The 72,089-nt window shown below is 33.0% G+C and overlaps 7 protein-coding genes across 9 annotated transcripts; 4 read left to right on the top strand and 3 right to left on the bottom strand.

Moving 5' to 3' along the window:
* The first annotated feature begins 2,507 nt into the window (after positions 1-2,507).
* Positions 2,508-3,814, top strand: LOC146886028 (uncharacterized). The gene is made up of 2 exons (XM_085672950.1): positions 2,508-3,265; positions 3,472-3,814. The coding sequence occupies exons 1-2, from the start codon at positions 2,508-2,510 to the stop codon at positions 3,812-3,814; spliced, it is 1,101 nt and encodes a 366-aa protein (XP_085529076.1).
* A 1,201-nt stretch (positions 3,815-5,015) lies between these two features.
* LOC114183262 (uncharacterized) lies at positions 5,016-6,476 on the top strand. Its single transcript, XM_028070204.2, has one exon. It carries the CDS (start codon positions 5,016-5,018, stop codon positions 6,474-6,476), a length of 1,461 nt encoding a protein of 486 aa, XP_027926005.2.
* Positions 6,477-12,465: 5,989 nt separating this feature from the next.
* LOC114185254 (Transmembrane proteins 14C) lies at positions 12,466-17,084 on the top strand. 2 transcript variants are annotated; one of them, XM_028072876.2, is made up of 8 exons: positions 12,466-12,943; positions 13,041-13,428; positions 14,438-14,605; positions 15,922-15,968; positions 16,068-16,096; positions 16,531-16,633; positions 16,717-16,748; positions 16,836-17,084. In XM_028072876.2, the coding sequence occupies exons 1-6, from the start codon at positions 12,722-12,724 to the stop codon at positions 16,619-16,621; spliced, it is 945 nt and encodes a 314-aa protein (XP_027928677.1). In that variant the 5' UTR covers positions 12,466-12,721; the 3' UTR covers positions 16,622-16,633; positions 16,717-16,748; positions 16,836-17,084. The 2 variants fall into 2 exon arrangements, with proteins under 2 accessions (XP_027928677.1, XP_027928676.1); XM_028072875.2 differs by having other exon boundaries at positions 16,717-17,084.
* Positions 17,085-19,444: 2,360 nt separating this feature from the next.
* Positions 19,445-25,157, bottom strand: LOC114185226 (vacuolar-sorting receptor 1-like). Its single transcript, XM_028072837.2, has 12 exons — positions 24,590-25,157; positions 23,240-23,935; positions 22,303-22,391; positions 22,123-22,192; positions 21,956-22,039; positions 21,136-21,212; positions 20,949-21,030; positions 20,577-20,659; positions 20,402-20,468; positions 20,106-20,234; positions 19,867-19,964; positions 19,445-19,764 (listed from the first exon to the last, which is right to left on the bottom strand). The coding sequence occupies exons 1-12, from the start codon at positions 24,876-24,878 to the stop codon at positions 19,669-19,671; spliced, it is 1,860 nt and encodes a 619-aa protein (XP_027928638.1). The 5' UTR covers positions 24,879-25,157; the 3' UTR covers positions 19,445-19,668.
* Positions 25,158-35,941: 10,784 nt separating this feature from the next.
* Positions 35,942-36,798, top strand: LOC114185689 (transmembrane protein, putative (Protein of unknown function, DUF599)). Its single transcript, XM_028073561.2, has 2 exons — positions 35,942-36,166; positions 36,269-36,798. The coding sequence occupies exons 1-2, from the start codon at positions 36,002-36,004 to the stop codon at positions 36,779-36,781; spliced, it is 678 nt and encodes a 225-aa protein (XP_027929362.1). The 5' UTR covers positions 35,942-36,001; the 3' UTR covers positions 36,782-36,798.
* Positions 36,799-48,469: 11,671 nt separating this feature from the next.
* Positions 48,470-50,134, bottom strand: LOC114183428 (WRKY DNA-binding transcription factor 70-like). Its single transcript, XM_028070449.2, has 3 exons — positions 49,699-50,134; positions 49,241-49,345; positions 48,470-49,104 (listed from the first exon to the last, which is right to left on the bottom strand). Exons 1-3 carry the CDS (start codon positions 50,013-50,015, stop codon positions 48,654-48,656), a joined length of 873 nt encoding a protein of 290 aa, XP_027926250.1. The 5' UTR covers positions 50,016-50,134; the 3' UTR covers positions 48,470-48,653.
* A 12,715-nt stretch (positions 50,135-62,849) lies between these two features.
* Positions 62,850-70,513, bottom strand: LOC114185504 (phospholipid-transporting ATPase 1-like). 2 transcript variants are annotated; one of them, XM_085673535.1, is made up of 8 exons: positions 68,286-70,512; positions 67,442-67,787; positions 66,525-67,299; positions 66,220-66,343; positions 65,839-66,058; positions 64,969-65,427; positions 64,561-64,874; positions 62,850-63,227 (listed from the first exon to the last, which is right to left on the bottom strand). In XM_085673535.1, the coding sequence occupies exons 1-7, from the start codon at positions 70,030-70,032 to the stop codon at positions 64,676-64,678; spliced, it is 3,870 nt and encodes a 1,289-aa protein (XP_085529661.1). In that variant the 5' UTR covers positions 70,033-70,512; the 3' UTR covers positions 62,850-63,227; positions 64,561-64,675. The 2 variants fall into 2 exon arrangements, with proteins under 2 accessions (XP_085529661.1, XP_027929057.1); XM_028073256.2 differs by lacking the exon at positions 62,850-63,227 and adding an exon at positions 63,256-64,309 and having other exon boundaries at positions 68,286-70,513.
* Between the last annotated feature and the right edge of the window lie 1,576 nt (positions 70,514-72,089).

Below are 72,089 nucleotides of genomic sequence, written 5' to 3'. Positions count from 1 at the left end.
ATGACATTTTATTAATTTTTTGCATCAACAAAAATAAATATATTAAATGGAAGTAATTTATTAATTTCATTCTATACAAAAACAAAATTCTAAGAGAGGTTGATCAATTACATTGAATCTTGATTCTCATTATTATTTTCCTTCCTTTTTGTTAAAAAATAAGAAATATTAATATTGACCATCTTTTGTAGTCAATCTTGATTGATGTTATTTTTTATTAAACCAACTCGTCTTGACATTTAGTTAAAGCTGACTCAACTCCACTTTTATCCTAGATCGACTCATCTAGACCTCCGACCATGTATCTACTTATTTCAACCTTTACTCTCAGATCAACTTGTCTCGACCTTCAATTCTGGGCTAATTCGTTTCAACCTTCAGCCCAAGCCAAATCAGCTTAACCTTTGTGCCTAATGGACTCATCCCAACCTTTGGCCCAATGAACTCGTCTCGAATAGCCCAAGTTAACTTGGCTCTATCTTCGATTAGACCAACTCGACTCAACCTTTTACCTGTGTTGATTCATCATGACCTTCAGCCTGTGTCAACTTGTCTTGACTTCATTCTATCCAACTCGTCTCGACTTTTAACCTGGGTTGACTTACCTTAACCCTGGGTTCGTGACGACTCATCTAAACCTTGAACATGAGTTTACTCATCTCTACCTTTAAATCAGGCAAACTCGTCCTGACCTTCAGCTTGACAAACTCGTCCCAACCTTCAGTCTTTATCAACCTTTCTCAACCTTCGACTTAACAAATTTTTTAAATTTCATTTTTTTTAAAATTATTTTGTCTAAACAAAACATTTTAATACGAAGAATTTTAAATTCTTTAGATACATGAGTTCTTTTTATAAACAACGTCCAAATAAGATCACGTATTATTATTATTATAAATTTTGACATTTCATCTCAAAATCCATCTATATATAAAAATGAATATAAATAAAAATATCTATAGAAAGCAATCATAATCATTCGATCTTTCTAATATTAGAAAATTAAGTTGGTTTTCTGACACTACAAGGCTTAAAGACCAAGAATCGAGTCAATCAAAATTGTCATGGGGATGATTCTTCTTTCCATCTCCTTTCTCAAGAATCTTTTTTCTCCTTAATAAACACTACCTGATTGAAAGTTGTACTGTATGTCCCATCGGCCAAGGTTAGAAAAACTCGTACATAGAAGACTATCAGTCGAACGGCCTGGTAAATAAACTGCGTAGGACCATCGGTCAATCGGCTCTACAAACTAACCACATAGCATCGTTAAAAGACTATCGGTCGAACGGCCTGGTAAATAAACTGTAGGACCATCGGTCAAACGGTTATACAAACAAGTCACAAGCCAACCACGTTCAGGCCCATCGGTCCATCGGTAACACCTAAACGAGTGATATTGATCCCCAATAGCACATCAGTCGATCGGACAAGCACGAGCAGCACCTAAACATAACAAATGACAATCCGTGGATCAACCATCGGTCGCTCAACCATCGGTGGATCCATCTCTTTAGACTCACGTAATCCTTTACATGCGTCCGTCGGTCGATCAGCCATACACAAATCGTTCACTTGTTAAAAACAGGGCATAACTATGCTAGTCAAGCGGCCATCGGTCGCACGGTCGAACAACCAGTCAATCGGGTTAATTAACGTTAAACGATTCAGTAATCTTGATTAAAGGATCATTGGGTCGTGATTAAGGACCCCTAATTACGGGCCCACACCAAAAACTATAAATAGGGCCCAAAGGTAGGTTGGTAAGGATCTTTAATTCGCATTTATTACAGTAGTTATATTGATACACCGATCGGTTCATTACTGACTTAAGCATCAGAGCCCTATAGACAGGTACCCCGATCGTCATCCCAGCAGATCGAGCAGAGCAGTGCATTTTCTTGGAGAAGAAGTTATTGCTGTAGTGAGAAGTGGAGTAAGTTTGAAGAGGTTCTTTGGTAGGCTCTTGATCCCTACACCCGAAACATTTTGGCGCCCACCGTGGGGCCGAGCAGTCTTCTTTAAGACAATATACCCTTATGGTGACCACAAGAAACCGAAATAGCAACATGGACGGAGGAAGAGTGGCAGATGATCAAGCAGACACTAGGGAGATGATAAGGGCGATGCAGAAGAGGATGGATGAGATGCAAAGGAACTATGAAGTGCAGATGCAGATCTTGCGGGAGGAGAACGCTGCCCTAAGGCGAAAGGAAGAAGGAATCCCGTCGACGCCTACCGTACCCGACCCGCTCAGACTAAGTCGGGTGCAGCAGCATCGAGATGCCGAACGAGTGGAGAGTCGCCCTCCACCAACAGGACAGGAGCAATCACAGCCTGCTCGGGTTGAGAAGACGCAGGCGTCGAGGGGAAGTCTGTCGCACGCGATGGCTTAAAGCTCGGGAGCAAATGATGGAGGCCGCCCGTCACGTCAACCGATCCCTGCGTCGGGATTCACCCCCTTCACCCCGTACATTCTGGAGACGCCGTTACCGGAGAAGTGGAAAATGCCGACATTCGACAAGTACGACGGCACGACGAATCCCGACAATCACATGCGGGTCTTCATGCACCAGATGATGTTCCACGCAGTTAGTGACCCCATCTGGTGCCGTGTTTTCTCGACTTCTCTCACGGGGGAGGTGTTGGAATGGTTTTCCGAGCTGCCGTCCGGCAATATTGATTCTTTTGCCACTCTGAAGGCAAGGTTTAGCACGCAGTTCGCACCCCTGAGGCCGGCCATTTTGACGGTCGACAACCTAGTGAACATCCGGCAGGAAGATGGGGAATCACTGAGGAGTTATCTTGATCGGTACAATCGGATGTCGGTCAAGATAAAGGATCTCAGCGACGAGATCGCTCGGCATCACTTCTTGTATGGGCTCCAGCCGGGAGTCTTTGCGGACAAGATAAGCCGCAAGAAACCGAAGACGATGGAGGAGATGAGGGAACGAGCGGCCAAGTTTATACAGATGGAGGATATGCAAGAATTCCGGGTGAAGAAGAGGGAGAAGGAGGATGCTGCAGTCCCGAAGACCACCCCTAGGTTCACAACGTATACTCCCTTGGTCATCCCTCGGGCTAAGATTCTGCAAGAAGCCTTTAATGCCGACTCACTTCCCGTGGCCAGGAAGAAGCCCCCACCTCCCGATGCCGATGGGAGCAAGCACTGCCAGTACCATCGGACGATCGGTCACACCACCGAAGAGTGCCACACGCTCCGTGACAAGATCGAGGAGCTCATCCGACAGAGGCATTTGAAGAAGTATGTTTGGCAGGATCGCCCTTCGCGACGTCCGGTGTGGAATAGAAGTCCCGCACGAAGAGCCCCCCCGCCCGGTGGGAGAAGCGGAGAGAGCCGGAGCCCGAGAGACGAAGGAGAGGATCGTCACGGACACATCGAAGCCCAAGGAGGAGCCGCAGTCGGAGCCAGGATAAACCCTTGAGGGGTTATATCAATACTATCTCCAGAGGTTTCGCTGGAGGAGGACCGAGCTTAGTTGCTCGGAAGAGACATGTTCGAGCACTAAAATCGGTTCACCTGGTGGAGAAGAAGGTCCGGTCGATGCCCCCCATCACGTTTACCGACGAGGACTTCAAGGCACTCGACCTTGATCATGATGACCCGATGGTCATCTCAATCGAGGTGGCCGAATACGGGATCGGGAAGGTGCTAGTAGACCAGGGAAGCTCCGTCAACATCTTATACTGGAAGACTTTCCAGAAGATGAACCTCTCCGAGGACCTGATCGTCTCCTATAACGAGCAGATCGTCGGATTCTCGGGCGAGCGAGTGGAACGAGGGGCTACCTAGATCTTCGTACCAGGATCGGCTCGCGAAAGGACGGCCGAGAGGTAAGGGTTAGATTCCTTTTGGTTGAAGCTAACACCTCCTACAATGTGTTGCTAAGAAGACCTTGTCTAAACGCCTTCGGAGCGATCGTCTCCACTCTACACTTAGCTATGAAGTTCCCATCGGATAAGGGGACAATATGCACCGTGCATGCAGATCAACAAATCGCCAGACAGTGCTACACCGCAGGTTTGAAGATCGCTCCTTATAGCCGTCCCCGAAAGCAGCACCGTTCGGAGGTAGCCATGACAGACTTAGACCCCCGAACGAACACGGAGGATCAGATTCAGCCTGAAGGAGAAACGAAGGAGATCCCGATCGGGAAGCACCCGGGACAAATCACGAAGATTGGGGGAGCCCTTAAACCGGAAGAAGAAGAGCTCCTAAGGGCGGTGATTCTAGAAAACAAAGATCTGTTCGCATGGTCGACCGCCGACATGCCAGGCGTCCATCCAAACGTCATGTCTCACAAGTTGGCCGTCTTTCGGGAAGCCCGCTCGGTTGCTTAGAAGAAAAGGAAAATGGGAGAGGAGCGAAGGAGAGCGGTCGAGGAGGAGGTGAGGAAGCTGGAGGGGGCTGATTTCATCAAAGAAATCAAGTATACTACGTGGCTGGCTAACGTAGTCATGGTGAAGAAGACAAGCGGAAAGTGAAGGATGTGTACAGACTTCACTGACCTTAACAAGGCTTGCCCGAAAGACGCATACCCTCTACCCAACATCGACCGGCTGGTGGATGGAGCTTCGGGGCACAACTTCCTGAGCTTTCTGGATGCATACTCAGGGTACAATCAAATCCCTATGTATGGTCCAGATAAATCCAAAAGGGCGTTCATCACAGATCGGCCAAATTTCTGCTACGAGGTCATGCCGTTCGGCCTGAAGAACGCAGGGGCCACCTATCAGAGGCTGATGGATCGGGTATTCAGGGGGCAGATCGGTCGGTCCGTGGAGGTGTACGTGGACGACATGGTCATGAAGTCGCAAACGGCCTTGGACCACGCGCGTGACCTCAAGGAGGTCTTTCACCAAGTGCGCAAGTACAACATGCGTCTCAACCCGGAGAAGTGTGTCTTCGGGGTGCCGGCCAGAAAATTTCTAGGATTCATGCTGACCGCCCGGGGCATCGAGGCCAATCCCGACAAGTGGCCGCCATCACCGAAATGAGGAGTCCCAGGAATCTGAAGGAAATCCAGCGATTGGTCGGACGATTGACCTCTCTCGCACGGTTCTTGCCCAAACTCACAAAGAAGATCCGGCCGATTTTAAAGATCATGAAGAAGCAGACCGCGAATAAGTGGGATGATCAATGCGAGACAGCGTTTCAGCAGATAAAGGAGATGATCAGCCGTCCCCCTATCATGAGCCGACCGATAGAGGGCTTGCCTTTGCAGTTATACTTGTCAGTGTCGGACGACACGATCAGCGCGACCTTGGTACAGGAAAGTCCAGAGCAACGACCGGTGTACTTCATCAATCGTGTGTTGCAAAGTGCGGAAACGAGGTATCAGTTAATTGAGAAGATAGCCTTGGCGCTATTGACAGCCGCGCGCCGACTGCGCCAATACTTCCAGAGTCACCAGGTTATCGTCCGTACCGATCATCCCATAGCCAAGATACTCCGGAAGCCCGACTTGGCCGGAAGAATGATCGTCTGGTCAGTCGAGTTATCCGAGTTCGGATTGAAATACAAACCTAGAGGATCGGTCAAAGGACAACATTTAGCAGACTTTGCAGCCGAGCTTCACGGACCGATCTCCTCTTCGGAGCAAGTGTGGGTTCTCTTCGTTGACGGGTCGTCGGACAAACGCAATGCTGGAGCAGGAATCGTCATTGAAGGACCGAGCGGTTTCACGGTTGAGCACTCCTTGCAGTTCAAGTTTAAAGCCTCGAACAACCAAGTAGAATACGAAGCGCTGATTGCCGGGCTAAGGCTGGCAAAAGACCTGGGAGCGACAAGATTAAAGTGCAACACCGATTCGAAGCTCGTTGTCGGGCAGGTACAAGGGGAATACCAGGTTAGGGACGACCTGCTGCTTCAGTATTATCACAAGGTGGTCGAAGCCATGAAGGAGTTCGAAGAAATTACCATCCACTACATTCCCCGAGCGGAAAATACCAGAGCCGATAGGCTATCTAAGCTGGCGGAAGGAAAAAAGAAGGGTCAGTTGAAGACAATCATCAGGCAAACCCTGATGAGACCCTCAGCGGGAGAATGCGCGGCGGCAGATCGGTCGGTAGATTGGATGGGGGAGGTCCGAGAACTCCTAAGAAGGTGCGACGCGGGAGAAGTGAAACCGGTAGAGAGACGACGAGCACTCCGGTTCGTGGTGATCGGAGAAGACCTCTATAAGAGGGGCTTTACACTACCGCTCCTCAAATGCCTATCGGGAGAGGAAGCCGAATATATTATGAATGAAGTCCACAATGGCATTTGTGGTATGCACACCGGTCGGAGAACGATTAAAGCGAGGATACTCTGGGTGGGTTATTATTGGCCGACCATGGAGCAAGACTGCGAAGTCATGATACACAAGTGTGAAGGTTGCCAAGCCCATGGAAACGATGTCAAGAAAGCTCCGAACGAGCTACATAGCCTGACAGCCCCTTGGCCTTTCGCATAGTGGGGTATGGACATCGTCGGACCCTTCCCGGTCGACCGAGCGCAAAAGAAGTTCATACTTGTCGCAGTGGACTATTTCACCAAATGGGTCGAAGCAGAGGCCCTAGCCAACATAACCGCTCGGCAGGTCCATTCCTTCGTCTGGTGAAATATCATTTGTCGCTTCGGCCTTCCCCACACGATTATCACCGATAACGGCCGCCAGTTTATCGACAAGAAGCTGAAGGACTTTTATAAGCAAGTGGGGATACGCCACGTGACCAGCTCGGTCGAGCATCCCCCAAACAATGGACAGGCTGAAGCCATGAACAATATCATAGTGGCGGAGTTGAAGAAAAGGTTGGGAGAAGCCAAAGGAGCGTGGGTAGACGAGCTCCCGTAGATCCTTTGGGCATATCGGTGCACCCCGCACGGGACAACGGGAGAATCACCTTTCAATCTGACGTATGGAACAGATGCTATGCTGCCAATTGAAGTAGGAGAGCCAACTCTTCGGCGAGACATGCAGAATCTCGACGTAAACTGTGGACGCCTGCGCGAGGAGTTGGACTGGACGACCGAGCGCATAGAGAGAGCGGCCATGCGAGCTGAAGCGTGCAAGAGGATGGTGGCAATGAGGTATAACGCGAAAGTTAAACCAAGGAGCTTCATCCGAGGAGACTTGGTGTGGAGGAAGACCAACGCAGCGCGCAAAAAATTAGCACAAGGAAAGCTAGCGCCAAATTGGGAGGGTCCGTTCCGCGTAACCAAAAGCCTGCAGAACGGAGCCTATCGGCTAGAATACCTGAGTGGCAAAGAAATACCGAACACATGGAACGCGTCGCACATAAAAATTTACTATAGTTGACATTGTGAATAAAATAAGCGCTTCATGTAACTTCATTTAACAGACGGACCGACTGGGCTCCCTACGGGATCCGAACAAAGCCTGACCGGTCAAGGCGTGGACTTTCAAGAGGAAGTCCCGCTCGGTCAGCGCTGATCCAAGTGATCTGATTAACCCCACTGGTACATAAGTGACACAGGCTGTCCAAGCCGATCAAGGTACTACACTTACGATCTAAACAATTAAAATTGAACGTGCAAAGGTCAATCGTTCGGGTCAAATAATCAAGAGAACATTGCAAGAAACTTGAAAATTTCGTGCCGATCGTCCGACTAGTTCGATACCAGGCGCAGCTAATTAATGAAAATAACTTACACGTTAAACAAAAAAAAAAATGGCCGACCGCCAGCGAGGAACGATAAAAGAAAAATGGCCGATCGGTAGTGCGAAACAATAAACAAGAGAAAAGTCGATCGAAAGAAAAGCGAACAAACAAAATAAGGAGAAGGCGCCTAATATTTACATATAATTGTTTGTCAAAAAATGGCCTAATAACCGATCGAATGCGATCGACCACGCGGCCGATCGGACGCGATCGGTTATGTCAAAATATACAATCATTAAAATTTAACTCTCTGCGGGAGTATCATTCACCTCGTCCAACCGCTCGAAGACTTTCTCGAGCTTCCCATCTACCACCCCCAAGTGCACATCGAACCGGTCGGGGGAGCAGTTGTAGTAGAAGGCGGCCTGATCAACGGCACTCTGAAAGCCCGCTTCATATTGAGCAAAAACTTGCTCATCGGCCACTCGTAGCTCTGCTTGGTACTCCTTGGCCTTCTTTTGCCAATTGGTGGCCGATCCGGCAGCGGCCAGGTGCTCCAACGTCAAGTCGTCGAAGTGTCGTTGTAGCTTGCGAAGTTCCTCAATAGCCTCCTTCGCCTTTGTCTGCTCCTCTTTCGCCCGATCATCGGCAGCCTTCAGTAGACCGGTCCACTTGGCATGTTCGACCTTTATGTCGTTCAGCCGGTCGAAATGAGTCTTCAGGTCCGATGCCGAGGCCTTCACTTCACGAAGCTCCATCTTCGCCGCTGCGAGCTCCTTCTCCAAGCTCTCCATCCTGCTTCGGTCGGGGCGAGGAAACTTGGTGTATATTGCAGCAAGCCTAAGGGTCAGTTCCCCGGCTGCCCGAAGGGCCTCCTCTTCAGACACATCCTTGAGCATGTTCGACACGCGAGGTCCCAATTGGAAGGAGACCTCCTCGCCGAGTCGAACGTCGCTGCCGAGGAGAGCATTGGCCAGCGACCCGGAAGCCTCGCCCTTCTTGCTTTTCTTAGACGACCGGCCGGTGGAAGAGTCGTCTCGCCTAGACTTCTTCGCTTTCTCTGCCGCAACACCAGTAGCACGGGAGCCGGGAGGCTTCACGACAAAACGGGGTCTTGTTACGACACCCGAGGCACCGGTCGGAGCGGTGTTGGCAGGTGTGCGATCGGTCGAAAGGGCAGCGGGGACGCTCTGGAGGGGCGCGACCTCCTCAGCAGTATCCTCTTCCCTTCGTCGAGTCTTAGCGCGAGCCAAGAACTCAGCGTTGGAGACGGTCGTTCGGGCCATGATATCTGCGAAGCGAAAATAAAACATGTAAGTTAATTGCGACTAACACGACGATCAGAAAGATCAGAACAACTAACCATAAACCGCCCTCGGCAAATCCGAGGAGCGGAGGCATTGGATCAGCGGCCACGGGAGGATCTTGTCGGGCAGGGTCTTGAGGACGGCCAGGTCGGCCCGCTCGGTAGGAGTCAAGCGGTCTTCAGCCCAAGGATCGGTAGGAGGAGGAAAAGACGTCCAGTATAGGGGGAACTTCGGTCGACCCCCTCATCGAAAATGTACTTCCTTCCTCGATCAGGAATCGCGACCTTAAAAAAGCCGGTCTTGAAACCTTTGTAGGAAGCGAGGTAAAGGGTAAACAAGCTCTTGTTCGCCTCGAGAAAAGAGACCCAGCCTTTCGAAGCCGTCGGCCGGGTCTTGTAGAAATGCAGAAACAAAGGCATGGTCGCTGTCAGACCGGCCGCTCGGTATAAAACGTCGAACGCCTGCATCGACGCCCAGGCGTTCAGATGTATCTGGGTCGGCGCACATTGGATCTGACGGAGGAACAACCTGATCCGCCAGTTGCTCGGCGACCGGTTGCTCGGCTTCCGGGCTGCCGTTGAGGAGGATGGGAGAATCTGTTGAGCTCGATGCTCCCCCGAGTAAAGTCCCCGAATCAGAAGAGCTGAACAAGGCGGAGATCGACCCGCCGCCCCCGGACACCCTGACCGTCCCGCCCGACAAACCATCTGAACTCGATGCACTGGAGGACATTTTTTACCTGCAAATAGAAGAAATCGATCGGTGGCTCGGCTAGAAAGAGAGAGGAAAACGTGAAAATAACGACAGCCACACAGACCTATTTATAGGAGGACCCAGTGACACGTGGCAGCCTCAGAACCATACGATCACGCGCAGATCAACGGCCCATACTTCGCGACGCTTCAAATCGTAACTGTCAGGCACGATCTACGATGCAAGATAACCGTTGAGAGATGCCGGCGGTCAGTCGGCACGACGGTCCTGGTAAACCTCCTCGCTTCACTTCCATCGCTCGAGGCTGGGGGGGCTTGTGTACTGTATGTCCCATCGGCCAAGGTTAGAAAAACTCGTACATAAAAGACTATCGGTCGAACGACCTGGTAAATAAATTGCGTAGGACCATCGGTCAATCGGCTCTACAAACTAACCACATAGCATCGTTAAAAGACTATCGGTCGAACGGCCTGGTAAATAAACTGTAGGACCATCGGTCAAACGGTTATACAAACAAGTCACAAGCCAACCACGTTCAGGCCCATCGGTCCATCGGTAACACCTAAACGAGTGATACTGATCCCTAATAGCACATCGGTCGATCGGACAAGCACGAGCAGCACCTAAACATAACAAATGACAATCGGTGGATCAACCATCGGTGGATCCATCTCTTTAGACTCACGTAATCCTTTACATGCGTCCGTCGGTCGATCAGCCATACACGAATCGTTCACTTGTTAAAAACAGGGCATAACTAAGCCAGTCAAGCGGCCATCGGTCGCACGGTCGAACAACCAGTCAATCGGGTTAATTAACGTTAAACGATTCAATAATCTTGATTAAAGGATCATTGGGCCGTGATTAAGGACCCCTAATTACAAGCCCACACCAAAAACTATAAATAGGGCCCAAAGGTAGGTTGGTAAGGATCTTTAATTCGCATTTATTACAGTAGTTATATTGATACACCGATCGGTTCATTACTGACTTAAGCATCGGAGCCCTATAGACAGGTACCCCGATCGTCATCCCAGTAGATCGAGCAGAGGAGTGCATTTTCTTGGAGAAGAAGTTATCGCTGTAATGAGAAGTGAAATAAGTTTGAAGAGGTTCTTTGGTAGGCTCTTGGTCCCTACACCCGAAACAAAAGTATTTGGTAAAACTTTTGATAATAACTTCTATTTCTCTTATTTTAGGTTTGTTCCCATTTTCTATTTATAAATCTTCCTTCATATAATCTCTTCATTACTTTTTTTTTGGTATCAAAATATCCTCACGTGGACATACTTTAACTAATACCTTAATTTATTTTTTCAAATATAAATTATTAACAAATTTAAAGTTGCTAAGTAAACTAATTCATGTTTTTCATTCTAAAATAACAGTTAAGGTATTAAAAAATTGAGATGATTACATTTATCAAAATTTATTATCAAATTTATTAATTTGAATCAAACTCTGATGACATATTTCATATCAGCCTAAACAATTTATTGTTGGTTTTCATTATTCTTGTTATTTTCATATAAAAAACTTGAATTTGCTTTTTGATTTGGGCATTGGTTCTTTGGTTTTGTTGTGAAGCAAAAGGCAGAGTGTGTAATAAACAAGGGTTTTACTAGAATCCTATCCCTTTCTTGCACCAGAGACTGCTTACACTTCAAGTGCAATTGGTGATTAAATATGGATCAACCAAGTGGGAAAAAAATTACACCTCTTATATATAAAAACAAATATAAAATATTTTATGTAACGTGTGACTTTTTAAAGATTATGTTAAGGAAAGTTAGAATATAAAAAAGAAAATGTTAGTAACAGAAATTATCAAGGTAAACAATACTTCAATATTTTTGAATAAAAAAAGAAGTTTAAGTGTCTCAATAATAAAAAATATTCTTATCATAAAAAGTGAAAGTTCGGGTTTATGTTAATCCCTTTAATGGCGCTGTGTTTGCAAACGTGTTTTCAAGCCCATAACAGCGTGAGTTCACTATCAGCATAGAAGATATTTTATATGATTATTTTTAAAATTATATGATCAATTAATTGGAAATCATAATATATATGATTTTATCATCGTTTGTGCCACTTTCTCAAAAATAAATATGATAAAACATCTTTTCATACTCAAAATTTAAAATCTATATTAAAAAATTAAATGTATATCATTTTGTAAACATAGTTTTACATGATTATTAGAAAAGATGCCGACAAAAGAAAATTAGAAAACAAATACTAATGGACATATATTTTTGGATTATGATTAAAATAATATCAATTAAACTCAATAAATTTTATACATTAATCATCATTATTGTATATATTTTATTGTATTCACATTTATGTTTGTATTTTTCTTCCTCAAGACAAGTAGCGCGATACTCAAATTGTTATTGGAATAGTATCCATTAATATTTAATTCCTTTAACTAATATTAAGTATGATAAGATATTTAGAGGCAATAATAATTTTGATTCATTTAAAAAAATTAAATACATTTAAATTCATAAAATACAAAAAAACTTTAGTAATGCACTTTTTTGACACAATTCTATTATCACCATTATTAGTTTGCTAAGAAAAAGAAAAAACTAAAGCAGAAATTTGTTAATTAAGAAGTAAACAAAACGTGTAGCACGCTTGATTTTACATCTTAAATATAGTTTTCCATATTCTAATGATAAATTAATAATATATTTAAAAAAGTAGGTTAAATAATTTATTTATACCTTTTGAAGTAAAAATATGGAAAGGGGAATTAAGAAGGCAAGTAGGAAGAGACAGTGGAACATTTGCTTGGACTTGGGAGATTCCAACGGAAATATAAGTTATGATGAATACTTGAATACAGGTGTCACCTTCTCAGGAGTCACGAATCAACTATTCCCTCCTTCGCGTCTTGCGTTGTGGGTGGTTTAGGACATTTCACAAACACCTTCGCTCCAATCTCATTTTCCATTGCCATTACTATAAATCTCATTGCTTTCTTCACACCTTTCTCTCCCTCGTAACCTTCGCTTCTCTCCAGTTCCACCATCTCTCCCTCTCCGTCTCTTAGCCTTCCATTGACCATGACTTTCACAATGGATTCAGTTTCGGTGTTAAACCCTAAGCTCGCCCATTCCAATTTTTCTCTCCCATTCAACAGGTTTCCCTGTATTCCCAACTTCAACCCCTTACTCAAACCCCGCGCTCTTAACGCCGCTCCACCTAACGCCCTTGCCGCCTCCTTCCTCACCCTTCACCGCCGGAAACCGTTAACCATCGCTTTCACCGCCTCTCACCAAGATTCGGTAAGACAGAAAAGCGAATTAGTTTGTCGATTACTTCGTTGGTTAGTTACAGCGGAAGTGTATGTGGATTTGTGATTTGGATTGGGGAACTGTGTAGGAACACGGGGAGATCGAAGTGGAGAAGGAGCGTGAAGCCCGTTCAGGGTCTGAGGAGTCGCAGGAGGCGTGGAAGCAGGCGCTGGACACTTTCAGGGAGCAGGCGGAGAAGTTTCAGGGCGTATCTCAGGAGGCTTACGAGTTGTACTCGAAGAAGGCCGGTGTCATTCTGAAAGACACCACGGAGCAGCTGAAGGTGCTGGCTGTTAAGACCAAGGACGAGCTGAGCACCGCCGCGAAGGAGATCACCGACGAAGGAAAGGAATATTTGTCCGCGGCGACAGAGAGTTCGCCGGAGGTGAAGGACATCGTGGAGACGTTCACCGCGCCATCAGATGATATCCAGAAGTTGTCTGGACTGAGAGACTTCTATGTTGGCCTGCCGTATGGTATGAAAAATTATGTGCTTGGAATTGTGTGTGATTAGTGCTAGAGTCTCTTTCCTAATATAATGCGGGAGGTATTTGAGAGAGGTGTTGATTCCTGGATATGGATTTGTTTTCTTGGAAATACCAATACGTCTTAATAGTGGTCACACGGGTAGTCTGTCTCAATTGTGCCAATGTCTTGAACAGGATTACGCTGATCAAAAAACTGGAGGGAAATGTTGTAATGTGTAGCCGTCAGCTCATTTAAGTATGCTTATAAAGCTCAGGCAATGTTTTTTGTACGAGTTGAATTTGTGTGGTAAGTAGGTTAGGTCCTAGCTCAAATTCTAGGATTGTTTTCATAGGGGACTTGCAAAAGAAGGTGAAGCACTCCCATACTCAAGTTAGCATATATTAAACTTGACGGGAGTAAATGAGGAAGAGGAAGTACATATTATGGAAAATCTTGTTTAGGACAAACACTTTTTACGAGAGAGGTGAATGGTAGTTGTGAAGCTGTTACAATAGAAGGTGCTTTTTATCATTGTACTAGTGTATGGTGAAGCAAGATTTCCATTTATCAAGTTCAAATTTGTTAAGTTTTTATAACTGAATTCTTACCCAATATCACACTGCTCATATATTTTAAATGGCTCGGCCACGTTCACTTGGAATTGACAGCTGATATGAATTAGCCTTTGCTAGGAGTTGTATGCCTGCCGATGATGACTGGTGTTATCGGGCATTATCCTGTGATAAAACCACACACATATTATCCATTCTTCACACAGGGACTGATGCCGGAATCTTTTTAGATCTTGGACTGATTTAACGGCCTTGCTTATGGGCCTCGGGCCTCAATATCAGTCTAAATACCACTCTAGGCTTCCAGGTCCCAGACACGATACCCACTATCACCCAAAAGATCTTATTATTATATGACTTCTATTATATTGACTGGGGATATTTATCGTCAGCTTTCCCCTCTGTACTTTTTTTAATATGTTTGTCGTATTCATATTCTTTGTAGGTTTGCTGCTTTCTCTTGGTGGCTTCCTTTCCTTTATGGTAACAGGCAATCTTGCAGCCATAAGGTTTGGCGTGATTTTAGGTGGTTCCCTCCTTGCTTTAAGCATTTTGAGTCTGAGATCATATAAAAGAGGACGCTCCTCTGCTCTTGCTTTGAAGGGCCAAGCTGGTGAGATCATTTGCTTCTTATTTAACGAAAGATAACGCATTTTTGAGTTTGCTTAAATATAATTATTGTATTCCTTTCAAATGCTCTTTTAGTAATATTTTAATTTTAATAAGTGAAACACATCTTTTCCACCTCAATTGTCTTTTTATTTCTATCCCTATTTCGTTCCTCTTTATTCAGCACAGAACTGGGTTATAAGAATATGATATATATTAGCTCATTGAGAGCAAATTATTTTTGGAATTATTATTTTTCTACAGTCTTCTCAGGGAGCTGCAAAAACAAAAAAGGGTTACTTTCTCAACTAAGTTGAACCAAACATGCACAAATCTTCATCGTCGTAAGCTTTGCAATAGTATTGTACTATTATGTGGCCAATTGGTTTAATTGACAAATAGATTCAATTGGTTTTGTGAATGCAACAAACTTGTATGCATGAATTTTATATTGATGAAAATCGGGGAGGTGAATTTAATATTTTCATATAAAATCAGAGTCGGTACTGATACTTAACAGTTTAATGGACAGCTTTGTGTTTGGGAAATTCCCAATTACTTGTATTTCTTATAAAATTGTTTGAGCTCCTTTTTTAAATCTTCAAATGAGTTGGAAACCAAAACTAGCTTGTCTACTTATAACCATTGCAATGCTAACTTGGAACTTGTCTCACAGAACTGTTGCATTATTTTAGGGATTAATGTTGCTTTTCTGTATAATTAATGCCTTCTGTCCTTGATATTTATTTTTTTGGATGAGATCCTTGGTATTGAAAAGTTACCTACATTAATTCCAGACTAATTGAAGTTACCCTGCATTTGTGCATTCTTTCAAGGGGGCAAAACTTTCCTGATGCCTACTTTTTTCCATCCATATAAGACTTGAACAAGAGACGATTGGCTTTGATTTGTTTTTGTTCATAATATTTTAAATACTAAGCAAATTGTAGTCAAATATGTTGTAATTAAAGAATAAATAAAATATTCTTCACACTTTTGCATATGATGAAATTATGTTTCCATCTTTATGGATTAACTGGTATTGGATTGTTCCAGTTTAATCAACGGTTTCGAGTCTGAGTGCAGATGTAGTATGTTAAGTAATTGGAGTAAGAACTTTGCCAACTATTCGAGTGGGATTGTTTCCGTAGAGTATATATGTGGTCTTATACTTAAAAATCACACACATCATCTTTTTTTTTTTTTGTCAAAATCTAATTAAGTTTATTAGTTTCAGATTAACTATGCATTTAACTTTTTCTATTGTGTATTTGTTTGTTTCTCTATCTTAAAGCTTATTTTAACTTGTTGGACTTGCAGCTATATCAAGTATATTGTTTCTGCGCGAGATAAACTCAATAGGCAAAGTAAGGCATTCATTATCAATATTAATTTAACTTTCATGCAAATAAAATTAATATTGGTTTCTAACATTTGATGGTTTCACATTCTTTTGTTTTTGCCAGGGATCCTCTTATTTCACTGCCCTGATCAGGTTGTTGAAAAATCATTATTTTACTTACATGTGAACTTTTTTTGGTCTTCATTTTGGAGTTAATTGTTACGTTAATTAGAGATATTCTTAGTAACTTGCTGCTATTTCATTTTTAACACAAACTAGACGGTTGGTCTAAAACCAGATTTTATTAATGCTTTGAAGTTGAGGTGTTGGATGACATTTAGTTTGATCCAACAAATGATTGTTTAATTGGAAATTCGGAATGCTGAAATATTGCTTTTCTGCCAGAAGCTTTGGAATACAATACTTCTTGTAAAAGACTCAAATGGAAAACTTACATGGAAGTTTCAATTAAACTGTAAATTAGATTGGAAATGGGATATCATTTAGCTTACAGTCAATATTTGTTGAATGCTTTTGATCTTTCTATTAATACTTCGTTATGTAACGACTTTGTTTCACATCTGCAGTGGTGCAGTAGTGGCATTTTATATCTATAGAATAGTACTGGAACGTAGTCAACAAAATGGCACAAACTTGGAAACTGAACCAGAAAACTAGTTCTACGATGAGGTTAGCCTTTTAAATTCGTAGATACTATTTTAAACCAAAATGTCTTTCTGCTACTGTATAATCTATTTCTATTTGCTATTCAGTGTAAAAATTTGAAGGTCGGCGTGAAGATCAGGTAAAATACTGAATATCTATTCGATGATGGTCAGAATAAATTTTGGTGATAATTTTTTCATGGTTTTTCACGGGCTGGGTCATCAAGACTAAAAGACCAAATGGAGCTTGGAGAAGGTGGATATAATTTCCCTCGGTAGTTTCATGTTTAGTAGTGAGTTTTGTGGAAAATTACTAATACTATATTTTGAGTAACCTCTTTGAGTTTGATATTACTAAAATCTAGATATATTTATGCCGATATCTCCATCTTTTTAATCTGCTGTAAGCTGTGGTAGCTTGGAGGGTACGGTTACAGAATCTAATATATTCAAAGTCAGCAGACAAATACTTTAGATGTGTTTGGATTGAGGCCATTTAGGTTCATTTTTTGTTTTGGTTGTTTTTAGCTGACTTAATTTGCTTTAAACGGCTGAATAATACTTCCAAATTTTTGTCCTATTTTTTTTTTTCTTTTTGGAGTTTTCCTATTTTCGAAACAGAAAGCTTTACTCTTTTTAAAAAGTTAAGGAGTTTAATTTTCCATAAGCGAGTAATAACAGTTCTATTAGAAGTATCTTTTTAGAAGAGAATAGTTTTTGATATACAGATATTGTTAATAATAAATAAAATTGTCAGTATGTTTATAAGGGATAACATGTCTAAAATACTGATGCTATATCACATTAGTAGTGAATTGGAGAACTAAATATGTAACTGAGACCATTTTAAGTCTTCTGAAGACATGACTATTGTTAAATTGTTTACATTAGTAAAAAAAATAATATAATTGCCAGGACTTGTGCACTCTTTGATCTCAGTGCTCAGTGCCACGGTTTAGTAGCAAGTTTCTTCCTCCATGTACCATTGATTTTCTAATTGTGTAATTTGAAAGAAAATATAAGTAGTTTTTTGTATAATTTAAAAATTATTTTTTATTTTCATAACTTTCTGATTGTATAATTAAACGAAGAAAAATTAAAAATTTGTAACATGAAAATAATATATGAAAGTGAAAAACGAAGCTGAGCGTTTAAGTAAATTTTTCTTCCATGAAGCACCGGTTGATTATCATTTGTTCATTCAATTCAATAGTAGGTGAGTCATTTATTAATAAAAATTTGTTGAACAGACCTACTTATAAATATGTTGTGAGTATATAATGAAATTAATTGGATATTAATAAGTAGTCAATTATAAACATTGCAAAATTTGCTATTGATTTAAATGAAGTATCATTCAAATTATCGCATTTGTTTAATCTGTTACTAAACTTCCATCTATGGTTGTAATAACATCTTGAATTCAATGTATAATTTAGAGAATGGAAATTCTTAAATAGACTTGTGTTACTTATTGAAGCCGTGATGTGCGGGGTGAAAATGTTATGGATATGTGAGATGAAGAACTTTTAGTTTTTTTTTTTTTTCTATATAAAGTATTAACATTTTACCTAATCTCGAGTTACTAATAATAATTAATGTTTTTGATTCACTTATAATTTGATTTTTAATCAGAAAAATTATTAATCAACTAACATCTCTTCAATATTCGAGGTCGTCTATTCTAACAATTTATATCTACTCTGATGTTTTCAAAATTTAATCCTCAATTCTCAAGATGGAGTTGCGTTGTGTTATATCTTCTGCCTAAAAGTCTTAGAGCATGTTAAACCCTATGTTTAAAATCAAATAGTTTTAAAGCAAAATCTAACATTGATAAAGATACTCTTATTAATTCCTGCAAAAGCTCCAATGTTCCAATTAAAAATAATGAAAAAAAAAAAATAGTTGTACATGAGTGTTGGGATGAACCATGTCATTAAAGATATTTGGATATCTTATACTTAGGTTCATTTTTTCCTTAGCCCTAATTATGCTAATTTGTGTGCCAGTATCAATTTAATAGTAACAAATTATTTGAATGTCCTTTTATAAAAAATAGTCTAATATGATCGTTTTATTGTGATAAGATTTGCCTGATATGATAAATTATTTTAATTTGAATCATTATAATATAATATTTTTTATTGGATATTTTATCTACTTATTGTGATATCTTACTTTTCTTTTATCCTATTTAATCAAATCCATCGGTATTTAATATATCATAAAAGTTTATGACATGTCTAACGTTTCCACTTTTGACAATTATTGTCAAATCTAGATTATTTACTGAATTTTTGAATATTATTATCCGCTGAGTATTAAAAATACAATATATTAATACTTTAAATATCTTTTTAATATATTTTAAAATGTTAAAATGAATGGTAATCAATATATTATAAAAGCACAATAGAAGAACAATACAAAAAAACCAGTAAAGAATCCAAATTCATTCTTGTCTTTATCATTCAATAATGTTTTCATCATCCGATACTATTTTTTCTATCATATTACATATGTGAAAATCCACAAGTTCATAACAGTGATAACTATACATTCATGATGAAAAGTGTATCAAATAATGACATTTAATGTTGGACGAGATGGTTATGTAGGACTTTTTCTTTTTCCATTTCTCCAATACTGAGTCATGTTGCACTATTGTATTTTTATGAATTTTATTTATTTTTATCTATGGGGGAAAATTTGAATTGGGACTGTGACAGGAACTAATCATGTTGAATCGCGAAGTTCTGTCAAAGACATAGTTGTGTGAACTCACTAAACAGAGTATAGTTTTGAAGAAAATTTATAGTTCATTATAAAGAGCTTGTAAGAAACTAAAAAGCATACTTTATACCCACCCTTCCATGCCAAGAAAAACAGAATTAGGTGCAACTTGAAAGAGCCGAAACAGGAAAAGAAAAGCACAAATTTTAATGGCACGACCACATTAGTTTGGAATTTACAAAGCTAAATAATAACAAAGGATATTGTGGGAGGAAGAGATTGCAGTATAAGCTGAGCATGCTGATTAAGATCACCTATCTCCATCTAGATATTGTGATGAACTTGATTAGATTCCTCAGGTTGATTATCCAAAGGCATGTATTGTGCCATAATTGCCCGTATTTCTGAATCCATATATCTCTGCACATAATTTATTTCAACAAAAACATCAACAATGAATTCTAGGATGAATAAGTAAATGAAAACCAGAGCCAGAAACACCAGAACTTGCAATAATCATACCTGAATTCTGTACTTGTAAAATGCATAACCTCCAGAAGCAGCAACAACCACGATGAGGATAATCATCCAGATGCTCACCCCTGAAGCAGAATATGCACCTGCATTTATGATGAAGTTAAGAAATCATGTTCATCACAAAAAGACATCTATGTTTAAATGCTTATACAAAAACAAACCATTCAGCAAAGGAAATTTTGAAAGTGGTCAAGAAAAAGATAGAAAAACTAAACAAGCCTCACCTAGACATGTGTCATTTTCTCGTGAATAGAACAAACCACTACCACATTTGCACTCATAACTTCCCCAGGTGTTTTTGCATTTGCAACTTGGGCATTGGCAGGCTGTTTTCTCTTGGCACTCATCAATATCTGCAACATAATCAGAAGCATAAATGAAGAAAAGCTAATAGCATGATTACTAACAACTGCAGAAATGTAAACCAAAACCATTCACTCTGCACTGTTCCAACAAGAGGAACCACTCTCTTATCATTTTCAAAATACTACAAAGCCACAAAATTTAGGGCAACAAATACCTTCACATGACTGGACTCCATCACCTTTGAACCCAGGAGGACATGTACAACCTTTTTTGTAGTCATCCTGCATTATTAATAAAGAAACAAATGACAAACAGTATCTGTCATATCAGTTTTACACCTGCCACTTCTAACCAAAAACATGCACAACAGGATCACTGAGACAACTTACCAGACAAGCGGTATAAGCCCTGCCACCTTGAGATCCCTTCCAACAACCACCATTGTTGAAGTCACAGCTCAAGGTTCCAGATGCTGTTAAGAAATTAAGAAATTCAAATTCCCAAGAGAATGAAGCGCATAAAAATATTGAAATTAGCATAAGTGCAAGCTTCCCAACCGCCCTGACTCATAAACAAGGTAGAATGACAATAGTTGATAGAGATCAAGAGTGTAAATGGAGCAAAAGGAGGTAAAAATAAACACCAATTTAGTGGCATGATGATAATGTGTGTTCTGTTTGGCTTGTTTATTGAATAAATAGATTTTAAAATGTGTAGAGTGGGGAATGAAGCCCTTTATCTGAATTCAAGAACTATTTTACCTTCACAGTGAGTATATCCATCTCCAACAAATTTCACATTTTGTACAACAGGGCATTCACATACTCTTCCTCGGAAAGTGTCCTATAATTGGAAAACAATAAGTAGATGGTTAAAACAAAAAGAAACAGAGCCCACATGAAGTAAAAACCATAAAATGTGCACGACAAGGTTCAGCCAACTAAATACCCGGCAAGCAGTAATGTTAGAGGATTTTTCTTTCCAACAACCACCATTGTTTACCAAACACTCATTTGTTTCCATTTCTGCAAACAGTAATCAGTAAAAGCATTAGCATTTGAATAAGATTGGGTTTTAAAGAGTCAGCTACCAGTACACCAACGATTTTATCTGGATCAAAATCTACATAATGTCTTTAATCAAAATTGAAAAACGGAAACATCAAAATAAGAAAAAAAGGAAAGAATAAATTTTATTCACCAACTTTAAAGCTACCAGATAGAGACACTGTTTGGTGATAGATTAAAGGCAACAAACAATTAAAATCATTGGAAGCAGTTGTTATGTATAAAAGCAAGCAACTATAGAAGCGAAAAGGAGTTCCTGATGTCCTCATATACGAATAGGATACATGTTTCGGATATGATGCATATCTGATACAACTATATGTTTAGAGATATGTTTAATTTGAAAATAATAGGATATGTTACATGATATATGCATATTGAAAAATATATAATTCTTTTTTAAAAATGTGATAAATATGTGATTGTTATGGTGTGAATCCAAATTAGAATAACATGCATTAACTATTGTCCAAACAAAAAATTATAAATTACGATCATCGCACAAGTATTAGTACTTTATAAATTAGATGTTTCATTGAAAAGTACCAGGTGAATATCCAAAAGCATAGGATACATGACACAGTGAAATATCAATACATCATAGTTGATGTCACAATGATTTCTTCTGCAGAAATGGGGGAGGGGAGAAGGTTCAAGGAGGAAAATAGAAATTAAAAACAAAAAGGTAAGGAAAAAAGGACCTGGAGTTAAGCAAACCGATGGTTCAGTGGTTTCTAGGTAGCCTGCACAGAGTGCCTTGAGAACAGCGGGTTTAGACAACTTACCTAAAAGCAGTTAAAAATACGTTATAAAATATAATATAATGCAGGAAATAGAAGTCAAGAAATCTGAAAAAGCTTCATCGGACCTCTATACTGTCTGTTGTTTATAACAAGAGTAGGCAGTATAGTCACATCACCACGAGTGCCTTTGCCAATCTGCAATCAAAGTTAGAACATATTACAGTACAATCATAAAACAACTTCATGGCCTAAATGAAAGGAAACAACAATAACATAAGGAAATTTTTTCATTTTAGAAAGCTAACCTGTGCATCCTGCTCAGCCTTAAGAACAGGATTTTCAACATCTGCATGGGGATCACCAACACAGTCCTTAATCTTCTTCAGATCAGCACCTGTAAAGTAAATAGATTGGAAGGGAGGCAAAAATATCTTCATTAGAATGAGTACATAAACCTCTTTCAAAAGAAATAACAAAAGAAAAGTTAGTTTAGTTTACACTAAAAATAAAAATAAAAAAAAAATTGAAAAAGAAGCTTTGATTAGGTATATGATTCTTTAGTTGGGTTTGGAATGATGACAGTGATACTGCTATTAGCGCAGATGCATATTTGGGTTTGTTCGTCCTATACACTATAGCTTCAACATTTCAGAATGTGTTTATTTGATGTTTTGTAAAGTTATGCCTGGCAAAGAAAAGTAGGGAATGTGACATTCCCATGTTTGATACAATCACAAAAACAAGTCCTGAGGGAAGTTAGAATACTATCTTGTTCTTAATCTTCATGCCTATGGTGAGGGGTGGGTATGTTCCTTCCTCATGTTACTATGAGATGTTCTTTTATAACCCAACTAATAATTTTCATTTTCTCTATCTTTTTTCTCTTATCATTTGACTTTTGAAAAATATCTCCAGAAATATTAATTTTAATTAAACGTATTTTGAATTTACCCAGGCATCATTTTCACACAATTTTTTCTGAAAAATGGCATCTTTCGTTTGTAATAATATGCCTTCGAACAAATGCCTCCATACAAAGCAAGGCAATGCCCCTGAATACTAAATTATTAACAGAACAAAATTGAAACCACAAAATTAAAAGAAAATATTGTTTGAAATTGAAAGCATCATATGATTTTTCATCTTGAGCAAATTTTGGCAACACATTCAAAATCAAACACCAAACAGAAAAAAAAGACAGTTGAGTAGAGTATGCAGAGAAACATGAACTGCCCAACATACCAAGAGATTTAATAACTTGATCTGAGCATTCTTCTGTGTACTTCTTCTCTTTCATGGGGCAACGAATTGAAAAATCGGTAACATAGTCCCACCACTGCCAAGGCTTTCCACTTTCATTTGCCACTTTATAGAAGCAAGCTTGGCGTAAGTTTTGAACAACAACATTTTTGCCATCATACCCACTACTGAAATCTTGCTCCGGATCTGGAGCACAGTACCTTCCATTGTTTATGCATTGAGACTTGCACTGTTTGCTTAAGAGAAATGCTTCAGGACAAAACCAAGTTATATAGCGAGGGGTAAACTGAGTGAACCCTTTCTGCTCAAGCAGCTGAGCTACCCCCTTAAAGTCCTTCAGAAAATTAATTAGACTGTCACACTTTTGTCCACACTCGTCGTTGCTATTTGTCCATAACTCATACTCAACTCTATCATCAGGATGTGGAAGAGCTTCTGTCCAATCAAGATTCATGTTAACCATTTCCCCATCAGAGAGAGCTTTTTTGATGCTGTCCCCCAAGGATTTGCTGATAAGAACAGACGGAATACTAATGTTTTCCACGTAATCATCATCTGTACCTTTCCCTTCTTCGGGAGTGTCCATAGTGATCAATGTTTCTGCCTTGTCATCAGCTACAAGAATAGCTGCTGCTCCACCATTCTGTGCATTCCATGCCTTCAAAGTGAAGTAGCAATCTACCAAAATGACCAGAGAAAAAATTTAAACGCTTGAACCATTTTTGTGTTCCTAGCAACCTACGCATGGATATCACCGAAGTGACTTACACTCTAGAGATAAAATAGGTATCATACCAGAAAAAATGTCTTTTTTTTTGTTTCTTTTGTAATGGTTCTACGACACTAGATACTTTATCGCTACTCCATCATTACAACCAAGACAAAATAGAAAGCGTAAAACTTAGGGCCTGTTTAATTTCCTTCATATTTTTCAGTTTTAGAATCTGTTTTCTACAATTATTTGGTGTTACTCAGCAATCAACTTCTCATCCAAAAACTAAAAACCGTTTTTAATTAAGAATAGAAATCAAATACACTATTATTGACATGAGCATTGAATGCAACATCTTTAACGTCTTTTGGAGCAACTCAGGGTAAACTTACGAACTACTAAGTAAACAGCAATGTTACCAACTAACTAGAAAAGGGCTATGAACAATTAACCCAACTTTCCATCTCATGCCATAAGAAACAAAAAAACAAACAAAGCAATTCTGATCTACACAACATATTCAAAAAGTTACCACAATCATATGCCATTTTCCTTTTTGGTTCCTTTATGTGATATTCACAAAGTAAAGAATAAATTAAAAGGACCAACGAGAATTTCACCTCCACGATCCACAAGTAGAAAAGTGGGGAACCCTCCTGGCTTGGACTGAAAATTGACATCAGTGAAGTTGAGGCACCCCTTCTGATTCACCTTTGGGTATAGCACAGAGCCAACCAATGTTCCTCCATACTTGGGAACCCCAAAATTTCCAATTGCACATTCATATGTCCCCTTCAAAGATGTGGGTGCAGTCACTCTCAAACTGTTCTTCTCCACCACAAACCTACCCACAGTACACCCCAACAGCAAAACCCAAACACACAACAAAAGACTCAGTTTTGTGCCCATCTTCTCCTTCTTCTTCTCCTTCTTCTTCCCGCACAAGAAAAGGAAGAAGATCAGGATGAACAGGAAAAACTGAAATTCAAAGTCCAATTAATGCAGAGCGTGATCAAAGGTGAAAGACCCAGATGAGGAAAATGAGAAGTGAGGCAGAAAAAAAGAAGCTTTTGAGTTCGATGAAGGTTTATGGCGTTCTGGGTCAGCAGAGTGATGCGTGAGAAGAGAAAAGCATCGAAATCTTGAAGGTGTCGAAATAATGGGGAGACGTGTCAGTTAAGTTCAACTGTAATAGGATTCATCGCCGTAGGAGATAAAAACAAAACAACCAACAGACAAATATTATAAGACAATTTATTTGCTTAATTAATTATTATTGTTGCTATTATCGAAGGTGATCTATATCTACTTTTTTTAGTTTTTAATTACTTGCTTGAATTTTATTTTAAATTCTTCTATTATTACTAGTCAGTAATAAACTCAAGATGCAATGTGTATTTAATAAACGATTACTTTATAGGATTTTTATTTACAATAAATAAATTGTTTTGACTGTATAAATTATACTATAATTAAAGTTAACAATAAATACATAACTACGTTTTAAATTTATGATAGTAACTAATATTGTGATATAATTTTTTTTCGTATGATAAACATGCTATAATTGATTGAAAAAATTAAAAGGATATATTTAATTGAAATTAAATATATTTAATTGAAGAATATACAAAAATTTAAATATTAAATTAATTATTAAGCATAAGTTTATCTATAATCAAATATTCAAGTATTCAAAGTTGACTTTGTCAACATCATTTCCAGAATAATAAAATAGGTAAGATTTGTAAAATGTGTTGGCCATGGACGGCGAATTCAAAAAGTAATAAATATTTGGTGTGTAAAATTTCTTTTAACATGTGTTAAACAATTTCTTAGCGACTAATATTTTATTAACTTTATTAGAAATATGATTCGTCATTTTCAATAGTTTTTTAAATATTTTGAACTAATTATTTGTTTTTATTTTAATTTTTTAATAAAATAAACATATTTTGTCTTTATGTAGTTATTTTATTCATCTATCCTAAAAAAGTAACTTAAATCAATAAATTCTAACTAATTTTTAAATACATTTGAAAATTCTATTCAATTTTTTTTTTTTAATTTAAATAAACTTGCTTAGTTGCATTGTGTTCATTAATTGACATTTTGACCCAAACACATTTTCTTTAGTTGATGAGGTGACGTAACATGTGCACTGATTTACGAGGCATCTTGTTGGAAGAGTTGATTAATTACTTTTTACTATAAATTAACAGTTTTGTGCAACTGGAATATTAATAACATATGATTGTTTTTCTTTATTATATTATGTTATTTAATAAGAGAAGAGATAAAACAATTTAAATGAAGATTTCATTTCTCTGAATGGAAAAATAGATTTTAACGAATTTAGTATAGTATAATGATTGATGATTAAATGGTAACAGAAACGTTTTTTTATTAATTCTTGGTTTTGGATCAACAGATATTTAATCTAGACTATCAGTTTTAGAAAATATTATTTCTGTTTTAAAAACTATAATTTTAATGTTCAGAGGAAAGATAAATTAGAATTAAAAGAAATTAAAGTTTTTATTATCTGTAAATAAAATATTATATTATACGCTAATCCGTATAATTCATACCCAGTATTATATTAATTAATAGTTTAAATTAAAATTTTATTTTATGAACTTTACCAAAAGTCAACTTGTGTAATATAATGCTTATCAAAATTTATGTTATCCTTTTAGTAAATAAAATAAAATAAAATAAAACAATTACTTTAAATACGTATGATCCTTTAATTTTGTTTTTCAAACAAATCCTTTCACCTTTAAGTAAATTTATTTAGCACTCATCAGTTTCTTCCTGCACCTCCATAAAGTTTTCCTCTGCGTCATTATATTCAAAAAATTATAGTTTTGTTCTTTATAGATGGTATAATCTGAAAGTCACAGTTAAGTTTTTGCAATTTAGAAATTAAAAATACCACCAAATTGTGTAATTTAAAGGTTTTTTTTTCTTAGAATAACTTTTGAATTCAACAATCTAAAAACCAAAAATAACTTTTGAATGGTGTAATATGTAAATCAAATAACTTTTGAATTGTACAGTTTAAAAACTAATTTTTTTCTTAACTTTCTTTAATTTGTGGAAATCCTTTTTTATTTTCAAATTACACAATCTAAAAATGATTTTTGACTTTTGAATTATGCAATTCAAAACATATTTAAAAAAAATAATTATTTCTACACATTCTAAAAGTTAATTTTGATTTTTGCATTACACACTCTGAAAAGGACAAAAATATATCCTTTTAATAGGAGGGTGTTAAGGGAAGGTTATGGAGAAGTAGGAAGAAGCTGGCTTAGCAAACTCTTGATAAGTGGATCAACGATATCTGAAATCACCTCTTTTTCTAAAGGGAATTACGGAAAATATTTTCTGGTAGGTTCTTTTGATGAGGTTAGAAATGTGATAGGGTGCAGGAAGCAAGACCCTTTTCTAGTTAACAATGGACTCTTTAAGATTTTTGTTTTACCTGCTCTGAAGACCCTTTAAAGGAGTTTACTTACTGCACCCCAATATTTCTGCACCTCCAAAATTTTCTATTGTTCTATTTAAGTTCTTCAAAAATTAAATTAAAATTAAAAAATGGATTATGTAAAAGTAATAATTAAGTAATTATGAAGTGATGGTATTTCCTATGGGACTTATGCGATGCATCGCCAAATTACCTTTTGCATTTCACTTTCATCCAAAGAAGTTTAAAGTCTTTTCTTCTTGTTATCATGTTGTTTTGGGAGAGGATTTTCATTCCAGTTCATCAGTCTGGTCGTGTATTGTCCGGTCAGTTTCTTCCTATTTTACTATTTAAACCTTTATTCATTTTATTTGACCAAAAAGGTATGCATTTGTTTCGTTCCGATGTTAGATTTATTTCGTGTGATGAGTATATATTTGAGGCGATAATATATTAGAATGTAACAAAAATCTAAGATGATGGGTTTTTAACCTTCTTAGGAGGTCATCATCCGATTTACAAATCTATCGGATGTCGACTTGTGGTTTGTCCCATTCACGGAAGTGATTTTTGAAAAACAAAAACCATATAAGGAAGTGAACTTATGAAAAACAAGAAAACAAATCTTCACACTTCCGGAAGTTGACATCCGGAACTATCCTATATCGAATGTCGATTTTGGGTATTTAACTCTCATAAGTGATCTGTATAAATATGGACTCTTTCGGAAGTGACATTCGAAAATGTAATTAATCGGATGATAACTTCGAGTATTTAACTCTTCCATAAGTGATTTGTCCATATTCGCACTCTTTCGGAAGTGGACATTCGAAAATGCAGTTAACCAAATGTCGAATTTCGGTTTAATATGTTTTCAAATGTTGGTGGATTTGCTTACAGAAGTGGAATTCTGTTGTTTCCAAAAGTCCACTTTCGATTAATTAAGACCTCCGAATGTTGACATGATTTTGAAATTGTTGTCCTTCAATTTTTTTTAATTAATATTTATTTTACGGTTTACTATTTATTTATGTTTTATATTTATTTTATTGTTGCATGAATATTTTTATTTTCTTTTTATAATTTTTATAATTGAAAAAACTAATATTGAATATTGATGTTAGGTTATAGGTAGTGAAAGTTATCTAGGATGGATGATCTCCCTTTAACTTTCATGGAATCACAAGTAAATTCGAGTTTCATTTAAAATTTCTCTTCTTTTATAAATGAGATATGTGAGGGAGACTATAAAAGTAATTTTACGACTAAGCAGATATTTCCCACACGAAATGAGTTGATTCAGTGGGTTCCAGGGGTAATATTTGATCTTGGTTTTGTTGTTGTCACTATAAGATCTGACAAAAGTACTGGTCAACTTGGGAGAAAAACGTATGTAGTGTTAGGCCGTGAAAGAGGTGGTAAGGAGAGGAAGTACAAATATAATGTTCAGCCTAGTATTTATGGCACAAGAAAATGTGATTGTCCATTTAAACTAAGAGACAAACGAATTAGTAATGAAGATGGTTGGATGTTGAAGGTAATATGCGGATATCATAACCATGATTTGTCTCAGACTTTAGTTGGTCAACTATTTGCTGGGAGGTTAAAATCTTATGAGCATTCCTTACTTGTTGATATGTCTAAGAGTCAAGTCAAACCTGCAAATATTCAGCTCACTCTCAAAGAAAATAATTAGTGTAATGTCACAACGATAAAGCAAATATATAATACAATATACACTTATAAACGATCGGTGAGAGGTTCAAGAACTAAATTACACCATTTGATGATGCAGTTAGAATGTGACAATAACATCCACTAAAGTAGATGTCAAGACGAATCTGAGGTGGTTAGTGATTTATTTTGGACACCCAATTTGGTGAAATTGTTTAATGCATTTAATATTGTATTCTTGATGGATACCACCTACAAAACCAACAAATATTGATCGCCATTACTTAAGATAGTTAGGGTTGACTTTCTTTGTTGGGTTTGCATTCATATCTAGTGAACGACAATCTAATTTCATTTGGGCTTTGGAAAGACTTAAAAGATTATTCATGACATCTAAGGGTGGTCCACAAGTAATTGTGAGCGACAAAAATCTTGCTTTGATGAATGTTATTGCCATTGTATTTCATGATTGTTATCATTTCCTCCGTCGACTCCACATTCAGAAAAATGTCAAAGCAAAGTACAAAATGTTAGTCAATTCTATTGATACATGTGATGTTGTGATGGAAGCATGGGAAAATGTAATGTATTGTGAAGATGAGTCGACCTTCACTGATTGTGTTGAGCACCTTCGTCATGTTTGTATTTCATGGCCTTTATTATATGAATATGTCAATTGAAGTTGGATAATTCTATACAAAAAAATCTTTTATAAAGGCATGGACAAGTCGAGTAATGCATTTAGGACACAACATCAAACATGTATGTTTCTTTGTCATTTAGATTAGTTATTTTGTCATTTAGATTAGATTAGTCATTTAGGACACTTATGATATTGTTTATATTAATTCTAACAGGGTTGAGTCTGCCCACTAGAGCTTGAAGAAAGTTTTGGGAAGCAGTATGAGAGACTTATACTCGTGTTGGGATGCAAATCATAACGCCATCATTCTCCAACATAATGAAATCAAGGCGTCTTTTGAAAATAGTATAATCAGTGATGCATATAAGGGAAACATGTATTAAAGATTGTGGAATGTTGTCCACATCTGTCATTTGCTTCATCGGAACTTGACATGCAGTGCGTATACTAACCTTATGAAGTCAACTTCCAGTAATGGTTTTAAATGTGTTTTTTCCCTTGCGGAAGTTTGCTTCTGGTGTTTTTCTCTTAAGGAACTTCACTTTCGGTATTGATTGGCTTACAAAAGTCGACTTCGAATATTGATTGGCTTACAGAAATCGACTTCCAGTTTTGATTTCCTAGTTTCAACAAATCTCACATAAACTAAAAAAATTCGTAAACATGGCAAGCAAAGCACATTTCAAGCAAAACATAAACATAGAGGAAGAGGAATTTACCTGTTAAATCTAGTGTCTTGAGGAATATAGGAGGCGAGAAGAAGAAGAAGAGAGGAGAGAGCAACGTAGGAGAATGAGACCACGACAAGAATAATGAACACTGACCACAACGTAGGAGACAGAAGAAGGAGTGAGGCTTGTGGGATTTGGGGGTGAATTCGTTTCATTAATAAGAGAGAGGGTGACGTTTAAATTTTGAAAACTTTAATGCAGAGGTGAACAAAACCACCCCTCCCCTTTAAATCACTATTGGGCCTTATTTACAATTCAGAAAGGTTAAAATACTTTTTTAGTTTCAATTTTGTTCAATTTGTTCTTTTTTTGCTATTATTGTTTAAATCATTAATTACCATGAACAATGGTTACCACGTGTGGTTTTTAAATTTTTTTTAAATGTCCACGTGTCAACCCAACAGCGTGTCATGTGTCAGAGCTAATATTTTACATTCAATTTAGTCCCTATATTTATTATTTTTGTTCAATTTAGTCCCAATTTTGTTTAAAATTGACAAATTTTGTTGCTTTCAAAATTTAGACCAAATTTAATTTTTATATCAAAGTTACAATATTGACGTAACATGTGACGTGAATAATTTTCAAAAAAAAAATTCAAAAAATAAAAAAATAAAAAAAATAAAAAAAAATGAGGAATTGACACGTGGTATATTCTTAACACCGTTATCACCATACTAACGAAATGGACCTAATTGTTACGCATTTTCAAAAATATGAACCTAATTGAGACTAAAAAAAATCTTAGAACCTAATTGAGATTTTTGAACAAAAACATAATTGAGATTTTTGAACAAAAACATAGATCAATAAAGTATTTTAATCTAAAATAAATAGATAAAAGTTACTGTATAAGAACTTCAATCAAAATTTCAGACATCTATTTGCTCTTGCTTTGGGTGTTATCATCATCAATGGAGAATTTCCAGAAAATAATAAACGGATATTTAGTACTATACATCTAGAAAACGAAGGAATAAGTGTCTAATCTTACAAAATATCAGCATCGAAGTTTTATTGAATCTATCTTTAAAGGATTAAATTGATGAAACTTAAAAAACAGAATTGGTAGATCATAATTAAAATTCAATTTATTTTATAATTATTGATCGTTCAAACTCGCCAATTTACTTCATTATTATTTATTGTTTAAACTCCTATATGTTATTTATCATTATAATAAAATTGCTATTTAAATGATGCATTTTATTTGACATTGTTCCTTTCTTAATACATATGTCATTCTTAGATCATTGTCCATTACAACCTATTATACAAAACTCAATTCCTAAACTCCTAAACTGCATTTCAATCCATTCCATTACAAGGGAATGGTTTTACAACGACTTGAAAAAAAAAAAGAAAAAAGGAAAATCATACTGTTATATTAATTTTTTTTATTTTTTTTCTTTTCAATATTAAACAAATACAAAACTATGAGTACCATATTTTGAATGCATAAAAGAAAAAAATATTGCAGAACAAACAATATTTTCATTTTTAGGAAAAATCAACTTAAAAATAAAATAAATAGATAAAAAGATAAATTAATCTTTATGAATATGTGACACCAAAATAAAAAAAAATTAATATACACAAATAACTAAAAAACTAATTTTTGAAATATTTGTCAAAAGAAATAAAATGGATAATAAAATAAATTTCTTAATATTTTTTATTTATATTATGATACATAATAGACAATAGATTATTATAATTTATAATAAATATAACATATAAATTAGTAGATAATAAATTATAATATATATATATATATATATATATATATAAATTCATTAGTAATTTAAATATAGGTTATTATTTAATAATTTAATAAACCACTAATTAATTATAAATTATAAAAAAATAAAATGAGAAATGAAAATTTAATGTAAAAAAGTTACTAATTTAAATATAAGTTATTTTTTAATAATTTATCAAATGATCCACTAATTAGAAATTATAAAAGGATAAAATTAATAAAAAAAAGTATATAAATATATTTTCGTTTTTAGGACAAATCAATTTAAAATTAAAATAAATTTTCTTATATATTTCTCTTTCATATTATAATAAATAATAGATATTGTCACTGCATCTAATAATTTTATATTGCTTAGAAATTAAATACTCATTTTCCTTTCTGAAACGTTTTTTAAATAGAAAATCATGACAAATGTAACGTCAAAAAGCATTCAATATCTGGTATGTAAGCTAATCACTCGTTAAAACCATATATATAAAAAATTGTTAATTTTCCGAACATGCACTATAACAAACCATAATACAATATGTAATATGCATTCCACGTAAACTATACGAAACAATTTGTCACATCTCAAACCATTAAGGTGGACTTTTCTATGGTTCATGCAAAGGCTTTCTGTTGGTACAAAGCTATGTTTCCACAAATATATGTAAATACTTTTACAAGAATAAATAAATAAAACTATATTTAAAAATAATAATTTAAGTTTTTCGGTTAAATTTTCTAAAATTTTTTATTTTTAATTTGTATGCATACAAATTTTAGTTTATGAACTATATCTTTTTAGACTGTTTATTGGTTCAGCACAATATTATAAAATTGTAGATATAGCTACAATCATTCACATGCAAACAAATATGGCATAAAATAAAATGTCTGCATCCTTCCACTAGTTCACTTCGAATTGTTTATTTGCATGTAAATTAAAAACTATACATCCACCGATAAAGTGATGAACAATAATAGAAAAACTGCATAAAAATATAAATGATAAAATCCATGAATAAGTGGTGATTATTACAAACATCTTCAGTTGAATATTGTAAGATCTGTATGAGCAGTGAAACTTTCTTTTTAAAAGTATTTAATACAGTGATTGCATATCCAAAACATAAATTCAAATCAAACTAAAACAATGTTATGATAATTATATATATAATGAATAAGTGTCACTTAATTATCGGTAAGATGTTTTAGAGCATTAATAGAGTCTCGTAACACTAAAAAATTTGAAATGATTCACAAAACTTTACTGACGGATATATTTTAGTCGATAAAAAACTAAAATTTCTTGTAATGTATGCTGTATAAACGTCAAGAAGTTTAATTACAAGATAGTAAAAAGTGAAAAAAAATCCATACTTGAAAATGATGTCACCACACAAAGCAATAGAAAAATCCAATAAAATAAGGCAAATATATATAAACACACTTTAAAGTGAAATGGTGGTGGAGAAAATGGAGCATGTTGCATGAAGAAGTAATTCCACATAACCCAACTATAATGATGACGGTTACTTTAATTAAATTTAATCTCAATTAGTAATTTTTAATTATAAGACTTAGGTTTATTTATCTCATATATATATATCTATATATATATATATACACCAGTTGCCAAAGAAAGGTATTCAGGTCGCACTTTCAATGTTGTTGGACTAGAAAAAGACGAAAAAAAAAGGCATAATGGTATTTTGGTAACCAAATGTGAACTTTATATATATTAATAAACGACTACAAAAGTAAATTTTTAAAAATAGATTTTAAAAAGTTTTTTTATATTATTTAAGTTGCATAGTCAATGAATTTTATAGTGATTAATCTTTACTAAAAGTTTATTCATTCTTATATAATACAATTTCTTATATATTTATTGTTGCTAGAAGAAAAAAACTCAATTTCTCATAAATAGTTACTAACAGAATAAGGTTGGTACGTAAATTTATGTTATCTATTAAAATTTTCAGATGCATCGTCATTATTGACAAAAGGAAAGAGATATATGCAAACCTATTTATTACCTATGGATTGAGGTCGGTGGGAAAATAAGAAGCATGGGTGTTATTTAATTTATCGGTAAAATTAAAATGAGTAAGTATTGAAATAATTTAGAATATGTTTGCGAATTCCAAACCCCTTTCTTTTCAAATTACCAACATTATTTGCTTCCCATTGCTCCAACGCGTTTACCAGTCGCATTGTCCACAAGTCGAACATATATATTCAACACATTTGAAATCGAGATGCAATAGAAATTTGAATCTAAGATTTTAACGATAGAAAATTGTTAATCAATTAATTTAAATATTAATTTATAAAATAAAAAAATTAGTAATTACTAAAATAATTACTAAAAATTATAATTAATTACTAAATTGGTTATTAATTAGACACTAATTTAGAAATTAATTTTTTTTGGTAGAAAAAATTTTGATAGATAATTTTTAATGATTAATTTTCTTTGATAGTTAAAATTTTTGTAGCTAAATTTTAAAAATTAATTTAGAGACTAATTATAATTTTTTATTTATAATAGTGATTATATTAGTAACTAATAATTTTTTATTTTGTAAATTGATATCTAAATTTATCACTATAGTGATTAACATTCTTTTATCACTAAAATTAATTGTTAATGAGATATTTTCTTGCAGTACCCATATAATATTTTGTTCCCAAATAGAAAACTCAGGATGAAGTAACGATTCAAATTTAAAATCTAGCTTTTTGTTTTTCTAAGATTTAGTTTAAATCATCGTCTTGCTATTATTTAAAAACTAAATCGATTTGATATAAATTTTTCTTTTGCAAAACTAGCAAACACTTATTTTTCAATCTAGCTAAGATGTTTTGCTTTTACACTTCTTTACACTTCTACAAAGAAGATCAATTTAATATAGCAATTGCTTATTTTTCACTTGTATTTCAATTAAAATTTCATGCATCTCCCACTAATACCATTTGCCTTTTTATTTCTTTTTTTGGTTTTGTAGTAACTATGCAAATGGAAACATAGTTACAATGGATGAAGTGCAAATTTAAAATGGTGAATCAAGGAATGATACTAATGATGGCGATAACAAACGAATTACACAAATTACAATAAAATGTAAAAAACACAAAATAAATTTATAAAATAAATTAAAATTATTAAGGAAAGTAAATAAATTTGAATCATAAATAAATTAAAATGGTGATCCATATTGTAACAACCAACGTTAGATTAATAATTATTCCTATTTGTAGTGTTTAATTACATGATGACTACCAATTAAATGAATGTGTCTTGAGCAGTTAATTTTCACTGTCACGCTATATATTCAAACATTTCCTTTCATATGATAAATTGCCAGATAAAAGAATTGTTATTATGTATTGTTCATCGAGATTATAAGGTTATGTCTTTGATTATATATAGTTTCGAATCACATTATGAATATCTAATTAAGTGATTAATTAATTGGTTGGTTTGAATTGGATGTGGTGGCATGTTAATTAGGTATTGACGCATATATGTATGAGTTACGTATGACTCAAACCCCACATCGAGTTTGGTGTCCATTATATCATTTCCACTTGCAGAGGAGCCGTAGCATGCACTAACAACAATTAAAAACAATATTTCATGCATCATTCACATTCTCTTCTAACACAACACCCCCATTATAAAAACACACATCTCATGTGTCATTCATTCTTACCAAACTTTCTTCCTTATTTTCTTCATCAAAACAGGGAAAAAAGATGAGAGTGGCTCTTTATTTGGACACCATTTTCATCCCTTTGAGCCTCTTCATCACAGTGAGTTACCATGTCTATCTCTGCCACACCATCAAGAACAATCCTTCGCGCACAACTTACGGAATCGACAAGCTCAAAAGAACAACTTGGAGTCTTAACTTAAATCAGGTAAGTGCATATTTTTCTCACATTCATTGGAATGATATAATTCGTTAGAAATCTTACATCGACTAGAAATAAGATTAATTTACGATATATATTTGTGTGAAGGGTGATGCAAGCAAAGCTATGTTGACAGTGCAAAGCTTGAGGAACACTCTTATGTCTACAATACTCACAGCTTCTATAACCATTCTGATTAACCTGGGTTTGGCAGCTTTGAGCAACAACACCTACAATGCTAGCCATCTCTTGAGCAGTGGATTTTTCGGTTCTAAGTCGGATAAAACCTTTCTTTTGAAGTATGGATCAACGTCAATTTGTTTGGTGATGAGCTTCATGTTCAGTTCCATGGCGATAGGGTTTCTGATCGATGCCAATTTTCTGATGAATGCGTATGGGGAGTTTTTGTCAGGGGGTTACACACACACCATATTAGAAAGAGGGTTCACCTTAGCTCTTGTCGGAAGTAGGGTACTTTGTGTTGCTGTTCCTTTGATGCTGTGGATGCTGGGTCCAGTGGCAGTACTTATGGCTTCCTTGGTGTTGGTTTTTGTCCTTCATGAGTTGGACTTTGTCTGCAAATTCCCTCACAAACATAACCAATGTATCATTGCAAAATAAATTTGATTCTTTTGATATGAACGTGTTTACTCTGTTAATTTGATTCTTTGAAAAATTTTGACAAAATTTTCTTTTTTAAGAATGATTCATATAATAGAAATTCACGTTATATCTTTATTATATGTTTTAAATTTTCTGATCATTTACAATGAAAGGAAAAAGATAATGTGGTAATCACAATATATTAATTTAGTATTTTCTTGCGTTAATGTTTTCCAATTAATCTTTAATGATGTCATACTTCCCCACTCACATGTCAGTTACATGATTAGCATTACGCAACGCATTTAACTAAATTTTAAAACCAGAGGGATTAACAAAATTTGCGCAATTTTATGCGTAATGAAAAAAATAATAATAATCCAAGTTTCAAATAGAGAGATAGGAATCAGTAAACATTTAGAAATCAAAACTACAATTTGCTAACTCTACGTAAATTGATGATAAGATTAAAGAACGATTTTAAATTTTGGATGGATGGATGGAAATTAAAGAAAAACTTCATGAACAAAATCAAAACTATTTCATTTTGTAGTGATAAAAAATGATATCAAATCTTAAAAGAATGAAATAATTAAATATTCTAGACACTCAATCTAAAACTTGTTAACTTTATTAAAAAAATAAAATAAAATCTTACAATTTTATGTTAGAAAACAATTTTACATTATGTTAGATTTAGGAAAAGGAAAAACATACAAATTAGGGTTGGATACTTGTAATTATGTGTCGGGTGCACATAGAAAAGATAAAATGAGAGTGGTTGAGAATGCATATGTGTTGTGTGTAAAGTTGAGAACAAATTTCTGGGGCTATGGCAAAAGGTGTCATGTTAAACACCAACAATTTTAACACCAAAACAACCACAATATAATATTAAAAGAGAATCTAGATGATGAAATCAAAATTCTTAACTACTAACCAAGAAAATATGAATTATACACATAAAACTAAATTTCAAAGAACAAAGATTATAGAGAAAAATTGATTTTATTTTGTTTCAAAATTCTATCAGATTGAAATGTTTTTCTTTTATATTTTGTTTAGAGGTTTGAATTTGATTGTGAATGCCACGAGAACTAAAATCAAAAGGAGAAGAAAAGGAGAAAATGAGAGAGAGGAAAATTTAAAGAAAAGAGAAGAAGATATACATTCTGTATGTTTTTCTTCTTTAATGAATGAGAAAAGAAATAGCACAATGATATTATAACTTCTTTTTTTTTTTTTTACTCTCATTTTATTTTGATGTGACTTAGTGTTGGGTCATTGATTAATGTATCATTATCTTTTTTTTTTTAAATAATCAATGACTCATACTAAGTCACGTCAAAAAATAAATAATGACAATAAAAAAATAAAAGTCATAGTATCATTTTTCAAAGAAATATATACATAAATAAATTTTATTTTAAAAATATATATTTTAGGATAAACATGATAGTTTGTATTCGTTTTAGTGATTTGGAGATAAGTGCAAATGTCCCACAACCATAATTTCGAGAAGAGAAGAAAGTGTTAGGTGTAGGTCTAGATTGAGTATGAAAAGTCTAATATAGTGAAAATTAGGACATTTTTCAAACAATAAATAGAGGATATGTTTGCCACTTATCTATTCAAAGATATTTGTGATTCATGCATTAACTTCATTTTGTTTTCCACCTTTTATTTTTTTCTAAAAATACACTATCATCTTATTAGACACCGATACTTTAATATCATGTCAAATATATGATTTTCATAGAATCTTGAGGCAAATCTCAACAACTTTGGGCATTTGGATAAGTTATGGTTTAATTATTAGTATGAAACTACGAAATTTTTATTTTTTTTAAGGATAAATTATGTAAAAATCGAATTTAGATATTCCTCATAAAAGTTTCCTTAATTTTTTAACAACTTATGTATTTTATGCTATTTTAAAAACATTATTTAAGAGTGTGTTAAATGAAATAATTTTTTTAACACATACATTATATTTGATATATTTATTAAAGTAATTAAATTGTGATATAACATCATCTTTAAATTAGAATAAATGATTGGGTAGAAAATAAATATACAAATAAAAATAGGGAACCATGATTTGATATGATTAACATTTTTTTTAGCAATTAAAAACTGAGTCTATTACTACTAGAAGTTCTAAAATAATGTAAGATTCATTTTGCTAATCAGTTTTTTCATAAAAAAAATAAATCAAAATTGTTTTATTTCATTCATTTTTTATGAATCTATTTTATATTATTGATTGTATAAAAACATATAAGAATATATTAATTTGCATACGATAATGCTATTAAAATATTATCAAAAATAATTTTCCACCACACAAATTAACACCTTTGTAAAATTAAATTCCTATTACCGCAAGGAATAAAACTTTTAGCACTTTTTTGAATTTACCCTTAATAGTAATTTTAATAAAATGAAACATGATTTAAAGCTTTTAATATATATATATATATATATATAAATCATTAGATAATTAATTCTTTATACATAATATTATTATTATTATTATTATTAAGCAAATATATTTTTAAATCAAACATTATATTTATGTAAAGTAAAATTAGTTTAAATTTTATCTAAATAATATAGCTAAATTTATTACTAAAATAAATCATTAAATGAATACTAAATTTAGAGAAAAAAATAATTAATCTTTTGTTATTTGTCATGTTACATATGCTAACCATATGGTCATTTAGGAATTATTTTTGGCACCATAATAGATGTCACTTATAAGATTGAAATGAGCCTTGTACAACCATGTTATTCCTTGTTGATTAAACTTAGTGTGCTAAGAAGTCTTTTATTACAATCATTGATATCTGGTCATCTAAGAGGGTGTTATAAATATGAAGATACTCCAATTCTCAAAATTAACATTGAAATATCACAACAATATGATAATAAATCCACATTTAGTGTCACAATGAATACCTTCAAATAATTGCCTAGTAGTTTTAATGGGCATTTGAAAATAAGTTCAAATCACACCAATCTATATTTCGTTATTGTTTAGACGTGATACTTGGTTTAAGCGATTTTATTTTATTTGATTTAATCATGTGTTATCATATAATTAACTTTGTAAACATTACTATTATGCTAATTGTTTTGGACGTACGAATTGGTACTTAAGTAATTTCTCAAATCTTGCATTCTTTGTTCCAGCGTCCCAGTTTTTTTATTCAGTGGACCTGTTAAAGAAACTCAGGTGATGTTAGAGTCATTAACGGTTCAATTAGTAAAATCAATAAATGTCGTAATGAATGCCAGAGAAAAATGCCAACAATTATACTTTTAACGTGTATTTATAATTTTCTACATGAATTCGTGATTAGGATTGGTCTAATCATGATCCGATTACCGTTTAAATCTGATTAGTGATTAATTAACGTTAATAACAAAACTAATTAATAGACTTTAGCGTCGTTCGGTCAGGCCTCTGCCAAGCAGCATTAAGCCTAATTTGCATAAAAGGATACCAGGATAAAATCCTGGAGGTAGTCCAACTGCTGACATTGCAAGGGGAGTTTGACCGCACGGTCGTTGACATTGCACATATCTTTGTAAATGGATACCAGGGTGGAATCTTGAGGATAGTCCAACTGCTAGCATTGCTAGGGTCTTGCTCGACATCCAAGTGGTTGTTGATCGTGTTTTCTTTGAGGTACACGTTACATTAACACTAACAGACCACAATAGTCAATGAGTCATATCATAGTCCTTCATTCGCAACGACACATGTTCGCACTAATTAGACAAATCTTCTTTGAAACAATTTTAACTAACCGACCCATACTGTACATTAACCCTATTTTTTAGTATATTAGAAATTACTTAATTTTACTTTATAGACAAATTTATGGTATTAATTTAGAATTTTAATATTTTTAGTGCCACCGCTGACGGATCTTAATTGTGACATAGGAGCGCCATAACTTCCCCAATTTTTATTTATTTATTATTTTATATGTATTTTAAAATTAATTTTATATATTATTATATTATTTATATTAACTTTTTTATTTTCTTTTTTAAACTTCATGCATGATTTTTCCTTTTGTTTTCTTTCTTATATATCTTCATTTTTTTTTATCTTTTTATTTTTATTTTTATTTTTACTCTCAATCTCTCTCTTTATTTTTAAGATAAAATTGTATCAAGGTAAAATTAAAAAGTCAATAAATATTTCGGATCGATCAATTTCTTTCTTTTGAATAAATTTATTTTCTACTTTTTTATAAAGCAATTTGTTGTTTTCTTTGTATGTGATAAATTTACCTACTGTGTATCACTCGAATATGATAAATTTATCTTTTTTTAAATAGGTGATTAGTAATAAATTTATATTAAAAAAATTATAATAATGAGTAAAAAATTGATTCTTTCCTTTTCAAAAAGGAAGACTTTGCTAGATATGAAAAAAAAACGCATTTACGTGGATCAAACCTTAAAAATTTCATGTGAATCCATTAATTAAAGACGATCAAATTGAGAAACAACTTTCTAAAATTTTTATAATTAGATATAATAAATGTGAAAAAATAATAATTTAACACCCTTGAATTTTTTGTCCAATATTTGCCATTGATTGACATCATCTCGGTCAAATATTTTAGTGATCACTATTATATCATTTTAGATTTTGTTAATCCTAATTTATTAGTTTATTTAATATGATTAAACTAAACCTGCTTAATTTATGAACTATGTACTAAAATAATTAAAATTTAGTTGATAAATAATTTATGTAATCTAACAAAAACAAATTCTTATAAATTTTTAGAAGAAAATAAAAAATCACAGAACATGAAAATTTTAATGGCGATTTCATTTTAAAATAATTCAAAGCATTTATAAAATTTCACGTGATAGTTACATTTCCTAGGCATTGCTACAGTCCAAAGTTATGATAATTTTGACACCTTAACTTTACATTTTCCTTTTCTTTCCAATTTAACCTTTTTTTTTTTTCTTAGCACACGACACTGCCAAAACTTTTCAATACAAATGACACGACAACATCGCACGCCATGCGTATCCAAAACCATGTAGGCCAAAGATAAAGACGGTTTCTGAAACTTTGCTTCAAGCTTTTATACGTATAAAGGAATTCAATTTTCGACCCAAAATGACTTCAATTTTTCATTTTGGTATAAATTGCATTTGATAACTACAATTTCTCAACCTGGACTTTTCAAGCCTAATTTCATTGTAAAATTTAATGGTGCATGTTTCTTTTTCATGAGTACATTAAAACATCTTAACCAACTCTAACCCTACTAATTAAAAAGTCTCAAATTTTGACCATCCAATACTTATATTGAACAATCAACCTAACATTTAAAGTTCCAAATATATACATACTATTGAAATGATCAATATGCAAAGAAAATTTCTATTTCAATCTAACCTAACAAAAAACATGCTACGACCAACTAATCCAAATCATAATATATTTAATATTTCAATAATACTTAAAAAAATATCTCTCCTTATATGAAAATTGCTTAGATTCCAAAAGATAAGAAAAGAAATGGTAAATCACACCAAGCTTATAGAAACCTGATGAAAAACACCATATTAACTAAGATTCAAATATAATAAGTGTTCAAATTGCGAGAACGAAAATTCTCAACCGACATAATCAACAAAGAGTAAATTGTTTACAAATAAATTTGAATTACAAAGGCAAGAAAAATTACAAAAAAAAAAAAGTGAACTTGCTCTAAATTAAGATTCAATCGGATATAAGTTTTTAATTTTGTTTTTATCTAGTTAATAGGATTTTATTATAAAAAGATGATAGTTGAAAAGGAGATGAAAAGAAAAAATTTAAACGAAAGGTAGAAAGAGAAAATATACAAAATAAAACAAACAAACAAACAAAAAAGAAAATATGAAAAAATTTGTCATTATATCCATGTTCACACGATCAACAACTTTCTTCATTTCGATCACCTATGTAAATAAAAATAGTCATGAAATACAATTTTTTAAAAGTAAAAAAAATAAAAAATTATATTTTAAGTTTAGTTCAACTCTTACAAAATCAGTATATAAGTTAGACATGCATCTATTTGTTAAAAATTCATCTTATTTTTCAATCGTTACGATATCTTCAACAAATTTATTGTACTAAAGACATATTTATCTTAAATGATCTTATATAGTGTGATATAATAAATCTAACAAATAATAAAATTTGTTATTAGGATAGATTTCGGATTATTCTAATATTATTTTAATAATCAAACTTTAAACTTAATTTTTCAAAATTGATTTATTTGCATCTATTTGTATAATGAAAATTCATCTTATCAATGATTAGTTGATGTAGGATGAACAGTTAAAAGAAAAAAAAATGCAAAGAAACTTCCATGAAAGAAAGAATGACTTCACATAACTTGACTTGCCTATAAGAATATGCATCGCCAAACCACCAGCAATTAATTCACACTTCACATCAAAAAATTACCATTATATATGTATTGAAGAAAAGAAACATGTAAGAGGTAGGTGAATCATGCAAAACAAATTTAAAGATGTTTCATGTCTTTGAATTCAAACAACTGGACCAAGTTTTTCCTCAGGTCAGTGTGAACACTCCCATTTTTCTAAAAGATAATGCTAAATTTTTTGCTGGTAAAAGAGTCTACACTTACTAACCTTGCAAAACGTTATACACAATGGGTCCACCAAAAATTCAATACTTTTGTCTTCTAAATAAATGCTACAAAATTATTTCTCATTTTTTCTTTCTTTCCCAATTTGACTCTTCAGAATTGACACCTATTCAACATTCATTTCTAAATCAATATTAATTTCAAATGTAATATTAAGATAATATCATACATCAGTATCATTCTATCAACATCATATTAGTTAAATAAATAAATATATATAAGTAACGTATCATTCGTTAAAGTGACATCGAATTATTTTATTTAAGTATGATTTCGAGTTTTGAATCTTACCATGTAAACAACACGCTTAAAATAAAAGTTTCACGGAAAATAGTGAACAAGTTTCCCGATAAGATTAAAAGAATAAATGGTTTTAATTCTTTTTTTAATTATTTATATACACATGCATTTAAAAAAATATTTTTCTAAAATTGAGGAAGATAGAAAGTATCATATTTTCACTATAAAAAAAAATAATTTTATTTGTGCAAAAAGTAGACCCAGACACTTTTATAGATAGTGATTCACGGTGTGAACACATTCTAAAAGATCCACGTTGCTGTTCACTAGTGACCACTATTTCCGACCAACCTAAAAGTTGATAATAATTGTGCTTTAAGGATGAAAGTTTAGTCTTGCACATATAGTTAGAATATAGAAGAAAAATAGACAGAAACGATAGGTAAAAGATAAAAGTGAGAAATAAAACTTAATCATGAATTTAAAATAGATAGCTATAATTAGATTTAGGTTAAATAGACTTTTTTATTTTAATATTGCGATGATTTTTTTTTTTAATTTTGTTACATTGTTTTAAAGATATTTTAATTAGTTAATTCAATAAAGTAATTAATAATTAAACTATTTTGGAGAAAATTTATATATATGATCTTAGATATCCAACAATGTTAATTATTAAATTTGATTATGAATAATGCGTATCTAATATAAAGACTAAAAACAAATTAATTATACCTGGTCACTCTTATAGAATTTGGAATGTGGGTAATTAATACGATTATCTAAACTCACTCTAAAAATTAGATATGTTTTATATCTTTAGTCAAACTCTAACTCGTTCTAGATTCTCTTCACTTTTGGATCCAATTTCGAACACGTAATCCAAAACAATATGAAATTAATTCTAGATAGGTTCTAACAACCAACACAACTCATCCGTAGTCACCCACAAAGTAAAAACAAAATTCATCACTCTATATTTTAAATCATTATTGCATTTTTTTTATATAGTATTTACAAGTATCTTTTCCAAAGATAATATTTTTCGGGAGATATAATTATTACAGTTACTCAACATAATTGACGACACTAATTCTAAGCAAAACAATATTAATCAAATTTATAAAAAAATAGAACATTTTAGTGACATTTTTTTTACGGGTGGATGAAATTTATTCAAAATAAAAAGTTATGTGGGTTATATATACTTCTTATTAATAAGATTCACTAATTATTTAGTTTTCAATAAATTTTAATTAACAAATATAGTATATATATATATATATATATATATATATATATATATATATATATATATATATATATATATATATATATATATATATATATATATATATATATATATATATATATATATATATATATAATACTATCCACACGCACAAAAAAAATGCGTTTAAAATTTGTGTGCATACACATGATGCATGTATGTGGACATACGCTATCCATGCAAAAATATACATTATCAGCATATTAAAAACCTAACCAATTGCATAATTATTTGTTAAAATTATTACTAAATATTTGAAAAAAAATATTTTGCCTTCTAATTTTCTAACTTTGTCCCCCTTAATTTTACTACTCTTACTTCTTTAAAAGATTGATTGAGTGATATCTAAATAATTTGTAATTAAAATTTGAAATTAAAACTCTTAATTCCTAATCATAAATAGGGATGGCAACGGGGCGGGGCGGGGACGGGTTTCGCTATCCCATACCCATCCCCGCATAAAAAATTCATCCCCATCCCCATACCCAAACCCAACGGGTATCAAACTTTTTTCCCATCCCCATCTCCATCGGGTAACGGGTATAATCTCGTACCCATACCCGTACCCGTGTTCTAACTACTTCAATATTAATTTTTATAAAAGAAAAAAAATTATAGTAAAGAAAACATAATATTATGAAATATTCAATATTAGGAGGATTTTCTTCGATGTCAAATACCTTAAAATAAATTATAATTGTTTACATTTTATATTAGAATACCAAATAAAATTTCATGTGAACCAAAACATTTGTTAAATTTGCAAACTACAACAATGATGAACTTAGTTGATAAAATTAAAAAATATTTCAAAAAAATATAAAAGGAAAACAAATATTTAAATTAAAATATATTTTAAATGTTTGTTTACTTCAATTTTTTAAATTCTAATGAATATCTTTTTTATACACTAATAAAAGTTATAATATATCACTTGATCAAAATGACACAAAGAATAAATAATAAACATAATAATAAAAGGAAAACAAATATTCAAATTAAAATATATTTTAAATGTTTGTTTACTTCAATTTTTTAAATTATAATGAATCTCTTTTTTATACACTAATAAAAGTTATAATACATCACTTGATCAAAATGACACAAAGAACAAATAATAAACATAATAATAAAATTTTGACATAGATTTTGTATCTTTTGAACTTCAATATATGTTGGATAGTGACAAAAAAATATTCATAGCAATTACATTAAATTTTTATATTGTAGTAAATAAAAGTTATTTATACAATTAAAGTGGAAAAAATTACAGTATGATTAATAGTGAGTTATAAAATAACAAATAATTAGATAGAATATATCGAAATATTATTCTACATGATGAAAATAAACAATAAATAAAAATATTAAAAGACTAACAAATGTGTGTTTTAGAAATAATTTGAGAGACTATCGAAAGAAATCGCACAAAGGAAATCAAATGTATAATTAAGGTATGATAAAATGAAAAATACCTTACAGAACTAATTATTAAATTATGTTTGAAGTGGTTAAAATTAAATCATTAGTGACCAAAAAATTTGTCATTAAATTACATATAAATTAGTAATTAAATTGGTCACTAAATCAAGTACAAATCCGATCATTGAATCGGTCACTAATTTAGTCATTGATTCAGACAATAAATCAACTACTACCACCAATGACGAAAAATAGTGACTGATATGGGTTACTGACTAAATCAGTCACCATTTCATGTTTTTCTTGTAGTGAATTATCATATACTATTCCTAAATATCATTATATATATATATATATATATATATATATATATATATATATATATATATATATATATAAAATTTTAACCACTTCAAACAGAATTTAAAGTGAAAAAATTACATTATGATTAATAATGAGTTATAAAATAAAAAATAATTAGATAGAATATATCGAAATATTATTCTACATGATGAAAATAAAAAAAATAAATAAAAATATTAAAAAACTAACAAATGTGTGTTTTAGAAATAATTTGAGAGACTATCGAAAAAAATCACACAAAGGAAATCAAATGTATAACTAAGGTATGATAAGACGAAAAATATCTTAGAGAATTAAGAAAACTTTTCAAATATTAACATATAATTAATGGTTGAAAAATAACGAAAATTATTTTAATGAAACAAAAGAGTTCTTCAAATTAAACAAAAATTAATAATAATAATAATAATAAGTAAAGAATTTTTTTATATTATCTTAAATTGAGAGTATAAACATTCTCATGTGAAAGAAAAATTTATAATAAATAAAAATATTAAAAAATAATATAAATATTCAAATGTGAGGCATAATTTTTTTTTAATTAACATACATCATTTTAACATAATTACATAAAGGTTATGATAAGATAAAAAATATATTGGAGATGAGAATGAGTTTCATGACAAATGAAATAATTAAAAGAAATAAAAAATAGAAAAAAAAAAATATATATATATATAGGGGTTACTTGATTAATTGTGAATATTTTAATAATTTAAACGAGAATGGAGATATGGCGGGGACGGGTATTATGGCGGGTATATGTACATCCCCATACCCATCCCCATACCCAATTAAAAAAGTCGGGGATTCCCCATACCCATACCCATACCCAGTCAATGCGGGGATTCCCCGTCAAAACGGGGACGGGTTCGGGCAATACCCACGGGGACGGGTTTATTTGCCATCTCTAATCATAAATTACTTTCTATTTATTATTTTTATTCTAATTTAATGAATAAGAACAATGAAAACAACCTTTCAATGGGTCTCTTTAGCCACATATTTAAAGAGTATCCTTTAAATGAAGATAAATGAAATATGTTTTGCTTTTATCAGGAATCTCTTTGATGAATATGCATAGAAAAGTGATATTTATAGAAATAGCAACAATACATAACTTTGTATAACAAAAGCCAATTCCGATGATAAAGTAGAGGATTGGAGTGAATATTGCTCCCTATAAATTAGATGGAAAATGATATTTTAACAAAATTTTGTTTGATAAATTTTAATAAATAATTAATTTTGATAAACAAAAAATTAAACTTTATTATTTTATTTTTTAACTTTCATAAAAAAAATTCTATTTAATAACTTTATAAAAAAAATTATAAAAAAGTCATTTTCAAAATTGGATATCAAACCTTAATTACAATAAAACATGCCATCTCTATCACCTTTTTATTGCTGGCTTTATATATCCCCTATTCCAAAAACATATGCATTGAACCTACCCTTAACCTTTTTCCAAGTGACCCCAACCATCTATTCATTGTGCATGTTGCTTTCACCTCACTTTTCATTTAACCACATATAAACAACAAGAAAACCATTATCTTCTTACACAAAAATGAAATAAATGAAAGTTCAAAATACTCATTTTTTCTTACATGAAAAATTAATTAATCAGTTCATTCCCACTGATTAAATAAATTAACTTATGTTCGCTGATGAAACGAGTCAAAACATTGTTCTTTTCTCATTCATACGAAATGCCAATATTGAGAATAAAAAGATGGGTTCCACTACTGCTACTATACTACCAATTTCTAAGAAAAGTACTATATATATTACACAGTTTGTTTTTGCATAGCTTCACTGAAATAAAGCTTGAAATAGGAAAAAAAGTGGGAAACTATCTAAATTCAAAGAAGTGTTCAAAGACATCATCAAAGACATCAGGAATGTCGACAGCCTTGTACTCTGAGTCAAGTGTTGAAGATGATAGAGTGACATGCTTTGGTGAACCATCAAAGGTGAGGTCAGAAGAGATGAGGTAATCATTGGAGGAAGTTGAGGGAGGAATCTCTTCCTTGCATTCCCTTTTCACAGATGAAGAAGGGAAGGAAGATGAGAGAAAGGGACAATCTTGTTTTGATGGGGTAGGGAAGGAGTTGTTGAAGCTAAGAAACTTGGAAGAAGATGAGGGAGACATAGGATCAAGTATGATCTCAGGGTTTGTCAAACTCTTGCAACTGTGCTCACCATAGTAAATTGTCTTGTACAAGATTGGATCCTCTTGAACTCTTTGCACCTGCTTTGTTGCTTGGCAACCCTGGTCTCTGTGAGTGCACCTATAGTAGTTCCTGCAAATTCAAACCACAACACTTCAATTTTTCCATAAACTCCTACAAAACCTTAACTCATATATGATTATGTTATGATCATATATATATATATATATATATATATATATATATATATATATATATATGTATATACCTTGGGAATTTGGCATTGAGGATCTCTTTTTGACCATACTTCCTCCATTGGTGGCCATCATCGATTGGAGCTTTAGACTCCTTCTCTCTTGTTTGTTCAGTTCTTCTGCAGACATGAATTGCAAATTCAGATAAACTTTTTTTAATTGGTTCTCATAAAAACCAAAACCAATCGCAGTGTCTGCAACAATCATTTTCTTACTGTGCCAAACAGACATAATAATCAAAGGTAAAGACAAAGAAACAAAGACTATTAGACAGGGTCTACCTAAAAACACCACAGTACTTCACCACATGTTTTATATGTATATATGAACAATAATTCACGGGGTCCAATATTACGCACACGTAAGGGTAAAGTCACACGTTATCAAAATTAAAGAGACACTAAATTAGCAAATCTAATCAATTAAATTGAAGGTATTGATTAGTTAGTTAGTTAGTTAATTAATTAATTACCTTCTCTTGTAGCACCCCCTTCGAGCTTTAACTGTGGAGTTCTTGCAATTGCTCTCTTGAGAGTCCTCGAGTTTGGGAGAGTCCCAAAGCTGAACATTGGAGACATCGTCGTGAAATTCAGAAGTGGTGTTGCTGGTGTTCAAGAGCAAGAGGGAGTTGGTGAAGGACATGAGCACCTCCTTCACGAGTTTCTTTGCTGAAGAAAGATCTTCACCATTCCCATTGATGACACTCCTGAGCTGTGTAGCAGAATCACGACCTCTGAGAAGCTCCTCGATTGCTTTCTTACGACTAGTAGAACCGCTAAGGTTGTCCATGTTCCTACCGATCTCAGAAACTTCGACGGAACACCCTCACAAATTCGACCTTGTTTCTTGGTTAGGTTTTGTTTTATCACTCACACATTCATACTCAACTCAGCTATGTATTTTACACGGGAGAGGCATTATATACGAGGAAAAATAAAATCAAAAGAGGCAGCAAGTTGTCGCAATGCGCACATGCCCGATGTTCAAAGGAACCTTGGCACGAAAATTCCAACACCTTTCAACATGAACATGAACCCCCACCGCAATGTGTGCGCGTGAACAACACAGCGACTAGAATTATGCCACCTGTAACTATCTAGAATGGGGCTTCGGGGTGGAACGTGAGAAGGAGGATAGTGCGTGGGTTACTCTTAGGAGAGAGAAGATGACGTCAAAGGCATTGCGTTGGCGAGATGTCATAGCACAGGTGGCGGGATCTGATTGGTGGTGATTGGGAAATGGAAAGACTGTTGTACCCTTTCTGAGTATTTTTTGTGTGAAAAAATGAATTCATTGGATAAGGATCACAGGTAGCATTTATTAAGATAATGTTGAACCATGATGAGAAGTATCTGTTTCCAACGCTTGGGTTTCATCCTCACTGAAATGGGCCAGGATCTATATGGGTCATTATTTTTTAAGTACTAAATTTTCTTTGAGAAAAGGGTTTAAAAATATATTTATTTTAAAGAAAACTTTGTTTACATATATAAATAAATAAGTTAACTTATTATAAAATTTGGATAATTATAATTTAAACTATTGATATTAACTTTGTGATTCAATATAATTGAATTATAAGTCTCAAAACTAAAAAAAAAAACTTATATTTTTACAATGAATAAGAACGAAAAAAAAAACTATAAATTCATTGTTATTTATCTTCATGTGTTAATTAAAAATTAAAAGTATTAACACACAAAATATGTAATATATATATATATATATATATATATATATATATATTGGTTGAGAGAAAGACAATTGTTTTTTTTTTTCTTTTTGCATTTAGAAGTAATGTTTTTATTAAGTGAAAAAATTGTATTTTAAACTTCAAAATTTAATTATTGTGTATAATTTATTGCTACATTCAGTAGAAGAAGTTAATTACAAGATACAAACTATCAAAACAATGTTCGTATTTTAATTTGTATTTTATAAGTGAATAAATTGTACTTTAATTTAAACCTCAAACTTTAAAAACAATGTTCATATTTAATTTTTTTTATTTCTTAATTGAAGAGAAGTTATAAGATTCAATTAAGGACACATTCTAGTGAAATTTGGCGTGGATGCTTAAATATATGTGCATTCTAAGTCCCATAAAATTAAAAAAAAAAAAAATCATTAGCAATCTTACATTGTCGTTGTGGATGTTCTAAGCAAAATTATCTCCTAAATTTTATAATTTTTTTTTTTGGTATAAAACAAAAAGTAAGTAAATGATCCCTTAAACCTTATAAGTTATATTTTATTGAAACATAGAAAACTAAAATAAATCTTCAAAATTCTATTAAGTCTCTACAATTATATATTTTCATTACTTTAGTTTATGATTGGTAAACTTAAGCGAAAATAGTAATATGTGTTTAGTAATTAAAACAAATTAATATATTACCCACTTAAATAAAAATTATTTAATTTCAAATACAACATGATAAAGATGTATAATTTTAGAGACTTATTCACATAAAAATAAACACAATATTAAACATAGCATATTGTTACATTTTTTAGGACTCAATTAACAAATTATTTCATAACATTTATTGACAGGGGTGTGTCTTTTATATGATTCTTAATATTTTTAGAAATTAACGTTTAATTTTCAGTTAATAAATCATTAGATTATAGAAAAAGAGTAACCATTAATAAAGTAGAAATATTTTATTTGCTTAAATTGCAATGTGTATACAAATAGAAATTTTTATAAATTTAACAGCGAAGAATGTGCCAATTGGTTGATAATTAATTGATACATTTGATCAGAATTCTGAATAAAATAATAATGTGATCTAAAATTTTTAATAATTATTTAGTGTAGAATAATAACAACATGCTAAAAAAAAATTCTATTCCATCCCCAGTTTAGATTCAGTCCCTTATTCATGGCATCGCACGTGACCACAAGAGCTAACTATTTGATAATCACGTGCCCTCTCCGCAAATCTAGCTTCAGTTTGTTTGTTTTTTTAATTAATAAACAACATTTCTATTCTTTTATGGAAAACGATTAATTATGCTCTAGAAAATAAAAATTTTAAATTTAAAACACTCTTTTTCAAAGTTTGAAATCATAATTAAATTAAATCAATTAATGCAATCTTCAATTATAACAATTTTGTTTAATATCTATACCAATGAAATTAAAGATAATATCAACTAATATATAAAAGAATATAAATTTATTAATTAATATGTTTTTAGTCTTCAATTTGGATATGAAATAAATTTGTATCTATGATAAATTTTAATTTAATTTTGTTTTCAAATTTTAGAAATAAATCAGTATAGTCTTTTAATTTAATTATGTTAAATTTTGTTACTTGTCAAATAAGTTTTAAGTTGACGTTTATGTTGTTTACATTATTTATTTGTATTGTTTACATTATTTGACATGTTCTGAAACACCATTTAACAAACTCAACAAAATTAATGTTATTAAATTAAAAAAATTATATCGATTTATTTTTAAAATGTAAGAATATATATATATATTTATATATTTATATAAAAGTTTGGAACAAGAATAATTTTAATTTCGTTATCTAAATTTAAAAATAAAAATATATTTAATCTTTAAAAATTTATCTTATATAATTTAAGGTTTAGGTTTATTGTGTAATTTAATAATCTCACATGATCTTTGAGATTATAAAAATGAAATTGAGGTTTCTCTAATGGTTCTAGAGTTCCAAACAAACAAAAGGTTGGTAATGGTTGATATGAATTGAAGAAAAGATAAGTGTGAACGAACAATTTTTTTGTTTTTTTTCAATACTTGTTTTAACACTCAATGTTATAAAGTTGAATTAAGGAGATTCAAAAAGTCAAGGGGAAGCATTCAAAAGAGAAAGCGACATGGAATGAAATATTTTAGATCAAGTAGATTGTAAGTTCATTGATGGTGAAGAATTAAGTAGTGTTAATTAAGGTATATCCACCATGCCACTCTTTTAAATAATTTTACTTAATTATAAACTAATGCATTGTTAGGGAATGAGACACGTGCTAAGCACTATTTTATTAGTCCAATCAAATCGTACTTCGTTGCTTGCTAGATTCGATTTACATCATTATTATCTATGCTATCGCGTTTTACGAGGCTAAACTAAACACATTATTTATGCACGTTTATCAAAAATTTAAATTTCAATCATTTTTCATAAAAATAAAATAAATCAATTCCCTAGAAAAGAAGATAACATGAAGAAGTATGATGTCCATTTTTTGTCATAGGTAAACGTTTGCTTTGACATGGGGTAAGTTGTAGAAACTTCATGTACAGTTATGTTACTGTACTTATTTAAACAACTAACAATGTCTGAAATTCACTAAAACAAGTTTTATGAAAGAAATTTTATAAATTGAAATTAACTTTAATTTATAAAAATTATATCATATAATTCTTTTAATTTTCAGTTTAATTACTCTTTTGATTCATTTTTTTGTCTAAACATGTCAAATTGGTCATCCAATTTTATTAAATTTCAATTTGGTCATAATTTTTAAAAAATTGATATATGTTCGTTAAATTTTTTGAAACGAATAAATAATTTTTTGTTAAAATTGACACTATTATTATGTTAATTACATTAATAAAACAAATTATCCTTATTAGCAACTTCAATTTTGATATAAAATCATTGATCTGTTTCAAAAAATTTAACAAAAAAAATTAAATTACATCATTTTTAAAAAAAATCAAGACAAAATTGAAACTTAAAAAAATTAGAGGATCAATTTGATATTTTTAGACAAAAATAAGGACCTAAAGAGTAATTAAACCTTAATTTTTATATCCTTAAACAATCTACAAACTAATTTTAATTTATATAATTTTTTTATATATTTTGTCTTCTGAAAAGTCTTGTAGAAAGTTGTTCCAAGCAAATCCTAAATCAATACAAATTGAAAAATGTGGGAAATTGCACATAATCTCGCTAAAGATAGGATTTTCTTGGATATGTATTTAATTATTTATAATATATAATATAACACTTATACTACGATTAACAAACCAAACGTATATTATGATTCAAACATGTTAAGCCACTTAAGTTATGTTGGATATGTTGTTTAAGTTAGTTATTATTGTTATTAAATGAAAAATGGGAGTGTTTGATGAAAATGTGTAAGGCCCATTAAAAACATTTCCATTTCTCCCTGCCCTATATTTTAAGGGACTTTCCTGGTAAGTGGGCCTAAGGGCTGACCCAGTAGATAAAAACCATATTTCGTTGCTCTAAGCCTCACTTTTCGCTCATTTTCACAGAACCTAGGTTTGCAGTCGTCAACCCCTCTGCTAGGGTTTATTCACAGTCACGTTGAGCTAAGGGAGATTGCTACTCCATGTAAGTATTCCTTCTTGTTTGTGCTGGTCCCTCTTCACCTTATCAAAACTTCAGTTGAGAGCCTCTACTAACTCCATCTCCTGGTTTTGTCTCACTCTGTTTTCAGCCCCATAGTTCGTCCTTAGAGCCGCGGTGCCCGTGGTCGTGCCGCCAGGACCTCTACTAAGCTTTTCTAGGTACGGGAAAGTTAGAGTTTTGGAGTCTTGAACGATTTTCTGGCGAGTTTGATGTTTGTTTGGTATTGCATGAACTGTACGTTTGTGATGAATGTATGAACGATCTTGGACTGTTGCTTGGGTATGGATATATGACTGTTGTAGGAAAGGCAGTGACAGGATCTGTCAATCTCGCCCAGGCTAGAGTAACTCGCCCAGGCGAGACTTGCAGGAGCAACCAGGATTTCGCGAACCCTCGCCCAGGCCGAGGACTCTGGTTTTGAGCGAGGCCAGTCTCGCTCAGGCGAGAGCCACTCGCCTAAGCGAGGAAGAGTGAAGGTCTGGTATACTGTCATGGTCTAGCCCAGGCGAGGGACGCCACTTTTGGGCGAGAGGTTGTCTCGCCCAGGCGAGCCAGGACTCGCCTAAGCGAGCCTGCGAGGAAATCTCAGCATTGGTCGCGATCTCGCCTAAGCGAGGGTCTATCGCCTAAGCGAGGATACCCCTCTCGCCTGAGCGAGAGCTCTTGGCTTGAGCGAGATATGCTGCAGGTTGGATAACTCTCTTAAATTGGTAATTGGATTGTTGGTTATGATGTGTTTTGTATGTGGTGTTAAGTTTGTGAATTGAAAGGCATGGTATGATTTGTGTTATAAATTGTATAAATGATTATGCATGTTGGGAGGAGATTATATGTAGGGGAATTGTGAGCTTGGCATGATTTCTACATGAATTGTACATGAGAAGTTGGATACATATGTATGTGCGTGTGGTCACAAACCTGGCATGAGTAACAATGGATCTTGACAGTTGGTAAATGTTTGGTATGGTTTTGGCATGAGGAGAAACACTTTACTCATGATTGGGAATAACGAGTTGGTAATGATTCAACATATGAGAAATGAGGGTTTGGTTATGGATTTTGGTTTGAAATCTTATGTGCAACGTATGTGTAAATTATTGACTGTTTATGTGTGTTGGTTCGTGTCAGTGCTTAATTCCTTGGAGTCTCTAGGTGAGACTTTCAGGGTTGTGCTTCAGTGGTCGGGACGTAATTCCATGGCCCCTGTTAGTGGGTGTCCATGGTGGTGCCCCATCTGTATAACTAAGTAAGGATTCAAGTTAAGGTTGCATCCTGACACCCTAAAGGGTCAGTTAGTCTCACATAGAGCGGACTGATTCCTGTGGTGAGGGTAGCAGGAGGCCTGAAATTTTTTAAGGGCTAACCCTATGGTGAGGGAAAATTGATTCATTGTAACACTTGTAACACATAGCTCGGGGGTGAGCAGAGGTATCCACCACAGGTGCAAGCATCCGCTGAATCCGACCAAGTTATACGTATCCGGATGAGTCAAGTCGAGTCGTAGTGTATTGATTGAAGAGTCATAACATGCTTGTTTGTTGTATGGGTATTGAATGGTGAAAATATATTTGACTGTATGATGAAAATATTGTCGGCTCTAGCTTACCCTGTTTGTTGTATGGTTGTATTGTATGTGGCTGTTCTTTCTTGCGATGATCATCAATTTAATTGATGGGAGCAGATAGGCGAGTTTCTCGTGATCAACAAGGAAATGGTGATTCCGCTGCTTAGCCATCCGCACTGGATTTATTTTCTTCATGATTTCTTTAGGGTTATGGCCCATGTATCACTTTATGCATTACTACTCTACTCTCTTTGATTAGACTTGTATCTGGTTTTCCGTTGGCATCGTGGTGTGCCCAGATTATAGGAGTTGTGTTAAGGACTTCAGGACTACGCTATTGTACTATCGTTACGTGACGTTTCTTTTAATTTCGTTTAATAATTAAATGGGACGTTACAAAATGTATTTTTTTAATCTGTAATTTTTAGGTTACTTTTTTGGTACTCTATTCCAAAACGTCGTATTATAGTGTTTTATATTTATTTTCTTGTTGTCTTCTTTAAATTAAATTTCTCTTTTACTCATTTGTAATATATAAGATATTGATAGGGATAGATAATAAGAACTTTTACTATTGATTCTGATTGTTTGATTCTGGAAACCTAAAAAAGAAAGAGAAAACAGATTACTGCTTCTAAACAGTAATTACTAATAACTTAAACATTTTAACATTTATTTTTGTTTTATTAGTATTTTTTTTATTGTACTGTTCACTTAACCATTAGATAAAATTTGGAGTGTTTGGTGAATAATTTGTTTTTAATTTATAATCCTATTTTAGGTTGCTTACTTTAGGTTTTGTATTTCAAAACGCCATACTTTAGTTTCTTTACGTGTTTTTTTGTCTTTCCATATTAAATTTATCTTTTACTTTTTTTGTTTAATTATGTCTTTGGTCCCCATTTTGGAGTCAAAATCTCAAAATTGTACTCAAATTTTTAAAAGTCTCAAAATGACCTTCTTTTTTGTTGAAACGTCTCACGTTTGCCCTTTCCGTTAAGTCAAGGTTGACGCCGTTAGAGGGAGTGTCACGTGTCAGTTCCTTAATTTTTTGAATTTTTTTATTAATTTTTTTTGAATTTTTTTTATTTTGAATTTTTTTTTTGAATTTTTTTTTAAAAATCAAAAAATTGTCACGTGTCAAGCTGTCATTGTGCCACGTGGCAGTGACAGTGACACATGTTAGTATTACGCCACGTGTCATTTTGTTAGTCTCAATTTGGTCCCTTTATTTTAATTTGTCTCAATTTAGTCCTAATTTTTGTAAAAATGAGCAATTTTGTCCCCCTTCAAATTGAAACAAAATTTAATTTTATATAAATGTTATACAAATATTTTTATTAAATTTGATATTTTTATTCAAATTGATATTTTTATTATATATTTTTAACATAGCTAAGTTTAGTTAAAATTATGTTTCACATTCAACTTTACTTAAAATTGTTTTCAAATTTTAAATTTATATGTGTTTTATTGTAACATGAACTAGGTAATTTTCTATTAACATTATTTTCTATTAACAACTTTTAAACCATTTTAAATAAAGTTCAATGTAAAATATTAATTAAATGAACTTAATTTGGTTAAAAATATTTACTTAAAATATCAATTTTGATGGAAATATTTGTGTACATTATTTATACAGAAATTAAATTTGATTTCAATTTGGAGAGGGGCAAAATTGCTGAATTTTTACAAAAATTAGGACTAAATTGAGACAAATTAAAATAAAGGGACCAAATTGAGACTAACAAAATGACATGTGGCGTAATACTGACACGTGTCACTATCACTGCCACGTGACATGATGACATCTTGACACGTGGCGATTTTTTGATTTTTTTTTAAAAATTCAAAAAAAAAATTAATAAAAAAATTCAAAAAATCGAGGAACTGACATGTGACACTCCCTCTAACGGCGTCAACCTTGACTTAACGGGAAGGGCAAACGTGAGACATTTCAACAAAAAAGAGGACCATTTTGAGACTTTTAAAAATTTGGGTACCATTTTGAGATTTTAACTCCAAAATGGGGACCAAAGGCATAATTAAACCTACTCTTTTTTATTATATAAGATATGGATGAAGATAGATGATTATTTTATTTTATTTTCATTATACTATTTACTTATCCTTTATATTATTTATATTGTTGTCATTATTATTTAAACATAATATTATATTGCACACAAAAAATTTAACCATTACTTAATGTTATGTTTTTCTCTATTATACATTTAATTAAAATATTTTAATTAATATATTAAAAATAAATATTTTAGTACTATATGTGTTCCTGCAGAGAACAAACAAGATAAGTTAGGCACAAGCGTCACCTTATCCACGTAGTCCGCTATCTCCTCAGTTGGCCTCTTCCTAGTTGATACATGCCGGCTTGGACCCAGGAGGGATTACCTGCAGAAGGAACTCCGAAGCTCAAGTGAGTCAAAGCTCTCAAAAGGTCAAATCAAGTGATTAATGGAATAATGAATGCGTACCTTTAATTACTGGGGTCCACATGTATTTATAGAGTATTAACTATGTCTGATTATGCCATGGGCTGGGCCTTGGCTTGGGCTGTAAGTGGGCCTGGGCCTATTGAATACTAAGGGGCTTTGATTTTGCTAAGTCTTTAGGAACGGTCTGATCCGGTTACTTCTCTAGTTGACGGATGTCGTCTTTGCCCGTGCACTGTCCTAGATTGACAGGTTTTGTTATTAGTTTAGGCTTTGTTCAGTTATGAGTTTAAGTCTATGCCGGCCCGAGTCGTGTACTTGGGTTGTTTCCGGCATATACGTAAAGGTGTTATTTATATGGTTAAGTTGGTCATGTATGGTATAGTTAAGTTGGTCAGGTACGGTACACCAATCCCCCAGCCTTTGTCGATGTAGTGTGTCAGTGAAGGATGATATGTGTTGATATACTAATCGTGACCGACTAAGTGTGATACAATATGTAAAAAATATAATGATTGAAATATATTCAAATATAATATATATATATATATATATATATATATATATATATATATATATACACACACACATAAATATACATGTATTTTACATAATTCAAATAAATAAATATAAAACAATTGTAAATATAAAATATCTTTAGTTATTTACATATTTCCTCCAGTTCAAAACCTCTATAATATGTTAAAATCAGATCTGTCTAATAGCTCAACCCAGAAAGGGATCAGAATTGATTAATGAGTCTTTCACTTGGTTAAGTGGAATCTTGAAAGAATCTTTAAGTCTTATAACCCAATTAATCAATTTCGCAGTTTTGTGTTAATGGACTGTTTAAAGCAATCAAGAAAGATTGTAAGAGAAGAGAAAGAAGCAAAACACAACAGTTTATATTGGTTCTATTCAAGATGAATTTACGTCCAGTCTTCTCCTAAGTAACCCACTTAGAAGGATTCCACTAACACAAATAGGATTCAAGAATTACAAGAACACCTATATAATTCTAGAACCTAAAAACCCAAAGAACTTGATCTATCAATCAAGAACTCCCCCTAGGAGCAATGCATCCACGCAATTGCACCTAGGCCTACACTTCACACAATGAAGCAACTGTAATCAGAGATACAATCAAAATAAACAAGAAATGAATACACCTATGTTGTGCAGATTTGTCAATTTGCTCCTAGATTCAAGCTAGACCCATCAAGGTAGAATCAACCATCAATCTCCTTGAATCTTCACTTGAATGATCTTCCAGAATGCTCAAGGACTTTGTGTCTCTCAGAGGGTTGTTTCTCATAATGAATTTCAGTGATCTGTAAATTTTCTCTCTAACTGAAACAGATCTCAGAAAACAAATTTTATACTAAGTTCTCTGCTGTCATTAATGGATTAGGAATTTACCTAATCGATTATCATGAGTATATTTTCACTACCTTAGTGCAGTACTCACATCTAATCCATTAGTTAAACAGCTAATCAATTCATGATTGCACAAGCAAGAGTGTGATGGTTAATTACAACTTAATATAGGCTTGATTTACATATGATAATTTCATACTAACAGCCTAATGCTCAGCCTAACTAAAACAGGACTAATTCTAAACTGGTAATGCACATGAAGTGTAGCCTAGGACATCATCAAAACCATCTTCATATGAGTTGAAGTAGCTCCCCCTTTCAACATAATAATGTGTTGTTTATCAATACATGATCATAATAAAATCATAATCATATTCAAAATAAACACGACAAGCTAATTATATAATTTGACATATACTCAGAAATAACGGATAAAATGTTTTATATCTAGTTTATTTGGCAATCTCACCACTTTAAGTTTAGAGACTTAATTTGACCTTAATGTTGACTTTCACTTTGAAAGTTCAAAACAATGTAAAAGTTGTTGGAAATATTTGAAGACAATTAAATAAACTTGATTAACGGAGAATTAAGGAGAATTTTTTGCAGCAAATCAAACTCTATAGAAAAGAATAATTAAAGAGTTTAAGTTTTCCTGCATAGTTGACTTTTTGTTAAAAAGTTGAAATACAAGTTATACATGTTGGAGACCTTTAAGCTATGATGCACAGATACAATATGCGTATCGGATATGACACGTATCCGATACGTCAATATGTTTATTTTCAAAATGATAGGATATGATACGTGATATATAGATACATGAATATTGAAAAGTATACACTAATTCTTACAGACAAATAATATATGATTGTTAATGTGTGAATCCAAATTTTCTAATTAAAGACCAATTATTTTAGTAGCCAAAACTTGGTAGTTAATATTAGTGACCAATTTAAAAACCAATCCATAATTGAAACTATTTTAATTATCAATTTAGAAACCAATTATAATTTTTTTAAACTATTTTAGTTCTCAATTTAGTCACTATATAGTGACTAATTATTTTTTTCACTAAAATTTGTCACTATTCAAATTGGTAGTGACTAATTTGAATAAAATTATCATACATGATTATTTTATTCAAAGTCACCATTAGAGAAAAGGATAAAGAATAATTTTAGAAGCCATACAAAAACCAAATAAAATATATAAAAGAATATTCAAAGAAGGATAAGATTTAGAAAAAAACACTTAATAGACAAAATTCTATTTTATATACTTAAACATAATTTAGAATTTTCATCATTATAAATTTTTCATATTTTTCTTAAAATGAATCCCACTAAATAAAAAAAAAAACTGAATATGCATAAAACGTGATCAAAATCATTGATGTATAAATAAACAATGAAGAGTTAAAAATTCATTTAAAAATAAATTATAAATACTATAAAAACAATTTTTATGAATTAAATTATATATATAAAATACAAATGTGAACTTTTACAAGCCACTTTAATATATACTTCAATCAAATAATTCCAATCTAATTAGTTAGCTATCAACTTTCTAGTATCAATACCAAAATTAATTTTTCAGTTATATTTTTCAAACATAACCTTAGGCTATAATTCACAAGACATTTCAAATGTCTTTTATTTTTCTTTTATACCTAAAAAGTTTATACTTCACCCTTCTAAATAATTTGGATTTTATTATATTTTTACCATTGCAGAAAAATCAACACAGTAAAACGTTTACTTAAGTTTTTAAATTTTATTAATTTTATTTTAAACTTGACAAGAAAGCTTTTAAAATACCGTATATTATTAATAGTAGAATATACAAGTATACAAATGAAACTAAATTTAATTGAAATAACTTCTGAAGAAACTATATAATCTTCCTTATTCACGAGACATACTTCGTTACTTACAAGTACATTTTCTTCATATTTTTTTACGTACCCATCATAGTGTAATATTACGTTTAAGTTGTTAGAAATAAATGACAAAAAATAATTAGAATAAAATCACAAAATTAACAAAGAAAAAAAATTGAAGAATCCAAAAAGGAACACACGAGGTGTTCTTACCACGAATGAGAATGCAAAGTGTAATGAAAAAGAAAAAGAAAAAGAAAATAAACACCCTACAAATTGAGTAAATTCACTTTATTTATTTAGAAAACTACACCAAAAATTTGAACTAATAGAAGGAGAATGGATTATGTCTTCACAATTCGCTCACATATAAGAGCGAGTAAAATTATTCTGATAATAGTTTTAAAAGAGTTATTTGTCAGTTTTATACTTTATTTTTCTTTGAATCTAATTGCCCAAGAGAAATTACTCTTCAGCACCACCATCATTGAAATATAATAAAAAATGAAGAGTTTTATTCTTCTCTTATGTCCATGGCTTTTGTTATCTTTGCCTCGTGTTTATTCTTTTTGCTACATTATTGTTCTAAATAAAATGTAGCTTTATAGTTCTAAATAAAATTAAAGATTCACGCTAATTCACTTCCGAGGAAAAGCTCCAACCTCCAAGAACTTCCACAGTACCTAGACTTCCACCACACACACCTAAAGGATCTTCCTAATCCATTTTATGAACTATTGTTCTTGAGATAATAGTTAATAAAATACTCGAAAGTAAAAAAAAAAAAAAATCATTAAATTCAATATTCAACGTAAAATATTTTTTTCTACTTATTAATTTCCTAAAAATAAATTAAATATTAATTTCAGCCACAGATGCATCTTCTTCCCGCCAAAAAAAGAGCATCCTTAATCGTAGCAATTAAATGGAACTAGGAAACATAAGACAGCAGAGTGTAAGATGCAGAGATTGTAAAAATTACCTTTTCTTTCTTTCCATTATGCCCTTTCCTGAGAGATTATCCTTTTGAAGGACGTTTTGAAGCCTGATTTTTACAGAACTATAGTACACTTAGTTACACTCTATTCTCTCCCACACTATTTTCTATAGGTCGTGGATCATTATTAACAAGTCGCCACTAAAATTCCATCCACATCAAATCGTTGATGATTCAGATACCTCCAACTTCCATCTATGTACCTTCCTGTCCTGACCCGAGGCATTTGAAAAACCAGGCAAGCTATATGCCAACCTTGGCCTTGTGCTTCCCAACCAACCACATAATCTGTTACTATTTTAGATGCCCAGCATTTGTCTTACACCACACCACTCTGCTTCATCTTTCATCTGGAAAATATACACCACAATAATCACGACTGGCACAACAAATTTGAACATGCCAGAACAAAAATCATCTTTACTTCTGTGGTAGAGAAATTTTAATCATGTAGGAAGTGTAAGCACAATACAAACAATGACACATACTGCTTTTAAAACCACAAAAGAAAAACCTGTATGACATGAAGATATTGTGAAAGACAAACTTGTGACAGAATCATGATCAAATCAGTTTAGTTGCCTGTTACAAAACTTAACCTGTAAAAATCTTTGAATGTGGATTTCCTTAAAAATCTACAACCACTCGCAAGAAAAAAAAATGATATATATGTACGCTGACAAGGCATCCATGATCCAACAAAATCCATCCTTGAACAAATGAGGCTCAGTGATTATACAAAAGATCCTTGTTTCGGAACCAGCAAATTATGCTAGTAGTACTTTGTAGACGCCAAAAGACATTTAGTCCGTTATTCACAACTTACTACATTAAAAGATGCAAGATGCGTTTGGGGGAAGACCTCCATTATTTATCACCAAAATCTATAGTCGTCTATATTAACAAAAGTATGAATACAGACAATTACAAAGACAGATTCATCTATATCAGTTGAGGGACACGTTGCAACAGTTGTAACAGTCGGAAGAGTTGCTTAACTTATGTTTGCGCCATGCAACTCTTTAAAAAAACAATTTTCCGTCTTCATGTTTAACAAGACTTTATCTATTTCACGTGTCTGTTGATCATTCTAAGAAAAGAAGCACTGAAACAGTAGCACAAACTTTAATAAAACCAATTAGTTTCTAAGATAAACGAATTTGCTTCTTTAAGAAACCCAAATTTAAATAAATTCCTATTCATCTCCACTTTTCTATGTGTTAAACATTACTCTTTCCGTTCCACATACAAAGAGTAGACTATGCCTAGAATCCACACACACTCCGTACGAACAAATGAGGAAGGAGGGTGAACGCAGCAGAGCAGAAGTGGTACTTCATTATTCAACCAAGTACCATCCTTGTGCTATAATTCTAGAATATTATGCATGTCTAAGCCTTCTACCATTCCTTAGGCAATTTCTGGATCTATCCTGGTTCACAAATTACCACTTTAATGAAAAAAGGGATGTCTTCTAAACTTCAGACAGGATAATATGAACATGTGTTGGTCAATTTGCAATCTAAAATGAATTTATTCTTGGATAATGACAACCATCAAACCTGACAAAACTAGTATGCTGAAAATAATATTAGAAAAATGAAAATCATCATCATTGTGATGATAACAATAACAATAATAACAGCAAATAAGAACAGAAAAACAGAGAAAGCATGTCCATACCTAGTAAATTATGCAACCAACTGCCACAAGAAAGCATTGTGATGGACAAATACAAGGGAAGCCACTTCAATTGAGATTTCTGTAATTTCTACAAGACACGGGACAGTAACACAAGTTAACTGGAAACATGAAGCCTTGGCCGCAAAGTAGCATGTCGTTTTCTCATTAAATCAGCTTCCCTGGCTATCTGGATGTCCGAAGGCCAAAAAATTTGATAGACAACTTTACAAATAAAGCGAGGGAGCAATGCCACAATAATTATAAGCAAAATTGTTATCCAATATGTAGGGGACCTTGCCAGATGATAAATAGTCCTGCAATGTTTTCAAGGGATTAGTTAGTTATATCTTATAACCAACAGTAATGCAAGGTCAATAATACATAATACATAATAATTATGTAACTAACCAGTAATTGGGAAAGACAGGTATAGAATCCAATATCACCATGCAACCATACGTAATGATTATCGAACCCCAGATCGCAACATGAGTGATTAATACCCAACGGTTAATGTCCATACCGAGGTGCACATTTACAAGGATAACAACTGCAATTGTCCACAAACTGCCCATGCTCCATATGTCAATTGAACTGTCCTTATAGGTGAACAATGGGATGTAGAAAAGAACAAGGCTCTGCCATACTGTATCAATCATAGTGATCCAAAATAGTTGCATATTGTACGCTTCTTGCCTGTGACCTGAACCATACAGCTTAGGATACTGCAAGAGTGTCCTATGACTCAAGTCCTTATCCTGAATACCAACAATAATAGTAGGAACAGATGTGTATATCACAGAATAGAAAACACTACTCCAATCTGTCAACGCAGAAGTTGTAGAAAAAGCCGTGCATAATATATACCTAAGACATGGAAAGACATTAATACATCAGAATGTTTACAATCTCATAAAAACATGGAAGTATCATTAAAATAATGTAACTTTTATCTTTGAACCCATAATTTATGGTACACCCTGCATATTACACATATTAACAAGGATAGCAAAACAGAGAGAAGAAATATATCTCCATACACGTTGGCATCACAATATCATAAGATAGAGTTGTATAAACATAAATTAAAATCTAAATATAGAAAAATCCTTTGGCCAATTATCTGCACAAAGCCTATTAATATCATCAGCAGAGGGAATAAATATTGAAAATCACATGTTTCTAATTCAAGCTTGTCCAAATTCAGCAATATCAGGGATATTGAAAGAAAGAAGTTAAGAGTGGCCAACTTATACAAACACGAGTAACCATACATACCAAAATAACATCAACACAAAGACAGCATTGCGGTAGAAGTTGTACAGAACTAAATAGCCAACACGCTGATAATTCCAGTGGCCATGAACCAGAAGTAATTTTTTTAAAAACTGAAACTGTCCCATTGCAAAATCTGAAGCCATCACTGCTTGGCGCCCTTCCTGTCCACATATTCCTACACCAACATCAGCCATTTGGATCATTGACACGTCATTGGCCCCTGTCAAAAGTAATCAGAACGAAAAAGATTTAGCTCATATTATATCAAGTCATATTACAATCCACCTGGCAACACTAGCGAAGCCTGGTGACCTAGCAACCAGGCTCCCCAAGAAAAACCAAAACATTAACTGCCATTACATAAAATTATAAAGAACTTACCATCGCCTATAGCCAGTGTCATATCATCTGTCCGGCTCTTGATCAGATCAACAATTCCTGCCTTTTGCAAGGGTGCAACACGACAGCAAAGCACAACCTTGCAGGAAGTTGCCAGGTCGAAAAGCTGTTAAAGGAAATAGGAAATCAGTCAATATTTACCCTTAAAATTTTATTTAACAACTTCCATCAAAAGCAGTGGTATATTAATCTACAAAAATAGAACAACACAGAGAAAAAGTAAGTTTTAGATGATCAATAAGTATTAATATTTCAAAAAACGTTAAAATGAGGAAGGACAATTTTACCTCTGACTCAAGTTCCTTCTCCAAAATATAAACCAAACTGTTGCCATCAATTATAAGAGCTAAAGGAGCAATAGTGCCCTCTTCCTTTCCAGGATTCCATTTGGGGAAACCATTGGGAATATCAAGGTCACCAAGTCCAGCATTGGTTTTGTGTTTCGAACTCCGACGACCTCCACTTGAAGATTTCACACCATATTTGGCTTTAGCATCAGCCAGAAGATTTCTACATTCAACCTCTGAAGTGCCATTTATAATAATCTGCTGCATATCTCCACTAAGAAGTTTGCAGGAAAGACCAATTGAAATTGCTGTCTCTTGTTTATCACCAGTAAGAACCCAGACCTTGATTCCAGCTTGCCGAAGAGCCTCAATGGCTTCTGGTACTCCCTCCTGTAGCTTGTCCTCAATTCCAGTTGCTCCAAGTAACTTTAAATTGCTTTCTATAAGAGCTGCTGTTTGCCTTAGTTTAGTAGCTCTGTCAGTCAACGAAGTGCTTGCCTCTTCATAATGGCTTTGCCACTCCTCAAGTTCAGCATCAGAAAGATCTCTGGAGCCAATAACAAGAGTGCGCAAACCTTGTGAAGAATACTCGTTTAAATGGCTATGAGTTGTGTGCAATATGTTATTGTTACTCTCACTGCCATTTTCCAAAATGCTAAACATGGAAGTATCAGCCCCTTTGACTAACACCTTTACCGAATTGTCAGGAAACCGAATAACAACAGACATTCTCTTTCGCACACTATCAAACTCATGCAGACCCAATACGTCCAATCTGTATATCACAGAGATAATTATGTTATTGAAATATTTAGGCTATTCAATTACATAACACAGTTTTAGTAATTATATATTTGAAACATAGTCAAAACAAAGTAAAACAAATAGTCCCCCACCAAAAAGAAGTTACCATCTACCTGAGTTTCTCACCGTTGACGTCAATAACTATATGTCCTGATGTACGTTCAAAAAGAGTATATCCATATGCAGAGGCTGCAGAAACTAGAGCTTGTTCATCAGGAGATTCTCCTTGATAATTAATGCATCTAATATCATCTTTTAATTCATTTGTTCCATGACTGGAAAATCCACCATCACCAAGTATAGGGATTACAGTGTTACAAGCAGCCAGCGTAAGAAAAAACTCATGACCAGAAACTCTTTCTTCTCCATTGGAGTTTCCCCGCAACATCATCATCAGTTCAGAATCCACTACAGTTTCAGATTTCAGCTTCCATCTGCGTTTAGGAGTAACATCCGCAGCTGCAGTCAAAAGAAAAAGAGTTTTGTGATACATGCACCAGCATTTTGTCAATTCATCATAAGCTTACAGATGACTTCTGATGAGAACTCAGACATATGACAGCGTCTACATTAGATCAGGAATTCAAGATATATGATTGAATCCTAAGTTACAGACAAATCCATTTCATCAAATTCGCAAACCAGTCAGAAGAAATTGAACAATGAATAGAAAAATATCATCTAACTCATAGTAAGTAAGCTCTTCTCCTGGTACAATAATTACAGAGATTTATATATTCACAGAGCACTTTTGCAAGGTCTATCCCAGAATCATCTATAATTAATTGAATGAAAAATAGCAGACAAAGCGCAGATGTTACGTTGGCACCAATACTCATGTCAGCAAAACAATCATTATCATGAAAAGGCAATCCAAATTCATAACTATCTGGTGCATTTCTCAGACTTTCACAAGAAATCAACACTTTCTGTTAATCTCAAGAAGACACTGAATACCTGTATCATCGACCACATGCAAGGAGCTCCCATAATTCTTCCCATGTACGCTGGCCCTCCTGAATTCCATTTTGTTTTCTGTGAGTGTTCCAGTCTTGTCCGAAAATATATAGCGTATTTGACCCAAATCTTCGTTTATATTTAATGATCTACACTGAAACCTTGACGCAGAGCTGGCATCATACATATCCCTGTCTTCAATCATAAAGTATGACTGACCCAATCGAACCAACTCCATTGTGATGTAAAGAGATATTGGTATCATTATCTGAAACACTATAACAGAACTCAAGAAGGAGAAAAATGCTTCCATCGGAATCCCATAATACTTGTATTTCTTTCCATTATCGGGTCCGTTGGTGAAGTATCTTTTTCTGTAGTAAGGCAAGGTATCCAGCTGGTTATTGTGGCGTACCAGCCAAAGACACATCCCAAGGGCTACAACCAAACACATGATAAAAAGAAAAACAGACAACCAAAGGGTTTCCCTGTTCATATAACTTTCAAGTCTGCTTCGCTTGGAAGGAGAAGCTGCACTGTTCAGCATTGCTTTTGTTTCCTGTCCTGCATAAACTACAACACCAATTATCCAATCCGTGTTCTTAAGCTGGCAGCCACGCAGAACAATGTTTGACTGGCTAAGGGAAAACTTAAGTCCATTGAACTCCATGTTGGCAGTGAACTCATAAATATTTCGGTTCGGTTGCTCACACCTAATTACCCCAAAAACATCACAAGATTCCGAAGTAACCACCGAAGCTGTTTCCTGCCTAGCATACCTTGTCTTCAAATTTGACTCTCCATCCAAATTCATGGTCTGAATATAGGCAAGCCCACTTTGATCACTCGTCCCCAACAAGACCATATCAGCCGGAATTGTCTCATCAGCAAAGATCTTAACAACCTCCCCGGCTTGTATTTTTTTCCATTTCTTCGATCGGAAATCACCGGACTGAAGCACCAGAGACTCCCGGTTGTTTTCATTGCGATCTGACCTGTGCCGCCGCCAATCCTCATAGCCATCCTTGATAGCCGTGACACAAAGCACAAACAACAGAGGGAAAAGAGACACAGTCCTCCCAAACACAGCCAGTGGAGGAAGTTGATTGAGCGCTGCAATAGCAAGGAAATACAGATACGCAACCCTATGAAACTGAATGAAAAGATTCTTGGGCAAAAAGGTAACAAAGGTGTATCTACTAGTTCGGATCTCATTCCCAGTGAACTCATACTTGTCGTTGGTCTTCCTGGGATCATTAATATAGATCAACCTGGCACCATCCTCCTGAAAAGCAGGATCATCAAACTGCACACTCTTGTGCCTAATCCTCTGCGATTTACTATTCAACCTATCCTGCACATGAGACGAAGCTCCGGATATCTCAAACGGCACACTCCGGTTATCAGCACCATGCAGTTCCATTGCACCCCACGATGCCGAGCGCCTCCTCTCGCGCGTGGGGCATTCCAAGGGAAACTGCCAGGGGAACTTCGACTCAACAGCACACTTATCAGAGCTGTTACTGTTACTAAACGACGCAGTGTGGAAGCTGCTATCGCTAGGCAAAACCTCCTTGTTTCGCTCCTTCACGTCCAAATCGCTGATGTCAGCAATAGCCGCCTCGAACACCGAAGACGAGAAGGAACCATGGCCATAGAGGTAGGTCCGGGAACCCGATTTCCCGCGGCGGTGAACAATCACAGGACGCGGATCCGATTCCAATAGCAAGGACTCATCAGAACTCATGAATACTTCTCCAGCCGCATTGCATCAATACAGCTAACCAAATCGAGCGCGGCGGAAGGGATAGTTAAACCCCAATCCATGTGCAAGTAACGAGATCTGAGAGTTGGGAATCAGCAGAAGTTATTCTCCACTAACACAAACAATAATAAATAAATAACCTAGCTGGTGAATTAAGCGAAAATTGAGGGCGGAATTGGATTAGATTATTAGAAAGTGATGAGTAAAGTTGAGAAATGGGTTGATTGGGAGGGCGCGGTAACCCTAGAATGTGAGAATTGGTAGTGACAGGGAAATGTGGTTGGGAGAAAAGAGAAGCGATCCAGGATTAAGATTTGGATTAGGGTGAAAGTGAGAGATGGAAGGTGCATCAGAGTTGGAGATGGCAGAAAAGAGAGAGAGAGAGAGAGAGAGAGAGAGAGAGAGAGAGAAAGAGAGAGAGAGGAACGGTGAACCACCAATAGCAATAACAACAGTAATAAGCAATAGCAATAGAATACCAATCCAATGCTTTGCTTTTCCCTTACTTCCTTTCTTCTTTCTCTTTCGCGTTTCTTCTCTTCCTCGGGCCACCACCATCCAATGAATGCCATTACTATCCATTGTCTTCCCTTCCTTTTCAAATAAAATAAATTAAAGTTATATATATTATATTTAATAATCTCATATTCACTTAAAATATATATATAATTTTAGTTCTTATTAAATTTGATGAACTATTTATATAAATATTTTGTGTTTTCTTTTTGCATTTAAGGACTAAAATTGACTGTACCTTTTACAATTTATAAAACAAAAAAATAAGTTATCCCAACTTTTAGACATTAAAAATAGAATTAAAAGAAATTGCTTAGTGTATTTTTTATTGAGAATATTATTATTTTGTGGTTGACTATTTTTTAAAATATTTAATTAAAATGATTAAGTTGATCTCAATTTGAAAGATTATTTTATTATATTCTAATTTAATTTTTGTGAGCTTCATTTATCACAACATTTTTTCATAAATATATATTTTTAAATAAATAATTTTTTTATTTTTATGGTTATATATTACAATAAAATTATTAAACAATAATTAATTTTAGTTTTAAAGACAAAAAAAATAATCATAATATTAAATAATTTAGATATAATTTTATAAGTTGAGAATTATTTGTATTTAAAAGAAAAAAAATTATAAATGATTTGTGAATTAGAGTCTAAATTAATTTATAATATTTGATTCTAAAACTTTCTTAGTTAATGTTAAAGATCAGTTTAATTTCTAATTCACAAATCAAATATAGTTTTAATTTCATAAAAAAGACTATTTTACATATTAATATTTTTTAGTTTATAAAATAGTATTTAATTTAGTTAATACTAGTGTAAACACAGGCGCGATAGCGCCTGTGTACGCATTTTTTGAATTATATTAATAATTGATGATATTGTAATGTTATTAATTTAATAAACAAAATAAAAGTATATTTATAAAAAATAAAATAAAATGTACGGAGAAAATAAGAGAAAAATAACTGTTGATGAATAGTAAGAGAAAAAAAGAAAAAGGAGATAAGTAAATAATTTTATAAAAACTTGTAAAAGTAACCGTTAATTTTTAAAAATTTAATAAATAATTAAATTATAAAGGGTAAAGTTGGAATTATGAAATGTGGACACAAAAGAGAGAATCCCCTTTATATATAGTTATAGATAATGACTAATTATTTTGGTCTCTTTGCTATTTGATAAATTTTTTATTGATGATTTGAAATTTGTCACCATTTTAGTACATTTTAATGGAAAGATTTTATAAGATTTATGTCTTATATTTATAGTAATGTGTGATTATTTTATTATTATGATCTAAAACATTAAATTTTGTCAAACTCTTGCCTTAATATGCAATATCATGAGTTTATGTCTAACTTATTTTCACAATATTAGTTTGTAAGATGAATGTTATACTTCACTTGATTCTATGGTAATGATATTAAACCTTTGATGGATGTAAGAATGTTGTTCTATATTTACTTTCTCCTCTTTAACATCAAATTTCATTAAGATAATTTTGT

Source organism: Vigna unguiculata, chromosome 5, assembly GCF_037176805.1.
Source record: "Vigna unguiculata cultivar grain cowpea cultivar isolate G323 ecotype 2 chromosome 5, ASM3717680v1, whole genome shotgun sequence".
Classification (NCBI taxonomy): Eukaryota; Viridiplantae; Streptophyta; class Magnoliopsida; order Fabales; family Fabaceae; genus Vigna; species Vigna unguiculata.
This window is presented reverse-complemented; position numbering and strand designations above follow the sequence as displayed.

Bases quoted from the DNA above. Each gene is read 5' to 3' on its own strand.
- LOC146886028 (XM_085672950.1), top strand. From the start codon at position 2,508: ATGCCGACATTCGACAAGTACGACGGCACGACGAATCCCGACAATCAC. The intron at 3,266-3,471 runs GTATGTTTGGCA...TACTATCTCCAG, and splicing joins CGACAGAGGCATTTGAAGAA to AGGTTTCGCTGGAGGAGGAC.
- LOC114183262 (XM_028070204.2), top strand. From the start codon at position 5,016: ATGAGGAGTCCCAGGAATCTGAAGGAAATCCAGCGATTGGTCGGACGA.
- LOC114185254 (XM_028072876.2), top strand. From the start codon at position 12,722: ATGACTTTCACAATGGATTCAGTTTCGGTGTTAAACCCTAAGCTCGCC. The intron at 12,944-13,040 runs GTAAGACAGAAA...GGAACTGTGTAG, and splicing joins CCGCCTCTCACCAAGATTCG to GAACACGGGGAGATCGAAGT. The intron at 13,429-14,437 runs GTATGAAAAATT...TATTCTTTGTAG, and splicing joins CTATGTTGGCCTGCCGTATG to GTTTGCTGCTTTCTCTTGGT.
- LOC114185226 (XM_028072837.2), bottom strand. From the start codon at position 24,878: ATGGGCACAAAACTGAGTCTTTTGTTGTGTGTTTGGGTTTTGCTGTTG. The intron at 23,936-24,589 runs GTGAAATTCTCG...TCATTTTGGTAG, and splicing joins TCTACTTGTGGATCGTGGAG to ATTGCTACTTCACTTTGAAG. The intron at 19,765-19,866 runs GTATGATTATTG...AATTATGTGCAG, and splicing joins TTTACAAGTACAGAATTCAG to AGATATATGGATTCAGAAAT.
- LOC114185689 (XM_028073561.2), top strand. From the start codon at position 36,002: ATGAGAGTGGCTCTTTATTTGGACACCATTTTCATCCCTTTGAGCCTC. The intron at 36,167-36,268 runs GTAAGTGCATAT...ATTTGTGTGAAG, and splicing joins GGAGTCTTAACTTAAATCAG to GGTGATGCAAGCAAAGCTAT.
- LOC114183428 (XM_028070449.2), bottom strand. From the start codon at position 50,015: ATGGACAACCTTAGCGGTTCTACTAGTCGTAAGAAAGCAATCGAGGAG. The intron at 49,346-49,698 runs GTAATTAATTAA...TCATGTCTGCAG, and splicing joins AGGGGGTGCTACAAGAGAAG to AAGAACTGAACAAACAAGAG. The intron at 49,105-49,240 runs GTATATACATAT...TTGAATTTGCAG, and splicing joins CTCAATGCCAAATTCCCAAG to GAACTACTATAGGTGCACTC.
- LOC114185504 (XM_028073256.2), bottom strand. From the start codon at position 70,032: ATGAGTTCTGATGAGTCCTTGCTATTGGAATCGGATCCGCGTCCTGTG. The intron at 67,788-68,285 runs GTATTCAGTGTC...TTTTGACTGCAG, and splicing joins GCATGTGGTCGATGATACAG to CTGCGGATGTTACTCCTAAA. The intron at 66,344-66,524 runs GTAAAATTGTCC...TTCCTTTAACAG, and splicing joins AGAAGGAACTTGAGTCAGAG to CTTTTCGACCTGGCAACTTC.